We start from the raw sequence: 72089 nt of genomic DNA, 5'->3' as shown, positions 1-72089 counted from the left end.
CAAATCAATAATGAATGTCCATTCTCTGGTTATGCAGGAGGTAATTATACAACCTGAATCTTAGGGAATTATATCTATGGTACACTAGTAATATATAGCGGGAGATACTGGAAGGGTCCCCCCGGTTGTAAGCCAGCAGGGGTAGAGGATCTGTCGGTAGTAGAGAGTCTGGTCAATGATGACTAAGGAGACTCCAAGTACAGGAGACGGTGCAATAGTCTCTTGATCCACAGACGAATACAGCTGTTCTCCGTAGACTGTAGCTCCACAGTGAAGAAAGCTAGCCGGCCTCAGGCTCTCTGAGGCGCAGACTCGACTGGTCTCCTCACAGGGTAAATCCAACACGTGTAGGCGTCGGCGATTCTCCGCTCCATAAATCACAGGACCAAAAACAAATATAATCCAGCCGCAAAGGGCTATGTAGTCGTCGGGTAGATTAATCCAGTGTACATGTCCACACGGTTCTCGTCTAGGTCTCCTCGGGTGAAAGCGCCATGAAAGCAGCCCAGCCTGGATAAGCACTCTAGCTGATACGAGGAAGCGTTGGTGATGCTGGTCACTGTAGAACTTTAGCCGCACGATACACTATACACAAATAGACTATTACTGACTTAATAGAAATATGTCGCACTCGACGGTATAGCGCCAAACTCTGACAATTCAGTTATTAATTCGCACGCGGTCTCAATGCTCTATTTTGGGGCCAAACAGGCCATACTTCACCGCACGGAGTATCGTGGGTGAGGCTTCAACTTATTGGGTAACTCTTGACTTCTGACTAAGTGCTTCTGTATTCACCTGCGCCATATTTATATGCACGGCGAACAAACTAGTGCCAACCTCATTTCTGTCGCGTATCCCTGGGCAAGGCCGGGCATGCACAGACATGACTTGACGGTGACTTTGAACCTGACTCCGGAGGCATGGCTCTGGCGCCTGTGGACCGCTGTCCAATAGGAGAACGAAATATTATGGTCTGTAGTAGGTTAAAGGGATATTCCGTGTATATGTACAAAGAATACACAAGGGATATCAAACGATATACAAATATTATGCAATATATATCAATCAATAAATACATATATTCGGTTTAATCTGACCCTTTGTAACAAGTATAAAATAGAAAGTCAAGAAGTCAAGTACGTAAACAAGTGTAAACAACAAAATTGTTCAGTGTATCTATACAGTATGTACAGCTGGTACAAAAATGGTGAGGTATAGCTTAGCTTGTGGTGCCACCTTGTAGTGGTGAGGTGCAATAAGGAATGAGAATAATGTGCAATTTCCTTACCAATAATATAAATATAAATATAAAGTGTACGTGTGTCTAAAGTGGTAAAGTGGGTGCTACAGTGTGTTGTTTATTTAAGTGAGTGTATGTGCGCTGTGGGTGTGTTGATGGTTTGCTTATTGTTCATTGTTCATTGAGCATCCTGATGGCCTGGGGATAGAAGCTCCTTCTGAGTCTCTCTGTGCTTGCCATGAGACTCCGGCATCGCTTGCCTGACCGCAGCAGTTCAAAGAGGCAGTTGTTTGGGTGGCTGGAGTCCTTGATTATTCTCTTAGCCTTGCCCATGCACCGCTTGTTGTAAATGTCTTGGAGAGTGGGAAGCCCCCCTCCAATTGTGCGTTCAGCTGAACGGACCACTCTCTGTAGTCTGCTGCGGTCTTGTGCTGTGCTATTCCCAAACCAGGAGGTGATTGCCAGTCAGGATGCTCTCTATTGTGCATGAGTAGAAGTTCTTGATGATCTTCTGAGTCACTTGGAACTTCCTTAGGCGCCTAAGGAAGTAGAGGCGTTGTCGTGCCTGTGTGTGGTCCATGTCAAGTCCTCGGATATGTGGACTCCGAGGTACTTAAAACTGCCCACTCTCAACCGGTGCCCTGTCGATGCTGAGGGGGCTGTAGTCCCTGACCCCGACCTCCTGCCTATACCTGTACCTCCCCTTCCTGCGCGCGTGTGTGTGTGTGTGTGTGTGTGCGTGCGTGTGTGTGTGTGTGTGCGTGTGTGTGTGTGTGTGTCAGTGTGTGTGTGTGTGTGTCAGTGTGTGTGTGTGTGTGTGCGTGTGTGTGTGTATGTGTGTGTGTGTGTGTGTGTGTGTGTGTGTGTGTGTGTGTGTGTGTGTGTGTGTGTGTGTGTGTGTGTGTGTGTGTGTGTGTGTGTGTGTGTGTGTGTGTGTGTGTAGAATCAGACGTGGATGACCTTTTATTCACCTTTTCCTCAAGTGATCTTCTGCTTCCTCTCCAGGACGCGTGAATACTTTACCCAAGGCAGTTGTCCTTCCGCGTTCGGTTTGCGCGCCCTGATTGGCCCCTCAGCACCCAATCGCGTTAGCCTACACAGAGCTAGCAGAGTATCGGGAGAAATGTAATATTACTGTAATATTACGTCGCTGCAGATGCTCGCAGTTAGTTGACCATGGAGATGGTGTTGTGGCTGATGGTTGTTTAACACAGCAGGAGACGATATTTCCAATTTTAACAAGTAGGTAATTTATTTAGGAAAAGAAGTTTTAACAGCAAAAGCTATGGCTCAGTAGACGGTCACCACAGTTGAAGGAAAACACTCTGACTCCCCAACCCCCCGTTCCCCCAGATAATACCTTCCCAGCCCTGCCCCGACATGACAGATATGATGACGTAACATATTATATCAGATATGACATGACGTACATTAAGATGACACATAGATTTAACATAGAAGAGAGAATAAAAACAGAAGATAAGTCTAAAGGTTTATCGTCCTGAGACAAAGCTGGAGTCTGGAGTCAAGATTAGTGAAAGAGAAAATGAGTGTGTGCGTGTGAGTGTGAAAGAGTATATGTGTGTGTGTGAATGTGAAAATGAGTGTGTGTGTGTGTGTGAATGTGAAAGAGTATATGTGTGTGTGTGAAAGAGAGTTCAGATTAGTGAGGTTTGTGTGTGTATGAAAGAGATAGAGATGAGATGTGTGCGTGTATATGTGTATGTATGAAAGAGAGAAAAGAACAAGATATGAAAGCGATATGATGTACGAGATTACAAGCACACAACGTGCCGTACTGAAATGTCCATCTGTCCAAGTTGTTTTAAGAACGTCAGCCAGACCGTCTTTCAGCACTGCTTAGTTGACCCATATTAAACTAGTTCACCTCATATACACATTTTCCCCAACAATGGTAAAGTACTACGGATGTAAAACATTTGGAATTGTTTACAATAAAGCTGTGATTGTACAACTTCAAGGCTCCTTTTGATCGCCGTGCTGCTGCTAGGAAGGAGCAATAAGAGGAAAACAATGTCAACATAATTGTACTTACAGCTGTTGTGGTGTCCACAGTCTGATCTGTTTCAAACGAATTGACAATCAATGTCTTTACAGCTACACAGAGCTAGCAGAGTATCAGGATGAATGTAATATTACTGTGAATAGAATCACGTCGCTGCAGATGCTCGCAGTTAGTTGACCGCGGAGATGGTAAAGTACTACGGATGTAAAACATTTGGAATTGTTTACAATAAAGCTGTGATTGTACAACTTCAAGGCTCCTTTTGATCGCCGTGCTGCTGCTAGGAAGGAGCAATAAGAGGAAAACAATGTCAACATAATTGATATGAATAGCGCGTTACGTTAATATTGGGCTGTGGAACTGAAAGCTGATGCACGGCGATAGTAGGGCTAACGCGATTGGGCGCTGAGAGGCCAATCAGGGCGCGCAAACCGAACACACACACACACACACACACACACACACACACACACACACACACACACACACACACACACACACACACACACACACACACACACACACACACACACACACACACACACACACACACACACACATTTAGAATCTTTATTTATGTCCACATAAAGACAATGTTTAAAGGACACAAATATTATCAGTGCACTTGTACATTGTGGGTTATTCTGATACAATTGTGCCCAAATTGACAATGGCAACCAAAGTTACACACACACATGAATGATGAACCTGACAATCAACACACAGCTCATGGATACAGATAGCAGCGTCTTCTCCAAATTGCCCGGCTGCCAATAATTGCTGACACTGAGCAATATCTTGCTAATTGTTTGGCTCTTCTCTTCGGAAGACCGGCCATCTGAAGGCCTCTAACACCCTTGTTAGACAACTTATGGACATGACCCAGGCTTCCAAATATGAAGACTAAAAGTTTACAGTTGTAGCCGAGTTGTGATATGGTATGGTCTAACAGTTGATATTTTAACATCTTGGTTGTAAAGGCTTCCTCTAGTCTAGACTGTACGTGCAGCCAACTTCTAGGATGAGAACCTCTCTGTTATTCTCATTAACAACAACACCATCGGGGGTGTTTGCTGAAATATCAGAGAACAGTGAATTGTCCCTACACAGATTGAGCATATATGGCTTTACACTGGTGTGCTTATACAGCTTATATGTTGCAGGTGACCCGAGTGTGGAGCTGACACTGTCTGCAATCAGATCCACGATCCTATCATGCCTACAAATGTAAAGCCCTTTGTATGCATGACAGCCATTGAGTATGTAAGACATGGTTTCTGTTGTCTGTTCGTGATCATGGTGTATGCAGTTGCAGTGTGGGCTATGACTGCCAGGGAACCAGATGGAAAGGTTGAGCATCAATGGTAAAACCTGTAGCCTATCTTTTAGAGTGAAAATGATGGTGCTCTCATCAATAGCTACATTTTTTAAAACTGCGTGCGAGACAGAGTGGTCAGCGGCAGGGAGACAGGCAAGCTTCCCTTGCAGTTTAAGCTCAGTCCAGTGTTGACGTTGGCGTTGTTGTTGTGCCGACATGAGATGGCCACGGGTTCATGCACTGCACACACACACACACACACACACACACACACACACACACACACACACACACACACACACACACACACACACACACACACACACACACACACACACACACACACACACACACACACACACACACACACACACACACATTTAGAATCTTTATTTATGTCCACATAAAGACAATGTTTAAAGACAATGTTTAAAGATTTCAAAGTGACACAATGAAAATTACACGTAAAGGCTGCCGGAACATGCAAATCACACTTATTTATAACAATAAACGTGTTTTAAAAATGCATATTATTATTATTTAATGTGAAATTCATGTGGCATTTCTAAGGATGAAGGATGGGAGGGAAAGGCAACAGCAGAACAGTTTATTTATCTAAGTGTTTATTTTGTTTTCTGCAACAGGGCCACGACAGTGTGGATTTATGTGTGCATTTCGTTCACCCCATCCTTACGTCTTTGACCTTTGTGAAATTCCACCAGCGTGGCCCCGAGCCGGAGGAGGGGCCGCCTTTATTGTTTAGGTGGGGGTTAAGGCTTGTAAACAGGAGGATGTGACCACGTGACAGGGGGGAGGGTTGTGCGGCGGGAGGGGGAGGTGAAACCAGGAGCTAGTGTGACGGATCATATTGGCCTGCGTTGTGTTGATGTTAAATGTTAATGTCCCGAGGGGGAGTCGAACAGGGGAGCTCCCGCACCGCGGGCGACGACACAGGCCGCTGCACTAAGAAGTGGATCCACTCCTAACTACCGTACCTATGCGTCTGTTAACCCTGTTATGAGGAAGTGAGTTTAACTTACCAGCCCGTAATGCTACAGTCACTTGTCAACACCCCTGTTTCTGTGACTGTGGATAGACTCACAGGCTTCCCCGTTACACTAGGAAAATGTTACAAGTCTAGTCGGAAGACTTGTCAGCGAGTCAGCAAGTGAAGTGGAAAAGCAGGATCTTGATTTAGGCTTTCGTTTTAAATCTCATCAGTGAGTCCATTTGTTTATCACCAGGGGGTCTAGGTCCTTGTATTTTCAAATGATTAAACAAAATGCACATAATCAGACAGAAGGTCTGAACAGTACAACACTGGCCATCACAATCAGACAAACTGCCCAACGGAGAGGAGTACTTATAGTGCGGTGGCTTAGCACCAGATTTGAGATGGATGTGGACGCGCCGGACAAAAGCACCAAATATTTCCCACATGTTCCTCATCATCATAGCTTTCATTTTGGGGTAGGGGCCACGTCATCATGATGGATTTCAAGATGGCCGCCATGTAAAATCAAGGTTCTGCCCATTAATAAATATCTTGGTCCATAGCGTGCTCAATATTTGAGCGAACACAAAGGTATTGGTATCCCTGTAAACTAGAGAACATAAGCTTTACATTGGTATCATTAAGCCCAACCGTTGGGAAGTTGGTTTTAATAGGAATTGATTCAAAATTATGTTAAATTCTCGCCTAGAAAAAACTGCCATGCTCATCTTCCAAAAGGTCCCTTGGCCATTCACATGAATATATCAGAGTGAACATGGGTTTTATAGGTACCCACAAGCCTCTTCTTTCCAGACATACCCACTTTGTCCAACTTGCATGCTATTTGGGGCAATAATCAAGCAGGTTTGTGCATGTGGTACAAATGTGTCGAACATTCTAACAACTGCCAAAAATTTGAATGTTGGGTTAGGGTTTGTTGTTAGAACGTTGAACATAGAAGATAAATTTTGGTGTCAAACTACACTTTCTGGGTCAATAAATGTGTTAATGCTATGAAGAATGTCACCAGATGAATATTTGTACCATTCTAACAACATATTTACATAATTTTTTACTTGTTTAACACTTTCAGTACCGGCCATTAACATGGTAAAGCATGGTTAAATGCCACCACCCACTTCAATGATAGCGTTGTGAACACATAATCTCTGTCTTAAATTATGGCTATGTGTCTAATCTGCCTGTCGCTTATCAATGACTTGTTTGCAGTCAACATTGTCGAAACGGATTGTTTTTTAATCGGTTCATTTCCGTTTTATAGCATTTTGAAAAGCCCTCATTTTCAAGGAAAATATATAGATTCCGTGATAAAAAGGCATTTACTGGAATATTCTGGAATACACAAACACGTTGTAATTTTTCGGCCTATTTATTTATTTTTCAAATAAACGCTAGATTATCAATAGTATATGTGTACTTATGCACGCTATAGAGGCGGGCTGAAATATCAATTCTCTCATTTCCTGATCGCGCACACACAGACACACACACACCTCGCTAACGCTTTCTCTGTGAAAATAGCTCTGATTATCCTAAGACTGGTAAAATAAATTCCTTACCTGAGATCAGATGTTATCCAAAAAGATTATTTCAATTCCTTATCACCTTTCCAAATATCGATCACGCTTATTGATTACAGTGTTGGTACTGTAAATACATAATCCACGCGTTTTCCGGGCTGGCGAGCACAATGGATTCTTCAGTTGGCTTGAGAAAAAAGTAAAATGAGGAAACTGGCCACCCCACCCTTCGTCACTGTAAAGTAATGGGGTGCAGTTACACAGGGAGAGACGATAGGGGGCGGTATCTTCCCAATTGAGCTCAGAGAGAGTCTGCAACACTAGCGTGAGGCTCGATTGATGAAATATGAATTCAAATCGCCAATAAAAAAGAAACGACAAACAAACGCTATATAGCGTCGGGGGCACTCAAAGGTCGGCATGAACTAACGACAAAACGCTTCCGTGGCACTCAATGTGTTAACAGTCAGACATGCATGTGTAACGGATATGTACCGCGATAGTGTGACTACGGTACATAGAAGTAAAACTCACTCCCCTGAGGCATCCAGACTGAGCGCTTAGAGAGGATATCTTTTCTTGGCACAGCGGTCTGTGTTGCTGGCCCCGGTGCGGACGCGTCTATACTTTCTACAACGGAGCTTGGTTTCCGGGTTTCTCCGATTGGCCACGACGCCCACGTGACCTCCGCTAGCACGGCCCCTTCCTGCCGCGCGCCGGACTCACCAGCTTCCTCAGCGGCAAGCTCCTGCCGCGCCGAGCTCTGTCATTGAAGTGGGTGGTGGCAGCATAACAGCGTTCAGCCTGATGTAATGCGCCGAGCTCTGTCATTGAAGTGGGTGGTGGCAGCATAACAGCGTTCAGCCTGATGTAATGCGCCGAGCTCTGTCATTGAAGTGGGTGGTGGCAGCATAACAGCGTTCAGCCTGATGTAATGCGCCAAGCTCTGTCATTGAAGTGGGTGGTGGCAGCATAACAGCGTTCAGCCTGATGTAATGCGCCGAGCTCTGTCATTGAAGTGGGTGGTGGCAGCATAACAGCGTTCAGCCTGATGTAATGCGCCGAGCTCTGTCATTGAAGTGGGTAGTGGCAGCATAACAGCGTTCAGCCTGATGTAAAGTAGCGATTTTATTGGTTTGTCATGACAAACCAATTACATAATCCAACATATGTGTAAAGAAACAACATATTCCAGTTAACGGTATATTTTTTTAATAGTTTATGCATTCGCAAATATGAGAGCCTGTCATTGAAGTGGGTGGTGTTACCAACAGCCAGCGTTCACCCTGATGTAAAGTAGCGATTTCCATTTCATTGAGGAAGCTGGGAGCGCGGCGCGGCAGGAGCTTGGCAAGCGCAGCGCGGCGCGCGGCAGGAAGGGGGCCGGAAACCGAGCTCCGTTGTAGAAAGTATAGACGCGGTGCGGACGCCCGGGGTTCGACTCCCACTCAAGGCATGGTCGAAGTGTTTGGCAGGTGCAGCGTTGTACCGGCTACAGTGGTGCTGTGACCCGGATGCTTGAGTGGTGTGAGTTTAGGGGGGGTGAATGTAACGGATATGTACCGCGATAGTGTGACTACGGTACATAGAAGTAAAACTCACTCCCCTGAGGCATCCAGACTGAGCGCTTAGAGAGGATATCCTTTCTTGGCACAGCGGTCTGTGTTGCTGGCCCCGGTGCGGACGCCCGGGGTTAGACTCCCACTCAAGGCATGGTCGAAGTGTTTGGCAGGTACAGCGTTGTACCGGCTACACATTTCATTAGGATCACTCGTTACATTTATTATTATTATCATAACTCATAAGCCCGTATAGGCGTATTTAACTGTTATGGAGATATTTTCGCGGGTCTTGTGCAGTGGTCTTGTGCCCGCGAAAATATCAGAATGTTTCATAAAAATTCCTGCGGTATACTGGCCAGCTCTCAGTGCGCGTCTCGTGACAGCTGTCGTGGCTTAGCGCAGCCAGAGGACAGCGCGATAAGGGACAGGTTTAAAAAGGCAAAACATAATATAACAGGTAAGTCAAGTGTCCTTACTTTAGTTATCAAAGGTGGAATCTCTGGACATAAGCAATGACATTATAGTTTAAAGCTAAACTATACGTTTTTCTCTCTTGTTAGAAGAGGGATAACTTCTTCAGTTAGATTTGATACTCCTACAGGTCAGGTCTGGGCGCCTGCACGCGTGAATATTTTCCCTAACAGGGTTGCACTTCCGCGTTCGGTTTGTGCGATCTGATTGGCCACTGACGTTTCTGGTCATGTGACATCTGTGCCAATCGTGTGACGCCTGTTTCTGCGCCTATTTCCGCCTCGAACAGCCTGCAAACTACCTAACGCCTAGTTTATCACTGGTTAAGCTTAGGCGACTCTTTCGAAGTTGGTTAAGGTTAGAGTTTGGAATCAGGGCATGGTGTTCTATCGCCCTGCTCTAAGACAAACTCTAACCTTAACCGACTTCGAAAGAGTGCCTAAGCTTAACCAGTGATAGAAACAGGCGTCACACGATTGGCGCAGATGTCACATGACCAGCAGTGGCGGCCGCTGCCGCTGGTGCCTTGTAGGTCGCAGTTCTCGTTAATAGGTCGAGTTGAAAATGTAATGCTCTGAGATGCTCTGGAGCAATCTCTCTCTGTCTCTCGGATCAATCAAATCAAATAATTAACACATGTATGTTGTCATTTTAAACAACTCACCATTCATTCATTATGCATCAGCAGCAACACAAACACGCACAGCTCTCTCTCTCTCTCTCTCTCGCTCTCTCTCTCTCTCTCGCTCTCTCTCTCTCTCTCAGATGATGTCAGATCCATTCAATAATAAACACATTTGTAAAGCTCGTTATTTTAAACAAGTTACCATTCATTGTCTGAGTGGTTATGTCCCACATGCGGCGAAATTAGAGAGAGAGAGAGAGAGCGAGAGAGAGAGAGAGAGAGCGAGAGAGCATTTTAGTAAAGTTACATTTTCAACAAGATTGCTGCTATTTAAACACTTCATGGAAACGGGGTAACGTTAACCTTATGTCGACTGTAGTATTGTATGACCTCGACATAACGTTTAAACGTTAACGTTACTCCGTTTCCATGCAGTAATTATAAAAGTGGCCAGCTAAGCTAACGGAGCTAACAGCTAGCAGTAGCTGTAACGTTATGCGGCATCAGTAGACAACGTATCATGTATTAAACTAGAGTTAAGATCGCTAATCTACCTTGTTGTTGGCTTGTTGATAAAGTATATCCACTCCATGGCATTGTCCATCCAGCCTGTGTTGATGTCCATCCATTGTCCATACATGTCCCTCCACACTGCATCCATATATAGCTTGTTGTTAGCCAACAAGCTGTGTGAGTGAAGAGCTGTGTCTTTGTCCATTTCCGCCTCGAACAGCCTGCAAACTACCTGGCGTTCTATCGCCATGCTCTAAGACAAACTCTAACCTTAACCAACTTTGAAAGAGTGCCTAAGCTCAGTCTAGTTGCTGTTGTTGTTGACGAGTCGACTGAACTGCTGTTGCTGTGTTGCATTCTCTCCAACCCGAGAAATGCGGCTATGGAAAAAAACTGGCATCGCGTCGGCCAATCAGAGAGCGTCTCCACGAAAATGCGGCTATGGAAATTCTTCACGGAAGTTCACGCTGCCGCCTAGACCGCTTCAAATCGCGCTCGGATTCCAACATAATAGTCATATTTCAACGCACAACGCCGTATGCACTGATTGGCTGTGACGGAGACAGCGATCAAACTGTGACGCGCACTCAGAGCGCTATCGCTTCTAGCCTGGGCCGAGAAATACGAAAAAATTAAAAAAATTAAAAAAACGTGATGTCACTTCCTGCTTTGGAAAACGAGTGTTTTTTAATTGCGATAATAACGTTATATTGTGCATTGGAAACACAAACATACTTAAAATGAGTAAATATTATTAATTTTAAACATGTTTATATTATTTATAGGGCTATAAAACTAAAAACTAAAAACGTATTTTTCTTGTTCTGTCATATAACCAGGGTAGGGACTGAGGGGGGGCGGCGCCCGAGCGCCCCTAGTGGCGAGCCGCCACTGATGACCAGAAACGTCAGTGGCCAATCAGATCGCGCAAACCGAACGCGGAAGTGCAACCCCGTTAGGGAAAATATTCACGCTGCCTGCACAGCAAAAGACAGGAAGTGGTGAAGGCAGCGTGACCTCCCACACGTTACACTTCACCAATGAGAGTCCGCGCTGCCAGGTGAAAAGAGAGCCGCTGGCTGTCTCTGCATGTGTCGGAGGAAGCATGTGGTAGTCCTCAGGGCTCCCTAGACCGACCAGTAGGGGGCACATGCGCACAACGACCAGGTAGGGGAGGGGGGAATTGGTACAACGACAAAAATTGGGATGGGGGGAAAAGTACAGAAAAATCAGGCAGAGAAAAAGAGGATATAAAAAAAAAAAAAATGGAATATCAGGCATAAAATGGTTATGCGATTAAAATGCGATTAATTAGATTAATTAATTACAAATCCTGTAATTAATTAGATACATTTTTTTAATCGCCTGACAGCACTAATAATAATACATGTAATTTATTGAAGTTCCTATGTCTCTGTGCCACCTCCCTCCGCCATAACTTTACGAGATAATTTGTTCTTATAGTAACAAGTGATCCTAATTAGGGATGCTCGATATTGGCTTTTTTACCGATACCGATGTACCAATATTGTCCAACTCTTCATTTCCGATACCGATATCCCCCCCCAAAAAACGGAATAATTTCAGGTAATTAACATTACATATCTCTTGTCGTGGAATTAACACATCATTATGCATACTTTTGACAATAAAAAAAATATGAATGTGTTCTTACTTGCTTGCCTGGGTAAATAAAGGTTAAATAATAAAACATTTTAAACTGATACCGATAATTTCCGATATCACATTTGAATGCCAATATCGCCCGATAATATCGGTAGGCCGATAATATCGGACATCCCCAATCCTAATAAAATGTCTATTCGGTTCATGCATGTCTGACTGTTAAACAAGTAAAGAATTATGTAAATATGTTGTTAGAATTGTACAAATATTCATCTGGTGACATTCTTCATAGCATTAACACATTTATTGACCCAGAAAATGTGTAGTTTGACACCAAAATGTATCTTCTATGTTCAACATTCTAACAACAAACCCTAACCCAACATTCACATTTTTGGCAGTTGTTAGAATGTTTGTACCACATGCACAAACCTGCTTGATTATTGCCCCAAATAGCATGCAAGTTGGACAAAGTAGGAATGTCTGGAAAGAAGAGGCTTGTGGGTACCTATAAAACCAATGTTCACTCTGATATATTCATGTGAACGGCCAAGGGACCTTTTGGAAGATGAGCATGGCAGTTTTTTCTAGGCGTAAATTGAACATAATTTTGAATCATTGCCTATTAAAACCACCTTCCCAACAGTTGGGCTTAATGAAAATGATACCAATGGAAAGCTTGGCTTCTCTAGTTTACAGGGATACCCATACCTTTGTGTTCGCTCAAATATTGAGCACGCTATGGACCAAGATATTAATTAATGGGCAGAACCTTGATTTTACCAAACATTTTGTGCTTTTGTCCGGCGAGTCCAATTTTTTTTGCTAAGCCACCGCACTATTAGTCAGTGTTAATTTTGTTGACTAAATTGATGACGAAAGATGTTCGTCAACGAAGGTTTTTTTCATGACGACAACGAGACGTGACGTCAGGTTATTGAATACCATGTGACGCTAACGAGACTAAATAGTTTATTAAATATCGTTGACCACAACTGAGCACACAAACATTTTATTTACAAAAACCAGGACGAAATTTCTCTTCATGTATGTTGATATTGTTGACTAAAACAAGACGAGACAAACTAATTATAACTTTTCTTAATGCCATCATCCCGACAGAGCAGTGTGACGGGGAGCTCTGTTATTAGCATTAGCTGAAGAGCTATTTGAAAAGCTAGTTTTAGCGTAACGTTACCTTGGCTAAAGTTGGGACTATTCATAATCCAGCTGCAGACCTGCAAGCAAAGTACAGCAAGTTGGCAAAGGAGTATTGCAAGGTAAATCACTTGTTCACCACATTGTTTGTATTTCCATCTAGCTCGCGTTAGCTAGTGGCTAAGCTAGCTCACGCTAACGTGGCTAACTGATCGAACTCTCGCACACAATTAATGACATAATGCAGACAGCCATACCGGTGACAATGTTTAGCTTTTAGTGCCAAATGATAAGAGTCTGAGGCGGAGTCTCAAAAGAGAATGTTGAATATTTATTTTGCATTAAAAATCACAACAGATCCTCTGCTAGGAGCTAACTGAACCAATAGGGGGTATCTGCAGAGCCCAGGCGTGGACGGGTTTGAGGCGGGGCTTCGTGGCGTAGACAAGTATTAGTGGCCTGGACAAGTATTTGCACTACTGCGCGGATGAGGGGGGGGGGGGGGGGGGGGTCTCTCTCGCTCGCTCCCTCTCTCGTTTACGACACATACACAACTTAACTTTCGTCTCGTTTACATCAGGGTCCCCCATTTTCAACTTCACTTTCGTCTCGTTTACATAGATCCCCCATTTTCAACTTAACTTTCGTCTCGTTTACATAGGTACATAGACAGTAATGTTACATCTAGACATTTATGACATACCCGGGTGCCAGTGCCAGCGAGGACTTCGTCAACATGGAGAACGGCGGCTGGGTGGCGTAGCGGACATTACCCTCGTCACCAACGCAGGAGATGCTGGGTTCGACTCGATGTCCCGTTGACCAGTGTTGCAGTCCTCTCGGCCTGCGCTCAGGGTGAAGGTAGGAGTCCTGACCGGACTTTAAACACTTCTTATTTTCTTCCCTTCTAAATGTTTTGTAATAACGATGTTTCCAAAACATGTGTTGCTGCAATACATTGAGGATACGACGTGTGTTGTGTGTGAATTGTCTTGTCACTGGTATAGCTTCTCTCTCCATAGTAAATCGGCGTTGTTTTTTACATGTGTAAAAATTAACTGGTTAGTTGTGATGAGAACATGTGTGTTCATGTAACGTTGTAACGTGGGTGAACTCACAACTAAGAGGGTTAGTTAGCCTGTGAAGCTATGCTTAGTGACATGTGATTGAGGAATGAATCTTTTTCTCAGCCTGTGATGACAATGAACAGCATGTTCACATATTAACAGGAGTACCTGTTCAAACCTGGTCGTATCAAGGGTAAAGTAGGAGGGGTGACCCCCCCGGTTTCCCTGGGGCTTCCCCCCCCTCCTCTCAGACATGTTGTTTACAATACATTGTGTCACTGTGTTTGTGGGGATACGATGTAACCCTCAGCTTAAGTTGCTGGGGTTGTGCTTCCGCTTGAGAAACTATTCTTTTCCTAAAAGAAAGGTTGTTTGGTCACTTATCATGTGGCCAATACATAATCGAGGACTTGTGTCTTCTCTCGTTATGAAAAACGGCGTTCCTCTGTAGTAAGAGTGTACTTTGCCATTTTTTGTTGTGATGAAGGGTTGTGTGTGTCGTTGTGATCTACAACTGGGTTAGGTTTGACCCACAGAAGCACATGTGTAAGTCTGGACCGGGGCTCTTAAAGGGGCCCTCTCTGTTCTGTGTTTTTTCCTTAGTAAAACTCAGATAGCAGGTTAGCACATGAGCTATGTGAAGCTGTTAGATGCTTCATGTAGCATGCTATGACTAGGTCATGTTCTACTTTGTCATTACATCGTATCAGGGGTGAGGGGTCGTAAAGGGGTGAACTGGTAATCCTTTCCTCCCCTTTTCTGATTGGTCAGGGGTTAAAACCCCCTGTCCTTCAGGGTTCCTGTCACGTTGCTGTTCGGCACGTTACAGGGTAGGGGGGGGGGGAGTTTCCTGGTCCCACGCCCTGAACAATTGGGCGTGTGCACCGCGGAAATTCCCCCGCCATAGAGTACGTCACTGAGCGCGTCTCTATTGGTAAGACTTCCGTGAGTTGTTCAGGTTCCATGTTATGGATCTGTTTCAGGGAGTTGTCAGAGCTCCTCCTCACGAAGCTCCTCCTCAGGGAGAAGTGCCTTCTGTGAGTTCGGACTCTCCTTCCCAGTGAGGGAGCCTCCTCAGAGTTTCAGAGCCTCCTCCTCAGATTGTCAAGGTGGGTAGAACTTCAAAAAGGAGTTCTGCTCTTTTGTGTGTGTATGCGATTCAATTCGATTATTGAGTGTGTATTGGTTCAGTGCCTCCTCCTCGGAGAGCCCTAACCCAAGTGTTACATAGCTCAATGTTGCAATATTTCTTTTCAATCTATACAGCTCGCGTGGGAAGTCTCTCTGGGGATTCCCGTCTCCTCCCTGTGGCGAGGGTGGCGGGATGTAAAAATGAAAAAAAAAATTACCCTCAGCCGCGTCACGTGGGATTCATGTCAGTCTGTGTTTCTTTCTTTTTTAAATAAAAAGAGGAAAGAACATGAAGCACGACGGCTCCTTGTCATTCTCCCAGGCGACTTGGAGGAACAATGTCTGGTGTCTTGTTAGCCTATCCATTGATGTGTTTGGGTCTCGACGCGTACATAGTGCTGGCTCGGGGTGTTTCTGATAAGAATCACGCATGAGGCTGGTACGCCTTGGTTGCTCATTATTAAAACGGCGTTTTTATAGGGCAACTGGGATGGAGGTTTTCTCTTCCGAGCGCCTGTTACTAGGTCTCGACGAATTCTCGTTCATATCTGGGGGATGTTAACGGAATAGATCAAAACATAGGTAGAGGGGTCTCACGCCCTTGGGGTGGGCCACTGAGCGCGGTACGAATGGGACCGTCTGGGTGGCGCCCTCTTTTCATGTTTTAGATCGACACGCGTACCTACCCCCTCTCTTGGAGTGGGGATGTCGGCGTGGTTAGGGCACGGGACTGGTTCTGGTCACGCTGGTCCAGGTCAGTTAACCCGTTGTCCGCCTGGGACGCAGATCTGCTGTTCTGGTACCCTGAGGGACTTGTGCTTTTTTCGGGGGAAAAAATGCCGGGTCGGCCCGGGTGTCACAGGGTTAAGAAGAGGGGGCTGTTGGGGTGGTCTTTTGGACCTCCTCTGGTGGCCCTGTGTGCTTCCCGAGCCGCCGGGCCCGGTCCGAAGTAATGTTTCGTCGACCCGTAGGCCTGGAATAACCCTTTTTGAAAACTGAAACACTTGTACTGCGGTATAGCCAGTGTATACCCGCAGGTGTGTTTTGGAGTTTTTTCTTGAGGGGTTATAGGAACAACCACTGCATGTGGTACCAAGAGGGTGGTTGATTCCCTGGTGTGTTGGAGCAGAGTTAACTCCCGGGTTACCCGGTTGAGTGTGCCCCTGCACGTTCATGACGTCTGCCAATCGTGTCAGCCTTCTCTGCCTCGACCCCTCTGGGTGGGTTTTTTTTGGTGGAGGCTTTGTCATGGTGCGCAACAATGCCAGCATACGCCCCTTCCCCCGGGGTGCTGTTTTCAGTTGACCCCTTTGGCGCCTGTCTCGTCCGCAGTGCTCCAGGCTCGGGTCAAACGCCTGCTGCCTGGTGTAAGGGATCAACCCCTCTGGGGTCATCTCCCCGGTGCGCTGCCTGCTTCCGCTGTAGTATAGCCTTTTGAGTGCTTCAAGTTACGGCCATGTTGACTGCCTGTGTTGCAGGGTCAGTGTGCCAGGCGGCGTACTAGTGGGGGGAAGGGCCCGCTCTTGGAGGGGCCCTGTCCGAATACGCTGGCGATGTGGGGGGCGGTGTCACTAAGTGACCGCCTGGTGAGGTCTTGATGCTTTGGCATCATTGACCTCTCCGGGCCCCCTTTTTCCAAGGGAGCCAGTCCCTTCAGTGGGTCTGGGTCTTCCTTCGCGCTCCGCTGCTACGGCCTTGCCACGGGGTTGAGTTTGCTCTTGACCCCGTGATTTTGGGGGCAGTAACGAGGTTTGTTCCTTCCGTTCGTTCCCTGGTGGCATGCGGGTTGTGCGTGTGCGTAGTCGTGGGGTCAAGCCACGGTCTGCTCACCCTGTGCGTTGAGTTGCTTGAGTTCTTCTTCGCAGGGTCGGATCCGTCTCCCTCCCGTCCTCCAATAGGGAGGGTATCCTCCATTAGGGAGGGTCGGGGGGGCTCGTCCTCTCCGGTCTGATGGTTGTGGGGGGCCTCAGCGGGGTACATTTGTCGAGCTTCAGGCTCCCGCTCAGCTCCTGTAGTGCAGATGACGCTGAGCGGCAGCCAGTATGATATAGAACGTAAGGTTATGTATATAACCAAGTTCTATGAATACTGGTGACGCTCAGCGTCGGGACGCCACTGCGGCCCTTGACCTCGCCTTGTGGTGAAAGTTTGGGAAGGAGGCGAGTAGGTGACCACACCAGTGGCGTCGTTAGCCCTGGGCTTCCGGGGCTTTAGCCCCGGATGTTTTTCTCCTAGCCCCGGACCCTAAAAAAAAAAAAAAAAAAAAAAATTACATTTTTTTTTTTTTTTTTTTTACTTTTTTTTTTTTTTTTAAGATGTCAGCATCCCCATTGTCTGTGCTGAATGTTTGTTAGTGTTTGGTATTTTTTTTTGGTTTTAAGTACTTTTAATCCATTTTTAGTAAGTAGTTTTCATTTGATCCTATAATTTTTTCATTCACCGATTTGTGGACTTTTTTTTTTGTATCCTGAAAGGCGCATTATAAATCAAATGCATTATTATTATTATTATTATTATTATTATTATTATTATTATTATTATTATTATTATTATTATTATTATTATTATTATTATTATTATTATTATTATTATCATCCAGGAGGGAAAATACACTTTGGATAGTAGGGACTGCATCTCTGCCTGTCCTGACCAGGAAACACTTTGCAACTGTGATCTCCTCTGGCAATAGTTGGATATTGTAATGTGTGGCGAGAGGTTGCAGCAATTCCACTGAGAGAAACTGGTCTGAGGCTGGATAACATGCCTGTGTATGCCTCTCATAAGTTGTTATCCAACTCATGAGAACCTGCTCTCAAGCTCTGGATAGAACAGTCTCTGTCTCAGCTGATCTCCTGAGCTGAGGTCTGAGCTTGTGCCACAAGATGCCATTACATATGGCCTTTGTCCTGTCATACATGTCCACTGCCATCTCTGAGGTGCGATAACCTTTGAGTGTGTCCTGCACTGTGCTTTTAAATAGTACAGATAGGCATTGAAGATGTGCACTTTAACGCAGCAGCACCTGGAGCCTCCATACCCATGTCCAGTGTCCACTGACAAAGACATGCTCATGATACTGTGATAAACTATAATAAGCTTTAATCGAACCCTGGTTCATTTCCTCGGATAGTCCGGTTGGTTTGGGGTGGTGTGAAAGCTCATTCACTCTTGCAAGTGAACCCTGCATTTGAGATGTGAATGCAAAGCGGACCAAAGGCAGGAAAATACCCAAAAATCTAATATCTTTTTTATGAGACTTTTTTTTTCGATTGCTTAAGCATGATTTTTAAAACGGGGCCCGGTGTTTCAAAACACACAATTAGCACAACCACACACACAATTATCAGAACACCTCAGATCCTTTGCTAAATTAAACACTTGTCAAAACCATACACTAATTTAAAAAAAACTACATTTTGTTACTATATGAAACACACGTTTTATATGACTTAATTCTGTTTGAACCAGTTACTCACATTGCTGTGCTTAACCTAAAACACATTTAGCTATTCTACTTCTCAGTGATTAGAGTACTGTAAGTGAAGTACGCAGAGAATGTGCAAATATATAATAAATTCACCAAACACTACACAAGACCAATGCTGTAGACTGATGAAAATATAATTTATTTATCTACATATACCCAAATCAATGATGCAGACTGCTGAAAAAAAAACATTTTCTCTCCATATACCCAAAATCAATGATGCAGACTGATGAAAATATAAATTTTCTCTCCATATAACCAAATCAGTCAACATTTCAACATGGAGAATCACAACAAAACATGTCCCAGTTTTCATGCTACTATGTGCATAACACTGTAAGCTCAGCAAATATCAGACAAACATAAAATACTGTATCCAGTAGGCCTACAGGTTAAAATTACAGTAAAACAAAAACAATTTTGAAAAAATTTAAATAGAGTACAGAAAATACTAGACATTATCTCTTTGCCTAGCTGGATCTGGCAAGATACTTTTTTGCTCTGTGTATTGTTTTGCAAAAAGTGTGAGGCTGACATTGTGCTTATAGAGGTGCAAATCTGGGCCTATGTTTTGCTCCTTGAGTGTAATGTTTTGATAATTGTGTAATACTTTTGATTTGAGTGTTTATGCAATTGAAGAAAACTGTAAAGACTAGAGATGAACTGTTTATTTATTTTGTACATAGGCTGTGCATATGTTTGTTTGTTTGTTTATTTGCTTATGTGTATGATTCTTAACTGTTTTTATTTTGTTATTGGTGTATATGTGTGTATGTATGTACAGTATATGTATATATATATGTGTATATATGTATATTTGTACTCCTGTTGGGGCCTCTTGGACCAGATCAATGTTTTATCTGGCTAAATAAAGGTTAAATAAATAAATAAGAAACTGATGATTTGGTCCTGTTAACTTTGAATTTTCTATGGGGACTGCCCAGATCCCTCTCATGGACATGGACCTCACTTTGAGAACCTCTAATGATTCTAGTTCTTCAGTATTCATCTCTAATTACTCTAAAATTGCGTATTACTGTGTTTAAAAAAAGAAAAAAAAAAAGGGGGGGGGGGGGGGGGAAACCCCCCTCCACCCCCCTGGGCTGAAGCCCCCAATGTTTTCTAACCCTAAAAACGCCCCTGGACCACACACCTGCTTATGAAGGTAGCGGATACATTTACATTTAGGGGTGTGGCCAGACGGATGCTGGTATGTAAAGGTACATTGTGGATTTTTATTCAGTGCTGTGCACGAAGTGAGGTTAGTGCAGATGACGCTGAGCGTCACCAGTATTCATAGAACTTGGTTATATACATAACCTTACATTAACTTTTCACTACCACACTGCAGAAGGTTAACCCATTCACTACCATACTACAGACGGTTAACCTTTCACTACCACACTGCAGAAGGTTAACCCTTTCACTACCACACTACAGACGGTTAACCTTTCACTACCACACTACAGGTTAACCTTTCACTACCACACTACAGACGGTTAACCCAAACGGATTCCAAACAAACAGAAAACAACAACATTCAGTCATTTGGTGAGAGCGTTAACCCTTTGTAGTGTGGTTGTGAAAGGGTTAAACCTGGCCGAACCTATCGTCGAAGTCGGGCCTTATCAAGATCATGTCTTCTAAATGAGCAACGTTGCAATTATACCAGAGAAGGAAAGAAGTGAACGGAGGAAGCAAATGAAGAAAGCACTGAAGGAGCTGCACAAATGCAGGAGACAAAGGGACATTCTGTCCCTGGTTGAACATGAAGCGTAACCCGACACCGGTCATTTACCAAGTAGGTCAGTGGGGGGAAGTAGGTCAGTCGGTGACCCACGGGTCATGCAACCTGTCACTCTGGCATTGACTTGGAGGGAGAAGGAATGAGGGCAAACATGTGTACTGTATCTCACGTGCGGGACACTCCTGTGGAAGCAGCGCACCGACAAGCCGCTGAGGCGTCCCTGCAATGCTTGTGGGCCAGTCGCAGATATGGAAGCCCAGTGGTGTCAAAATGTGTTCAAAAATACTTTTTCTTTTTACATTATTTGGTGTAATCTCTAAAAACTGCAAGAAATTACCTGCGGGGGGCATTTTTGTTTGTGTCAATGTGTGTGCATTCTCTTATTTTAAGATAAGTTGAACCTTTATTAATCCCCTTGGGGAAATTCATTCTCTCAGTTTCTTCCCCAGAGCCATCACCACCTTGAACTCCAATATGCACCAATAACTCACGCTCCCCCTCCTCCCATGCTGTGCAACATCCTACCCCCCAAGTGCAATATACACAGTGCAACACCCACCCACTACCGTCTGACACTGTGATTGTTATTTTGTATATTGTTGTTATTTTGTATATTGTATTGTAACATTGTTTATTGTATAGTATCTTATGTTTCTTGTATAGTATTTTATGTTTCTGTATAGTATTTTATGTTTCTCTTTTATTACTTGTGTGATTTTATATTCCACTACTGCACCTTAAGTCCCAAATCTTGTTGTATGCGAATATAATGATAATAAAGTACAATCTAATCGAATCTATTCTCTGCATTTGACCCATCCTAACAGGAGCAGTAGGCGGCAGCCACACACAGTGCAGTGCCCCCTGGGGGACCAACTCCATGTACAGTACGCGTGTATATTTTCCCTAACGGAGTTGCACTTCCGCGTTCGGTTTGCGCGATCTGATTGGCCACTGGCGTTTTTCTCAGCGCCAATCGCATTACTCCTAACAAACTGGTTAAGCTTTGCGACTGTTTCGAAGTCGCTCTCTTTCGAAGTTGGTTAAGGTTAGGGTTAGGGTTAGTTGGTTAAGGTTAGGGTTAAGGTTAGGGTTAGTGTTAGTTGGTTAAGGTTAGGGTTAAGGTTAGGGTTAGGGTTAGGGTTAGTTGGTTAAGGTTAGGGTTAGGGTTAGGGTTAGGGTAACAGCCTGCTGGCGCGATTGTTAGGAGTTAGGCGCTGAAAAAAACGTCAGTGGCCAATCAGATTGCGCAAACCGAACGTGGAAGTGCAACTTCGTTAGGGAAAATATACACGTGCACAGTACATGTCAAAATACTTCCCAAAGGTCAGTGAATACCACGATCACAACACCAGAGGGAGCTCCACAAATCATGTTAAACCCAGATTCGGCTCAAACAAGGGACTAAACACGTTTAGCAATTATGCCCCATCAATGTGGAACGCCCTACCCAAAGCTGTAAAGGAATGTGAATCACTACCCACTTTCAAAACCACTCTCAAAGAGCACCTACGGGAGACTGCAATTCGAAATTGGCCCCTGTAAATGTACAGTAACCCAATAATACATGAGACCCGCTTCTTGGGACCAAGTAAGGTTTTGTCAATATTCCAACGTACAGTTCTGCTTGTACAGTTGTACAGTTTCCCCCACCCTGTCTACCCAACCCAACCCCCCCCCCCCACCCACCCAACCACCTCCAATGTACAGTCCCCCCCCCCACCCCACCCACCCAACCACCTCCAATGTACAGTTACCCCCCCCCCCCCCCCCACCCCACCTACCCAACCCCCCCACCCACCCAACCACCCAACCTCCTCCAATGTACAGTTTCTAGGTCAAATGTATATACCGTAATTTTCGGACTATAAAGCGCACCTGAATATAAGCCGCAGCAGCTAAATTGAATGATGTGTACATATATAAGCCGCACTGGACTATAAGCTGCAGGTGTTTTAATGTTTAATTACCATATGTAAGGGTTCGTGCACAGAGGGGATTGTCGGGAAAGAGATGGCTGTTTGAGGAAGCTCCCATTTATTAACTTGCAGCAGCTGTGTGCCTGTGAGAGAAGAGCGAGTGAGAGTTAAAGGTGGTAGACCTAAGGTGGTAAAATCCATATATTTAGGAGGTCCCCTAGTGGCCATTAGCTGTAAAAATCCATAGATTAGCCGCAACGTCTGAGAGTGTGGCTGGTCTGCCGTTCTGCAGCTGGATACTATTGGTTTGTTTTGGCAAAATTCTTCTGCTCTGTGTGACAATAAATAAATTAATGATGATATGCAATTTAAAACCAAAACTAAGGCCTCAGTATGAGTTTAAGACGTGAAAATGGTCATGTGTGTTGAAAAAAATAAAAATTATAATAATCGGATCGGGAAATATCGGTATCGGTAGATACTCAAAATCACATGATCGGGATCGGATCGGGAGCAAAAAAACGTGATCGGGACATCCCTATTTGACACCAATACAACGTCAAAACTGTCTGCTTGCTAATGCTAGCTAACCAGAGCTGATTTGCAGACAGGAAAGCGACCAAAAATATTGTCCGTGCGGAACCCTCCCAACACATAGTTCCGCCCCACCTAGAACATTTTCACCAGCCGCCACTACTGTCGCCCCCAGTGAGGAAATTCGGTGTGGCCAAACAGTAGTAGGTCGTAATTTGTAACAGCTTCGCCTTGACCTGTGACTGACATATGGCGGAAGCAGCAGCACTGCTCTGGGAGTGAGCATGACGCTTTGGACCAACATGAGGTTTCTCACAAGCAGATGATGCCATAGACACATGTTTTTGTTTGAAATATTTGTGATCAGAATCACACAAAACGTACGGTTATGTATATAACCATAGTTATATGAGTATAGTGACGCTCAGCGTCATAGTGGCAATACTCTTCACTTCAGTACTTGCACTGAATAAATTCTCACAATGTACCTTTACATACCATCATCTGTCTGGCCACACCCCCATGCGCTACCTACATAAGCAGGGGTGTGGCCATACCATCATCTCCTTCCCAATCTTTCACCACAAGGCAAGATCAAGGGGTCCTCAGTGAGTCCTGACGCTGAGTGTCACTATACTCATATAACTATGGTTATATACATAACCGTACGTTATATTTCGTATAGCTCTGCTCAGCGTCATAGTGGCAACTCAGGAGCTGAGCAGAGCTGAGCTCGACAAATGTACCCGCTGAGGCCCCCCACAACCATCAGAACCGGGGAGGACCCGAACCCCCCTAGCGGAGGACGGGAGGGAGTCGGATCCGACTGCGCGAAGAGGAGCTTCAAGCAACTCAACGCACAGGGTGAGCAGACCGTGGGGCTTACCCACGACTACACAACGCACAACCCGCATGCCACTAGGGAATGAACGGAAGGAACAAACCCCCGTTACCACCCCTAATATCACGGGGTCAAGAGAAAATCAACCCTGTGGCAAGGCCGTAGCAGCGGAGCGCGAAGGAGGACCCAGACCCAGAAGGGACTGGCCCCCCCGGAAAAAGGGGGCCTGGAGAGGCCAATGACGCCACAGCATCGAGACCTCACCAGGCGGTCACTAGTGACACTGCCCCCCACATCGCCAGCGTATTCGGACAGGGCCCATCCAAGAGCAGGCCCTTCGCCCCTATAGCACGCCGCCTAGCTCACTGAACTTGGTATACTCAGGCAGTCACCCATCCAAGTACAACCCAGGCCTGAACCTATACAGCCTCCGAAATCGAACGAGATCGGGCGTGTTCAGGTTGGCATGGCTGTAAGCTCGAAGCACTCAAGAGGCTACACCCACAGCGGGAGCAGGCAGCGCAGCGGGGAGACGACCCCCAGAAGAGATCGATCCCTCAATCCAGGCAACAGGCACTTGACCTGAGCCTGGAGCACTGCGGACTAGACAGGCGCCAAAGGGGTCTGCTGAAACAGCACCCCGGCGGAAGGGGCGTATGCTGGCATTGTTGTGCACCATGTCACAGCCTCCACAAAAAAAAACAGACTCTCTAGAGGGGTCGAGGCAGAGAAGGCTGACACGATTGACAGACGTCATGAAACGTGCGGGGGCACACTCAAGCAGCCTACACCGAGAGTTGACTCCGCTCCAACACACCAGGGAACCAACCACCCCCTTGGTTCAAACATGAGGTGGTCGTTCCTATAACCCCTCAAGAAAAAAACTCCAAAACACAACTGCGGATATACACTGGCTATACCGCAGTACAAGTGTTTCAGTTTTCAAAAAGGGGTTATCCCAGGCCTAAGGGTCGACGAAACAATGTTTGGCGGACCGGGACGTACACAGGGATGCCAGAGGAGTTCCAAAAGAATCACCTCAACAGCCCCCTCCCAGCCATGCTTAAGCAGGAGAAGAGAGGGGCGAAAAGAATGGAGAAGGACCAGGCCCCCTTAGCACAGCGCAAGGTACAACACAACATGGACCAAGCAACAGTGAGGGGTAATACGTAGTAACATAACCACGATCATCTCCATAACGTCAAACCCTGCAACACCCGGGCCGACCCGGCATTTTCCGCCCCGAAAAAAGCACAAGTCCCTCAGGGTACCAGAACAGCAGATCTGCGTCCCCGGTGGACAACGGGTTAACTGACCTGGACCCGGAGCAACCAGAATCAGCCCCGTGCCCTAATCACGCCGACATCCCCAACACTAGGAGGGGGGTAGGTACGCGTGTCGATCCAAAACATCGTCCCTTTCGTACCGCGCTCGGTGGCCCACCCCAAGGCCGTGAGACCCCTCTACCTATGCTTTAATCTATTCCGTTAACATCCCCCAGATATAAACGAGAATTCGTCGAAACAACACTGGCGCTCGGAAGAGACAAACTCCATCCCAGTTGCCCCATAAAAACGCCGTTTTAATGATGAGCAACCAAGGCGCGCAAGCCCATGCGTGATTCCTATCAGAAGCACCCAGGGCCAGCACTATGTACACGTCGAGACCCAAAACACATCAATGGATAGTCTAACAAGACACCAGATACCGTTCCTCCAAGCCGCCTGGGAGAACGACAAGAAGCCGCTTTTTTTACAGAAAAAAATATGGACATGGGTCACATACGACGCGGCTGAGGGAAAACAACACCCCGTCAACCATGCTCCATAAAAGAGGGGACGGAGAGCGACGTACCCTATGACGGGGGGAAAAACCATGACTCAACAGACCATTACCGGCGAGGAGTCAGGGAACTCCCTAAACAATACCCAGTCAACCTGCTCCATAAAGGAGAGGACGGGGACCCCCAGAGAGACTTCCCACGTGAGCAATAGATTGAAAAGACATATTGCAACATTGAGCTATGTAACAATTGGATTAGGACTCTCCGAGGAGGAGGCTCTGAAACTCTGAGGAGGCTCTGAACTCCCTGAGGAGAAGACTCTGAAACACCCTGAGGAGGAGGCTCTGACCCAATACACACACTACCAGTAGGGAGCAGAGCAGAAGAACAAACGTCTCTACTGCGTTGCATCACCCACCAAGCTCAATACACATACAACAGAGCAGGCTCTGAAACTCTGAGGAGGCTCCCTCACTGGGAGGGAGGGTCTGAACTCACAGGAGGCTCTGAAACTCCCTGAGGAGGAGGCTCTGAACTCCCTGAGGAGGAGGCTCTGAAAACTCCCTGTAACAGAGGTCCATAACATGGAGCCTGAATAACCCGCGGAAGTCTTACCATAGAAACGCGCCCAGTGACGTATTCTATGGCGGGGGAATTTCCGTGGTCCACCGCCCAATATGGTGTGGGACCAGGAAACTCCCCCCCCCCCCCCCCTACCCTGTAACACGCTGATCCAGCAACGTGACAGGAAGCCCGAAGGACAGGGGGTTTTAACCCCTGACCAATCAGAAAAAGGGGAGGAAGGTTTACCAGTTCACCCCTTTATGACCCCTCACCCATGATACGATGTAATGACAAAGTAGAGCCATGACACCAGTCATAGCATGCTACATGAAGCGTTTAACAGCTTCACATAGACTCATGTGCGAAACCTGTCATCTGAATTTTACAAAGAAAAACACAGACCCAGAGAGGGCCCCTTTAATAGCCCCGGTACCAGAGCTTACACATGTGACTTCTGTAGGCCAACACCTAACCCAGTTGTGGATCTTAACGACACACACAACCCTCCATCACAACAAAAAAGGCAAAAGTACACTCTCACTACCGTAAGAGGAACGCCATTTTTCATATCGAGAGAAGACACAAGTCCTCGATTACATACTGGCCACAGGCCTTGCTAAGTCCACATGATAGTGACCAAAACAATCTTTTCCCTAGGAAAAAATCGTTTTCTCAAGCAGGAGCACAACCCCTGATTACACCGTATCCCCACAAACATAGTGAAAACAATATATTGTAAACAAAACATGTTTGAGAGGAGGGGGGAAGCCCCAGGGAACCCGGGGGGATCACCCCTCCCCTCCTTACCCTTGATACGACTAGGTTGAACAGGTACTGCCCTGTTAATATGTGAACACGCTACCTGTTTATTGTCATCACAGGCTGAGAGAAGGACTCACCCCTCGATCATATGTCACTAAGCATAGCTTTGCTAGTTGTGAGCTCAACCATGTTAACTAACGTTACATGAACACACAAGTTCTCATCACAACCAAACCAGTTAATTTTTACTCACGTAAAAAACAACGCAGATTTTCTAGGTAGAGAGAAACTATACCAGCGACAAGACAATTCACACACAACACATGTCGTATCCCCAATGTAGTGAAGCAACATACGTTTTGGAAAAAAACATCGTTATTACAAAACATTTAGAAGGGAAGGAAGGAAGGAAGAGGTGTTAAGTGTCCAGAAGGACTCTTACCTACACCATGAGCGCAGGCTGAGAGGACTGCAACCACTGGTCTCTCCATGTTGACGAAAGTCCTCACTGGCAGGGCAACACGGTATAGGGCCGACTAACATCCTCTGTCAAAGATGACGTCGTAGTCAGAGTGTTATGGCCTGTTATCCTCACGGCAATGTTCAACGGTGTAGCAACAGCCAACTAAGGCCGACTGGTAGCAACAAGCTAACGCTCCTGGCCTAGTGAACATAACGAGCCAGCGCTGCGGCTAACAGCTAACTGGCTAACAGTTAGCTCACCCATCTAGCACGCAAGCTAAGCAGCTATCACCGAAACTGCACACGAGAACACAATCATACAACACTTCAGACAGCCGCCGTCTGACTCACCTCCTCATCCTAAGAGAGAAGAGAAAAAGAAATCAACACAGTTTCCAGAACGGTGCAGATATACAGCGGTGTCGGTAAAATTCCTTCATAGGCTGCAGCCGACTTGAGCGTGGTGCTTCCGATAATGAAGCACCAAACACACTTTTCTTCATGAGGGTAACTTTCAACTTGTAAGATGGGGCCTTCACATGACAGAGAAGAATCCGCTCGTCCAAAAGATCCCGGGTTTTAACCACAGATCTTGGTCCCGGCCCACTAGATTGACTACCGTGGGCTTCAAACCAGGACCCTCCCTCTGCCGTCTAAGAGGGAGAAAAAAGGATACCAGTCTGGGGCCGGCTTTCGTAAATTGTGCAGCTAACCCCCTCATAGCAACACAACTGGCGCTACGTGTAGCAAAAACATCACTCACCCAGAGGTAGCCAGCTTCTCACAACAGCCGACGCCTCCTGCACAGTCCAGCTGCAGAACCGAAGGTAATACCTGTCCAGCTGCAGTTTGGAGGACTGCAGGGGGGATTAGACCAGCGATGCAAGCCCCTAATACGAAAAAGCCCTAATACGACACCCCAGTAACGAAGACATTATCGCTGTATTTTATCGAAAATAGTGAGAGAGAAAACAAAGATATAATGTCAACGTATCTCCTTGATCTCCTGTTCTACTTTCTTCAAACGATTTCAATCTCAAAAGTGATTGGTATACAGGCACTCAACGTGGTGAAAATTGAAGAAGGAGATGATGGTATGGCCACACCCCTGCTTATGTAGGTAACGGATGGGGGTGTGACCAGACAGATGATGGTATGTAAAGGTACATTGTGAGAATTTATTCAGTGCAAGTACTGAAGTGAAGAGTATTGCCACTATGACGCTGAGCAGAGCTATACGAAATATAACACATGTGCTGTATTAACGGGAACTGATCAAAGAAAAGCAGGCCTATTTCTGCATTTGATTATAACTAGGAATAATTCCTACTAGGAATAATACATTTATTTTTTTAGAATTCCTACTATTAGCTATTAATAGTTTGCTAATAGCTAATAGTTATTAGCTGTTTTAAGAATGCATTTGTAAGTATATGTTGTTGTAAACTGTCTTTGCGAGTTGTAGTTCATGCAAAACAAATTGTAAGAAGAAATTGCCAAAAAAACATCCATGTTTTTCCAACTTTATAGCTTGAACGCAAGTAGGTTGGAGATTACGCGTTTCGCCATTTCCAACTTCCCATCTCCGACCAGAAACGAACTCAGCACGTATGGACATTCAGAGCGTATAGAAAGTATGGGCCTTGATCAAGGCTGAAGTTTAAAACAAATCAAACTTTGCCTCAAAATGTTTTCGATGTCTTCTTCGTATTCTAACTTCACACGTGAAAGATAATCTTGATTGATTGATTGAAAATGTACCTGCAAAATGACCTGATTGCAGAATGGGTACAATACAGTACGGCTCAATACAAACAACTGCTAAGAGGATGCAGACCAGAAAAATACTTTTGTCTTGTTTGCATCAGGGTCCTCCATTTTCAATTCATCAAGACATTATGACATACAAGACATACAAATATACAGTACTAAATAATATACAGTACTGTGTAAGAAAATAGAAAGTTCTCTTATTGGAGAACTTTCAATTTAAGCTTTGATGATGATTCGATGATGTTTACCTCCCAGCCTACTGCGTTGCTTTATTTGTTTATTCACGCTGTGCTTGTGTTCATGTATCCTCACCTCTCCTCCCTTCCCACGCCTAGAAGTGGGACAGCTGTGCTGAGCTGCATGCATGCAGCATGATGACCCACTTTCTCTCCACAGAACACACAGCTGGCGGCCAGCGGTGGCCTAAAGGTTAAAGAAGCAGGCTCGTGACCATAGGTCGCCGGGTTCAAACCCCCGGGCCGACAGTGGAGGAAGTGAATGAATAACTCTTTCCCGGACCTGCGTATCAACAGATTGGGCAAGGCACTTTAACCCCCATCTGCTCCAGTGGAGCTGCTCAGTGGAATGACTGTTGTTGTACCGGGTGGCTCCCAGGTGTGAGTGTGAAGCAGGGCGTGGTTGAAAAAAAATAACGTACATGCTCAGAGAACCTACCCTGCGTAAATAAAGGTTGAGAGAAAAAAAAATCAGGAACAAAACACACAAACCTACTTGTCAAAACACGGCTTCGTCTTTTACGTAACATTTAGGCTACGTTCACACTGCAGGCCTTAAGTGCTCAATTCAGATTTATTGCTCAGATCAAATTCTTCACGTTATTGTTTAAGTGTGGCCACTATCAGATGCCAGTGTGAATCGAACTGAACCACATGCGCAATTGAACAACAAAGAATTTGGACGTAAACATGGAGTACACTGAAGTCACAGTTTATGGTTGAATTTATAAGTTATATTTATAAGCAGTGGAGGCCGGCTAATTCGTGCAGCAGATGATAATGGTGGCGAGGAGGAGGTGAAAGAGAGACATGTCTTCTTTCAATATGCTTTCAAACACAGACCGGTTATGATATATGTCTCGTTTTGTTTGTATTCACGTCAGTGCAGAATTGTTATGAATGTCAATCTACAGTGACATAAAAGTCACATTAATTCTGACATGACATGTTCAGACTGAGGTCGCATTACAGAAATAATTGAAAGAATCAGATTCCATGTGATTTGTGATGTTCACACTGTCGTGAAAGAATCAGATCTGAGTCACATGAGCAAAATAAATCTGATTTGGGCCATTTTCGCCTGCAGTGTGAATGCAGCCTTAGACATCATCTAAATGGAAATTTGCTGCACAGACAAATGTTGAATTTCTTGATCCGTTCATACAAACAGAATCAGAATCAGAATCTGTTTTATTGGATAAATATATTCATAATTGATCATGTGTTTGTTTAATTCAGAACACAGTCGCGAACCGGCAACGTTATTCACCATGCAAGGCTTGAGTCAGATCTCTCTCCCGCCGCTTGTCCAATGACCTCCAGCCTCTTTCGCTGCATCGCTCTGCTTTCACAGCTGCCAAAGTTTCCAGTCACATTAGGCCTCGGTGTGCCCCTGCAGTTTAAGCTGCACGTCCCCAAACAGACCACCGCTGGGGAGACTGGGGGAGGAGGAGGGGATTGCAAACACAGCCTGGCTGTTGTCAGCGGCACGGTGGTGGTTGTGGCTCAAGGGGCTCTGCAAATAACCAAATTACCAAAGAGACTTCTCACCGGGCCTCACGTGATGCCGTTAGACACACAAGTCAAGCCAAGGACTGTGCTTCATTTCGTGTTTCATAAGAAACCGTGGGACTCCAATGTTCCAGACCCTCTACATCTCATTAAAGCCTGGGTCCTCCCTGGTCTACGTGACTGATTTAATTGGAGTTTGCACGCTGTTCTATTTTATAGTAATTGCATGCAGTCTGTTCCAGCAGACAGTGAGCTGAGGTTATGCACAAGTACCATGTGCACCGATAACTGTGTGGAGTGGATTGAGAACTCTCCCCGCAAAGCTCTGGTGATAGACTCAGTCTCCGGATGCTACAGTACTGTGTAGAAGCTTTTTTTTATTCTATTATTATTATTACTATATATTATTACTATGTATCAGGGCGGCAGTAGCTGAGGAGGTAGAGCAGCTGTCTGGTAATCAGAAGGTTTCCGGTTAGATTCCGGCTCCTCCCGGGCAGCTTGTCGAAGTGTCCTTGAGCAAGACACTTAACCCCTAATTGCTCCTGATGGGCAGGTTGGCATCTTGCATAGTTGCCTCTGCTGTTGGTGTGCGAATGTGTGAGTGAATGGGAGAATGTTAGGCATAAGTTGTAATGTGCTTTGGATAAAATCTGTAAATATAAATGCAGTCAATTTACCATTGGTTTATTTATGTATGTATTTGTACAATAACTCTTTGATTAGCCCATAGTTATGCTCTAGGAGCAAAGCAAAGGTACTTGACGTGGCTGTGTTTATGTAATCCACTGCACCCATAGAGATACAACATATTATGGTCTGCAGCATACTACACAGTACACAGAGCTTAGACTGGGGTAACCATGGGAACAATGTGTTTATGAAAGAATGTAGTTTTCCCCCCTTTTTTCTTATCAACATGATGTTTCTATAGATAGCACCTACATTCTCTCTCTCTCACAAACACACACACACATGCAGGCACACACACACACACATACACATGCACACGCACACACAAATAAACACATGCAGATGCATACGTACACACACACACACACACACACACACACACACACACACACACACACACACACACCCACACACACACACACACACACACACGTGCCATACTAGTGTACTATGGAGCTGCTCTCCTGATGGTGTCATGTGACATTGCTGGTTAGGGCTTGTTCATTTGATGATATGATATGATAAATTTATTTATATTGCGCCCCTCAACCAATAGTTACATCGGCCCGGGGCGCGGCCCGGGAAAGAAAGAGAAACAAAAAAGACAGGAACAATACGAAAACAGAAAATAATACATGCAGGCCAACCAAGCAGATAGAGAACGGACAGACATAATACACCAGTCATACTACAATACAAAACTATTTAAAACTATTTTAAAGGACCATACTGGTCTAAATATGATTAGCTATTCAGTGCATATATTTTACATTACACCTGACATTTCCCCAAGCATAGCTGCATGTGCGCTTCTTTGTTTATGTTTGTGAAATCAGTACTATCCTTTCCGTAGAAGCTTTCTGGAGTTTACCAATTAGTTAATTACCAATTAGTTAGTGAAGCATATCACTGGTTTTCATATAGTTATAACAACATGTATGTAAAGTAAATATCTATATAGATATTAGTTTAATGGACCCTGTGTGTGTGTTAGACTTTAGAGACAGACATTTTCTCTGTAGCAGGGCCTGTGGGAGAGATAAGAAGCCAGAGAGCCAAGGTCACTCACAGAATTAGGAAAATAACATCAACATTTGGGAAGAGATAGCCAACGAGCTAGTAATTCCACCTGGCCGTTGCCAGGTGGACAATGTTAGAGAATCATCGCGCGAGAGAGAGAGACTTTAAGACTTTAAGCTGTGAGTCTTCCGGGTGGGGAGCCAGACGAGTTTTGACAGCGAAACGAACCACACCGAGAGCTGAGCTCCAGCCCTTCGAGCCAAGGGCTGGAAGGGGAGGGGGAAAAGACCATGCGGTAGATAGCTACAGGCTAACAGACAGGCTTCGGCTAACAGACAGGCCGCAGCACCGCAGAAGCGATCGACAGAGAATCTATTAATCTAGTTACTGACACCATCAAAGACTTTCATTCTGTACGAGATGCTATGTTTATGGAAAATAAACGTCCTTTAATGATAAAGAGACAACGTTTCCAGTAAATAATTGGGTCCGGATGCATTAATGGGGGTGAAACAGTATGACAGCCAGTGTGTGGGAGGACTGAATGGCTTTAAACTGCGCCATAGCACCGAAATAGCCCTCCCGAGAGTTCTAAATGATCTAATTTTAGCTGCTGATTCCGGCAATCCCGCCATTCTCGTGCTCTTAGACACCATAGACCACACTGTCCTACTGTCGCGGCTTGAACAATATGTTGGCATCACAGGCGTCTCCCTAAGGTGGTTCAAGTCCTACCTGTCTAGGAGAATTCTTCTCATCTGCGGCCAATAATGGGCCCATCCTTTTTCTATTATACATGTTGCCCTTAGGCTCAATCCTTGCAAAGCACAACATGTCCTTCCACTGCTTTGCCGACGATGTGCAGATCTACCTACCCTTAAAGGCAAAACGTAAGGTCACACTACAGCCACTGTTAGATTGCCTGGCCGACATAAAAACATGGATGAGTGCAGATTTTCTCAACCTAAACGAGCGCAAAACGGAAATAATTTTATTTGGAAACACTTCGGTTGACCCTACTGTCAATGCCCTAGGCCCTCTGGGCTCCAATATCCGCTCCTCTGTCAGAAACCTTGGAGTAATCTTCGACAGTACTTTTAAATTTGACAAACAGGTTAGTTATTTGACAAACAGGTTGTTAAAACTAGTTTTTTCCACCTCAGACTCCTGGCTAAGACCAAAGCATATCTCTCCCAGAAGGATCTGGAGAGGGTAATCCATGCCTTCATTTCAACCCGGCTAGATTACTGCAATGCGCTGTATGTTGGCATTGACCAGTCGTTGCTCCTTCGCTTACAATTGGTCCAAAATGCGGCTGCCTGTCTTCTCACTGGTACCAAAAAGCATGACCACATTACACCAGTCCTGGCTTCACTCCACTGGCTCCCCGTCCGTTTCCGCATTTAATGCACATATAAAAAATGTCACCAAAATTGCATTCTTCCATCTTCGTAATATCGCAAAAATACGCCCCATTTTAACTCTGGCTGATGCTGAAACCCTGATTCATGCTTTTGACTCATCACGTCTGGACTACTGTAATGCACTTTTTTCAGGCTTACCTAATTCAAGCATCAAAAATCTTCAACTCGTGCAAAATGCGGCTGCACGGATACTAACTAGAACTAGAAAATTTGATCACATCACACCAGTTTTGTCCGCCCTACATTGGCTTCCTATCCAAGCCCGCTCTGACTTTAAAGTGCTACTCCTCACCTACAAAATTTTAAATGGGCTTGCACCGCTCTATCTATCTGATCTCATCTCCCGATACTCGCCCGCTCGTGCTCTGCGCTCACAAAATGCGGGGCTTCTATCGACCCCTAGGGTTAAAAAGAAATCCGCCGGCCACAGAGCCTTTGTCTACCGCGCTCCCTACCTGTGGAACAAATTACCTGCCGTCATCAGGGGCGCCTGCTCTGTCGAAGCTTTTAAATCCCTGCTTAAGACTCATCTTTTCTCTCTCTCCTTCAACCTACCTTGATCTCACCTGGTCGGGGACTGACCTTTAGATTAATCTGTGTAGTTTAGTTATGGTACAGGGTACTACATGGTACCACTGGGTAGTTTACTATAGGGTAGTTTAGTTAGGGTACAGGGTACTACATGGTACCACAGAGTACTACTTGGTACTGCATGGCATTACAGGGTACTACATGGCTTACATAGCTCTACATGGCACTACATGGAACTACAAGGCACCACAGGGTACTACATGGCACTACAGGGTACTACAGGATACTACGGGGTACTACATGGCACTATGGGGTACTATAGGGTACTACATGGCACTACGGGGTACTACATGTCTGCTCCTTTGCAGCACCACAAACATGGGAACTCTCTAACTCTTCCCCCCCCCCCCTCTCCCCCCCCCCCCCCTCCCTCCCCCTTCTCTCTGAGTACCCGTCTCCTGGCGCTGACCAAGGTGATGGATGCCTCGGGGTCTTGGCCAAGCTTGTAGTGACTGCTCTACATGCACCTCCGAGGCATTGGATCAGTTATTCACCGCCGTCTGTCCGTGGTCCTGTCAACTGATTAGCAGACTGTTAACAGATTAACAGTCAACGCGGTTTCATTGCTGGGTTAAGTACTTCTATTCTATTCACATAATACGCTTACTTCATATATCTACTCCATTCACATATATGCCTACCACTTGTATCTATTGCTATGTCCGCCTACTACAATCTCATGAGCTGTCTAACGCCTGTCCCGTCTCCCTGTCTTCCTATGACTTGCTGTCCTGGAGTGTTGACCGGAGTGTTGGACGTCCCGTGACGAAGGCCGGGAGATTGCGACCCCCTCTGCGTGCCCCCCTGTCTCCGGAGGTCTCGTAGTGGTGACCGGAGTGCCGGATGTCCCGCGATGATGTCGGGGAGTTCGCGACCCTCTCTGCGTCACCCCCCTTCCCCCTGTCTCCGGCTGTCCCTGAGCAACGACCGGAGTGTTGAATGTCCCGTGACTAAGACGGGGAGGACGTGACCCTCTTGCGCCGCCCCTGTGCCTCAAATAGATCCGCTATCAACTCTATCTTTAATCTTTCAAAATGTTCAGTTGCTATCGCTATTAGCTCTATCTTTAATTTTTCAAAATGTACAGTTGCTATTGCATGCACTCATCTGTGTTTCACCACACACATGAGTGCATGCTTACCAACTGTCCGTCTGCAACACTACTATCACCGACATCTAAGAAGGGAGATCCCCCCTTGAACGGCCCTTCTAAGGTTTCTCTCCTCCACATTGCCTGTGTAGCTTTTTTTCCCTATTGTTAGGTTTTAGTGAGTTTTTCCTTACCTTCGCGTGGGGTATGTCTGGGAGTGCTTGCATTCTTTCATTTATTTGCATTCATCTAAAAAATGTTTGGACCCTATGGTGTTCTTGTTCTGTTCTTGACTTATTGTTATGTTGTCTTCTTGACTTGTTTAAAGAAGACCTGTACGGCCCATGGGGACATTAACGTGTGTTGTCGGGCCCTATAAATAAATTTGATTTGATTTGATTTGATTTGATTTTAAATGACTGCTGACTGTTTTTAAAGCACTAAATGGGCTGGCTCCATTATACCTTGCTGAGCTCCTGTGTCACCACACCCCATCCAGAGCCCTAAGGTCTGCTGACCAGCTGCTGCTGGAGGTGCCCAGGACGCGTCTATACTTTCCACAAGCAACTTGTCCTTCCACATTCCCGTTTTGCACTCTGATTGGCCACTGACCTACGCTATTACGCCCCCCCTCGTAAGTAGAGAGTCGGCATTGCACTCAACCGATTCATTCAACAGGAAGCGATTTGCGAGTACAATACGCCAGAGTGGATAAAGAAATTCTCCAGAAATGAATATCCGTAGGGAAAGGCTTAACGAATCAGCGCAAGAGCGCACACACAAAAGCACACACGCATGATATCTGTCCCCGGTTTGAATCTCTTGGATACTTCTTTTTTTTCTGTAACGTTAATTAATTTATCCACTCTGGTTGATAAGATAAGATATTCCTTTATTGATCCCCTTGGGGTAATTCAGGCATCATAGCAGCATGAAAACAGGTAGTGAAAACAACACAAGCAGTGTAAACAAATAAGTCAATAGAATTGACTATCTAACCAACTGCAATATACAGTATTCACAGTATCACAGTATTCACATAAGGTGCAGTATGCATAAGGTGGTGTTATTGTCCTTTTTGGGACACCAGAGTGGATAGATTATTTAACGTTACGAAAAGAAAGAAAAAAAGTAAGCAAGAGATTCAAACTGGGGACCATATGGTCCACAGGCAGGGCACTAACGAGTTGAGCTATACAAGCTGTCATGAATTGTTACTGACTAATCCATTATTTACACTTTTCAAGTGCCAATTGCGGTCGTCGTCCATTATTTGGCATTAATAAATCAGATATCATGCGTGTGTGCTTTTGTGTGTGCGCTCCCACTCTGTGCTTTTGTGTGTGCGCTCCCACTCTGGTTGGATGGTGTATTGTGTTGAATGAATCGGTTGAGTGCAATGCCGACTCTCTACTTACGTAGATAACTGGCGTAGATAAGGGGGGCGTAATAGCGTATGAGCGTGGCCAATCAGAGCGCAAAAAGGGAACGCGGAAGGACAAGTTGCTTGTGGAAAGTATAGACGCGCCCAGGACCAGGCTCAAAACCAGGGGAGCCAGAGCCTTCGCTGCTGCTGCCCCTCGGCTCTGGAACAGCCTCACGGCCCCACATTAGATCTGCCCAGAGCCTAGAGGCCTTTAAATCGCTGCTTAAAACGCACCTTTTTTCCATGGCCTTTGACCAGAGTTAGCCTGCCACCTGTACATTACCTTTGCTGTTACTCTGGACTTTTTATCTATTTTTCTCTTTTATATCGCACCTTGCTCTTGTTTTCTTAGTGTACTATACCTTTTTCTGTAATTTTTGTGTATTTTATTTATTTGTGTTTTTATCGTGTCAAGCACTTTTAGTTTTTAGTCATTGTAAATGTGCTACATAAATAAAGCTGACTTGACTTGAATCCCACCAAATGATTGCCTCATCATCAACTAATGACACAACACACACATGGCCAAGAGAAGCGATGAAGGCTGATATCGATCAACGAGGAAGCTGTCAACACCGTAATCTAACATTACTTACCATTTACGTATGTTTATAACCATACCAGTGTGGTCCTTTAAACTATTAAGATACAACCCAGCCACCTGGGTACATGGTTATTACCAGATCTTACCTAAACATACTAGGTCATTTCTGGTTATGTCTATGTTATTACACTGTAATTACCCTGTTTGTGTACTGTAATATGTTTGTGAATGGAGCAAATAAAAAACACACCGTAAAATTTTCCAACACTAATACATGGAGTGTAATTATACATTAGTACTGACGGGTTCAGACATAAATCCCTTACAAATGACTGTTGTGGCATTCAACACAAAACAAAACGCCACAACACACACGCACACGCACACGCACGCGCACGCACACGCACACGCACACACACACAAACACACACACACACACACACACACACACACACACACACACACACACACACACACACACACACACAGTAAAGTGAGTGCGTATTTGAGTTTGAAACTCCCACTCCTGTCCAAGTGCTTCATGTTAGAACCAGCGCACAATAGAGCCCTATTTATGCTGTCATTGTTGTTGTGAAAATGAATAGCATTGTTCTGCTATTGCAGTTCAAACATCCCAATAGTTTGGTCCAAATCCCCAATTCTGTGACCATTCTCTAACTAAGGCTAGGCTCAAAATGCTGGCTTCTCTTCTTGGATTCAAGATTAATTTGGCTCTAAAAGATTATATATATATATAATAATAAAAAAAAAAATCTTAAAAAGAAATTATAATAATCATGACAACCGTGATATTTCCTTGCACAATAATCTAGCGCTAATAATCTAATCTAGTCACACACCACGCCACTCACCACGCTACTCACCACCACCACCAAGTAAATTCTCTACCTGTGGGACACACTGAACAGGGTGATGAAGAATAATATGAATAAGAGGAGCTTAGGCTTGAGACATACAGACAAGTGACTCAGTGACTTGAGCAGAGTTTATAGGAAAAGGGATGTTTTTCTGTGACGGAGAAGCTGGGGAAGCGGGTGACTACTCCCATTTTCAGAATTCGGGATTGATTGGAATCAGATTATTCAGAATTTAGTGAGGCAGAATGCTCTGACATCACATCCATATTCTGTATCTGCTGTTCCAACTCTTTGTTGAGGCTTTATTGAATGAAATTTTTTTTATGTTTTTATTGCTGCGCCATTTCATCAAATGGGGGAGACGGTTTGATTCCCGCTCCTCCCGGCATGAAGTGTCCTTGAGCAAGACACTTAACCCCTAATTTATCTCAATTGGCACCTTGCATGGTTGCCTCTGCCTCAGCTTCCAATTCACAAAAGTTACGTTTTCACTCCCATCTTGGATTTCTGTGTCAAAATTATGTCATAACGTGAAACTGATGTCAGAATCTGAATTCTGGTGGTCAGCTTACATGAAAGGCAAATTTGATGCATTTGATTTGAGTATTTTGCATGAAATCTCATAAATTCTTCTGAGATGTTGGTGCTTTGGGTGGCTTTTGATGACTTAGTTCTCTGGATATTAGTATTAATACTAATTAATATTAGTATTTCTCAACCTTTTTGGTTCGTGGCCCCTACAAACAGATATGTCTGTTCACAAGCCCACTACGTAGGAAAGCATAAACAGAATGGTGGAATTTGACACAAAATAATGATTTTGTATTTACCGTTTTCATGGTACTAACTTGATTACTGATTGGAGGAGGACACATCATCATCAGCTTCGGCTAACACGAGGATGGTTCAGGCTAACGACCAGGCCTGACCACCATTGGACTAAATAACAGCAGAGACGATAGCAATGAAAATACAATCTGATAACATCTGGGCTGAGGCTTCTGTTTATATCAATAAACAACGCTCTTTCAAGAAAGGTATGCTGTCAAGGTGTCGAATTCTTACGAAGGTGGTGAGACATTACGGTGGCGGATTGCACTAACGGGGAGAGATAAGGATTGTACAGCCAGTATATGAGACGTCAGGATCATTAAAAGTACACAACGCAAAGGGATTGGATGGAGAGAGGATAACACAAGAAGACGTGATACTGGCCGATTGATCAGAATCTAACACCATATAAGGGTGTGAGAGGACGAGGGGTGAGGAAGGCTTCCGCCGTGATGGTGAGGAAGGAGGAGGGGTGAGGAAGGCTCTTGCCGTGATTACAACAGGACCCCCCCCCCCCCTCTACGGGTGCCTCCTGGCGACCCTCCAGGCTTGCCAGGGTTGGCCTGATGGAAATCCCGGATGAGGTCAGGATCCAGAATCATCCCGCGGGAGACCCAGCTGCGCTCCTCTGGGCCGTAGCCCTCCCAGTCAACTAGGTATTGGAAGCCGCGGCAATGCACGATGTAGGCCGGGTCGTCGATGACCAGCGGAGGGGGAGGCTCCAGAGCTGGGGGAGACAGGGGACTGGAGACCACCGGCTTCAGCTGGGAAACATGAAATGAGGGGTGAATGCGCATGTTGGAGGGAAGCTGAAGTCTGACGACTGAGGGGTTAATGACGGATAGAATTTTATAGGGACCAACAAAACGGGGGGTGAGTTTACGGGAAACTGACTTGAGTGGCAGGTCCCGGGATGAGAGCCAAACCATCTGACCTGGTTGATAGTCGGGGGCCGGTGGCGGTCGGCGAAGCGGCGGTTTTGGTCAGCGGAGCGGAGAAGCACGGCCCTGGTGTCCTCCCATACTCTTCTGCAGTGGTGAAGGTGCTCCTGCACAGAGGGAACAGAGATCTCCTCTTCCTGTGCAGGGAACAGTGGGGGTTGGTAGCCCAGAGATGATTCGAAGGGGGACTAACCTGTGGCCGCGGAGGACAAGGAGTTGTGGGCGTACTCGATCCACGGTAGGAAAGCACTCCAGCCGGAGGGGTCCCGGGTCATCACGCAGCGGAGGGCGGACCCCAGGTCCTGGTTGGCCCGCTCCGACTGGCCGTTGGCCTGTGGGTGGTATCCGGAGGAGAGGCTGACCGTGGCCCCCAGGGCCCGTCAGAAGGCCTTCCAGACTTGGGCGATAAATTGGGGGCCCCTGTCGGAGACGATGTCCACCGGGATCCCATGGAGGCGGAAGACATGGAGCACCATCAGGTACGCGGTCTCTGAAGCAGAGGGAAGTTCGGGGAGAGCAACAAAGTGCACAGTTTTCAAAAATCGGTCAACAATGGTGAGAATGACTGTGTTACCGTGTGAGGGGGGCAGACCGGTGACGAAGTCCAGGGCGACGTGTGACCAGGGCCGGCCAGGAACAGGGAGCGGACGGAGGAGCCCGGCAGGTGGTCGGTGGGAAGCCTTCCCACAAGCACAGACGGTGCAGGCAAGGACGAAGGCGCGGGTGTCTTCCCTCATGGAGACCCACCAGAAGTGCCGCTTCAGTAGGGACAGAGTACGGTCGATCCCAGCATGACAGGCGAACCGGGAGGGGTGGATCCACTGGAGCACCTGGGAGCGGACAAGGTCGGGAACAAAAAGCCGGTTAGGTGGGCCGTTACCTGGATCAGGCTGGGCGCGCTGAGCCTCCCGGACGATGGACTGGATCTCCCAGGTGGCGGGGGCCACCAAGCAAGAGGAGGAGAGGATGGTGTCAGGGTGTGAGGGACCCCCTTCGGGGACAAACTGCCGGGAGAGGGCGTCCGGCTTAATGTTCTTGGAGCCAGGCCTGTAGGTCAGGGTGAAATTGAACCGGCCGAAGAACAGCGCCCAGCGGGCCTGGCGGGAGTTCAGGCGCTTGGCCGTCTGGACGTAGGCGAGGTTCTTATGGTCTGTCCAGACCAGGAAGGGGATCTCTGAGCCCTCCAGCCAGTGCCTCCATTCCTCCAGGGCCAGCTTGACTGCCAGGAGCTCCAGGTTTCCAATATCATAGTTGACCTCCGCCGGGGTCAGGCGGCGAGAGAAGAAGGCGCAGGGGTGTAGTCTCTGGTCGAGAGCGGAGCGTTGGGAGAGGACCGCCCCCACACCGCTACTCGAGGCGTCCACCTCCACCATGAACTGGCGGGATGTGTCCGGCTGGACGAGGATGGGCGCGGAGGTGAAGCGCCTACGCAGCTCGGCGAAGGCGGGGACCACTATATCAGACCAGATGAACGGCACGGAGGGCGAAGTGAGATGGGTAAGGGGATGCAGCGACCCGGCTGTAGTCACTGATGAAACGCAGATAGAAGTTAGCAAACCCCAGGAAGCGTTGGAGCTGCTTGACGTTGGTGGGCCGGGGCCAGTCGGACACTGCCTTGATCTTCTTGGGATCCGCCCGGATCCGGCCGCCCTCTATTATGTAGCCGAGGAACCCGATGGAGGAGACGTGGAACTCACACTTCTCCGCCTTGACGAACAACTTGTTCTCCAGAAGGCGTTGGAGGACCCGGTGGACATGCTGGATGTGCTCTTCCATAGAGCGGGAAAAAATCAGAATGTCATCCAAATAAACAAAAACAGAGCGGTTAAGGACATCACGGAGAACATCATTGACAAGGGCCTGGAAGACAGCAGGGGCGTTGGTCAGCCGAAAAGGGCATTACCTTGTACTCGAAGTGACCGAGCGGGGTCTTAAAGGCTGTCTTCCATTCGTCCCCCTCCCGGACACGAACGAGGTGATAGGCGTTCCTGAGGTCCAGCTTCGTGAAAATGGTGGCACCTTGCAGGGGCTCAAAAGCAGAGTCAATTAATAGCAGGAGGTACTTGTTCTTGACCGTGATGTTGTTGAGACCCCGGTAGTCAATACAGGGGCGAAGGGAGCTATCTTTTTTGGAAACGAAAAAGAAACCTGTGCCGAGAGGAGAGGAGGAGGGGGTAATAATGCCTGAGGCCAGGGACTCGTGGACGTATTTCTCCATGGACTCCCTCTCTGGGCGTGAGAGATTGAACAGACGACTAGCGGGGAGCGGGGCCTCCGGGAGCAGGTCAGTACAGGCAATGGGGTGGCAAGGAGAGAGCATGCTGTTTACTAAAAACAGCCTCTAAATCATGATAAATTGGAGGAATAGCAGAAAGGTCAATGGGTTCGTTGGGAACGTGAGAACCAGCGGCCTCCAGTGGCGGCCAAGCTGACTGTAGACAAGAGGCGTGGCAGTGAGCGCTCCAGCTCGTGACCAAGCCTGTTGGCCAGTTTATCACAGGGTTGTGCAGCTTTAACCAAGGCATGCCGAGAACAATGGGATTATGGGGGGAATTAGTGATGTGGAAGCGGATAACCTCGCTATGATTCCCTGAGAGCAGGAGGCGGAGGGGTCTGGTGTGACGAGTAATCCGCGAGAGAAGCCTCCCGTTTAGGCCGTGAGCATCGCGGGGAATAGGCAAAATGTCAGTAGCAATACGGAAGTGAGACACTACCCCAGCGTCGATGAGATTTTCGTCTGCGCCTGAATCGACCAGCGCGGACAGCGGGAGCGATTGGCCGTTGTAACACAGCGTGGCACTGAATTGCATGTTTGGACCGGAGCTGGTAGCATAATTTTGGCTTGAACATGCCCCCAGCATTACTGTCGAGGCGGGACGTTTGGGCGAATCGGACATGCAGCGAGGGAGTGGCCAAGTTGACTGCAATACAGGCATGTCCCCGTCTGGAGTCTATGACGGCGTTCGCTGGGAGAGAGGTGAGAGCGGTCGAGCTCCATCGGTTCAGAGAGGATGTGCTCGGCGTGGACGGTGCGCCTGGAGGGCGGAGAGCGCTGTGAGCTGGGCAATGGAGGACGAGCACCGCTAGCTTTTTCACGGCAGCGTTCGCGAAGGCGCGTGTCCAGTTCTCTGGACGTCTTAGGACGTCGCTGAGGCCTTGGCGAAAAGCCCCTCGTACCGGCTTATCATTCCACTCGGAACCTGCTGCTAGGATACGGAATTCAATTACATATTCGCTCACGCTGCGATTACCTTGGCGGATTGTGAACAAGCCGGCAGTACTATCCGAGCCCCCAGGAGGATGGTTGAAGACTTTGCGCATGTCGTCGATATATGCAGAGTATGAATCGGGGGACCGACTGAAGTGGAGGGCGGTTGCCCATTCTAGCGCGGGACCCGTGAGCAGACCCGACAGGTAAGAGACTCTAGATTTATCACTTTGGAAGGTTTGTGGCTGTTGCCCAAATACTAATGAACATTGGAAAATAAAGGCACGACACTTAGAGACGTCTCCGTCATAACGTTCTGGTGCGGGGACATGGGGCTCCCTGTGCGGGGATACAACAGGTGGGGATACAACAGGTGGGGCGTCTAGCTGGGCAGTGACGTATGCATCAAAACGCTCACATTGTTGTAGGCGGTTAGGTGGTCGAGCGGAGATTGCGTTCGTCACCAGCCCCGGAGCTGTGAGCTTGGTTCGCCTGTTCGAATCCAGCTCACAGCTCCGGGGTTGTCACCAGCTTGGCTGGCCGTCTGCACTGATACAATTGGCTGTATCAGAGGGTGGGAGAAGCTGGCGGGGTGGGTCCGGGTCGTTGTAAACAGCGACTCCTACAGTTCGGTCGGGGCGCCTGCTAAGCGCGGATTGGACGTGAGGGGGATAGTGTGGTCCTCCCACACGCTACGCCCTCTCAATGAGAATCCGCGCTGCCAGGTGAAAAGAAGCGGTGATTGGCTGGACGTGTGTCGGAGGAAGCACGTGGTAGCCTCCACTCTCCCAAATGATCTGACTGTGGGGGGTAAAGCGCAGCGACCAGGAAGGGACTGGGAATTGGCATACGACTAACATTGGGATGGGAGAAAATCGGAGGAAAATGGAGGGGGAAAAAGACCAAAAAAAAAAAAAAAAAAAAAACGCTCACATTGTCTGTCTCGCTCCACGGAGCTGAGCGTGAGAGCGCCGAGTTGAGCAATGGTTTCGTCCAGTAACTGTGAGTGTTGGTTTACCAGAACGGCGTGTCCATTGAGGACGGTCTGGATGTTCCCCCATTCTCCGGTCTCCTGTGGTGCTGGAATCGACATCTGGTCGGAGTGTTCTGTTAGGATAGGGGTTTGGCGGAGCCCAATTGCAGAACACAGGAGGAGAGAGAATGGAGCAGTTTAGGTGGGTTTTAATTATGGTTCCCCAAGCAGACAGTTTCACAACAGGAATGTGCAACAGACAGGTACAAGAATGTTCTTGGGATGAGGAATGGTGCGTTCCATGTGCCGCACAGGGCGTCCAGGTGAGCGGAGTACCGGGCGTGGTCCTGGGGCACAGAGAGAACAGGATTAGCGACAAGGCAATTCAACAAGGTTTTGAGTAGCAAGGCTAGAGCTAGTCGTCGTACCTAGAAAGTAAGGTTAACACTCCGACGAGGGTAGAACAGGATGCGTGGCCTGAAGTACCATCTCGCTGATGAGGGGATCCCTCTCAGCTGTGTCAATTAGTGTGCTGGCAGTGTGGGAACCCAGGGATCGGATGCTGCCCATATAAGGGTGTGAGAGGACGAGGGGTGAGGAAGGCTTCTGCCGTGATGGTGATGGTGAGGAAGGAGGAGGGGTGAGGAAGGCTCTCGCCGTGATTACAACACATTCAAACATCAACAAGCCAAAACAACAAATCAATTAAAACAAGTACAAGCAACATCTAAAATATCAGAGTTCAAACTTTAAAATCTTCAAACGGAATGAATTGTTCTAACTTCAAGGTTTTCTGTAGTTCATTTTGGATGGGGCATAATATCTGAAACCGGTTTTACCAAGCTCAGTGTTTACATGTGGTGTATCTAAAGCTAGGTAATCCTGTGACCTAGTGCCATATGTGCTGTATTTAAAAACAATCACAAGAGCAGAGATAATAGGGAAGTTTCATAGGCAGAGCTTTATAGCTAAATAAAAAGCAATTACATATCCCTTCTTTTAGTTAAAGAAGGCCATCCCACTTTTTCACATAAAACACAATGGTGAGTGAGAAATGTATCTCCAGTGATAAAACGCAGTGCACTATAATACACAGGGATTTTAAGGTGGAGGGAGAGGCATGCATGTACATAATGCCATAATCAAATACAGACATAATAGTTGATTGTACAATGGTCTCCCTACTGGCAGTGGAAAAGCACAATTTTAGAAAAGCAAAAAAAAAAGCAATTTTTACTTTCAACCTTTTAGACAGGTGTTCCACATGGGTGTAAAAAGATCTAACCAAATTCCTATGTATAAGATTCTACAACATCAATTTGAGAACCCTGAAGTGTATGAATACTAATATTAGGAGTATTGCTCACACAGGACCTTGAAGATAAAATACACTTTGTTGTATCTGAATTGAAGATACGCTTGTGATTAATAAGAGATATCTGAAAGGTATCAACAGCAGACTGTTCATTTGAAGATGTGCTTGAGCAAGACACTTAACCTACAGTACCGATAAGCGAGTTGGCACCTTGCATGGTCGCCTCTGCCCTCAGTGTGTGAATGGCTGAATGTGAGGCATAAGTTGTAAAGCGCTTTCAATAAAAGCGTTATATAAATGCAGTCCATTCACTATTTATGATAGTTAATAGATCATCAACAATGTTATTTATTACCACTGCAACTCTTCTATGTCCTGGTCTCAACCCTGAGTGCTGTGGTTGTAAAATTGTATAAGTGTAACGGATAAACACGTGTATAAGTCACGATAAACACGTGTGTTGAGAAGTGACTGTGGCAGTAAGAGGGCTGTGAGTTAAACTCACTTCCCCACAACAGGGTTAATAGACACATAGATACGGTACCAGTGAATTCACCTCTTAGTGCAGCGGTCTATGTTGTCGCCCACGCCGTGGGAGACCCGTGTTCGACTCTCCAGCATCAACATTTAACACTATCAGTGCCGGCCTTGTTTACCTTTTTACCCCGTTGAATGCCATCATCCACTTCAATGTTAGCGTTAAAAACACATAATCTATGTTTTAAATTATGGCTATGTGTCTAATCTGCCTGTCGCTTATCAATGACTTGTTTGCAGTCAACATTGTCGAAACGGATTGTTTTTTAATCGGTTCATATCCTTTTTAAAGAAAATGTTCGAAAAATGTAAAGATTCCCCCATAAACGGCATTTATTGGAATATTCTCGAATACACTAGACACGTTGTCATTTGTCGGCCTATTTATGAATCGTTTTCAAATAAACGCTAGATTATCGATAGTATATGTGTACTTATGCACGCTATAGAGGCGGGCTGAAAAATCTATTATCCATTTCCTCAAGATCACACACACACACACACACACATACGGCACATGCTGATATCTCAGTGAATACAGGTCTGATTATCCTAAAACTGGTAACATAGACTCCTTACCTCCTTAGATCAGATGTTCTCCAAAAAGATTATTCCAATTCCTGATCGCCATTCCAAATATCGATCGCGTTTATTGATTGATTATTGGCTGCTGTAAATATATATTCCAGGCTGCTTTCCGACTCGCGATCAGATCCCTCATCATCAGACGGCTCGCCAGCACAATGGAGCCAGTGGAGCTCCACCTCTACAGATCCCCACAGGGATCTCCCAGTATAATCGACTGACCTGCAGTTACACAGGGATAGACGATAGGGGGCTGTTTTTTCCCATCTGAGCTCCTACAGGGGCTGCTGTACCAACGGGAGACTCGGTTGATGAAATATGAATTCAGATCGCTAATAAAAAAATCAAACGACAATACACGTCGTCGGCACTAAACGGGGGGCATGATAAGACATTCAAAGTGTTAATACACAACGCAGAGGAGTCATATACGATCTGTCACATAAGCATCCAGGAAGGCCCATAACTGAGAATTAACTAATGATATCTAGGATTTCGGCTAAGTAGCATAATTTTGATATTGGATAGATAATTATTTAAGTCACTGGAATCACCACCTTTATGTAATGGAACAATTATACTTAATTTTGGACATAAATGTTAGACTGAAAATGTGAGCAAGCGGTGCAGGAATTAAATGAGAACTAATTGCAGGAGGCAAGGATCAAGATCATCCTCCCTCTTTGACTTCTTTGTGTTTGAGCCTATGAGTGCATTATAAACGCAACATACAGGTCTAAATGAAAATCTGTTATTAGAATAATACAAATTGGATGAGTTCTCTATGACAGGACTAGGAATATAGTTTACTGAAACCATATCAACAAGGCAGTCTTATCCAATGAATGGCCAGAGGATGTGAAGCGACGGTTCAATGTTTTATTTTAAATTAAACCGTTTTCATCACAAATCTGAGCAGGTAGAGAGGTGCATCTAATAATCATATACAGTACTATAACATGATAATATATTTGTACTGTATATCATATATATAACATTTTGTGATCACCCAAAATCATCTTGTGACACCCTTAGAGGTTCCGACTCCCAGGTTGAGAACCCCTGCTCTACAATGCTAGAATTGATGCCATTGACGATACAGGATATGTCAGAGGATGACTAACAGACTATCGTATCAGTGTCATGTTTCTTTAGGAGGACAATCACACATTGACTTACAGTATGTGGTTAAATTGCTGCTGCTAAGGCCTCTCTCAAGGGATTAAGGGTTATAGTTAATGTTTTGTTTCTGGAAACTACAAAGACCAAAGGCTAAAGGCTACACTGTAAAAAATTTATGTTTTTTCACAGGAAATTCACTGTATTATTTTACAGATTACTTTTGTTTTTCATGGCCATTGGGGCCCGTCTAATCCCACTCTATGAGGCCAGCTTTTCATTACAAGGTTTCACTGTGCGTGAGGTTGTTTGTAGAGCTAAATCTATATTTTATATTATTGCTATGTGTCCATTGTCATTGTCAATTGACAGTATAAACCTTCCCTTCAATATGCCATAAAGAAATAATTTTTTCATCAATACGTTCCCATTTTATAGCGTTGTGAATATGAACTATATACCGCAATGTAGGGTAATTCCTGCAAAGCTAGTTATGGGCGCTAAGTTAATAACGTTAAATCGATTGCCGTTTCGGCCCTACACAAGCTAGAGTTAAAAATTTAAATGCATATGATCGGTATGGTCCACCATGAATGCATGAAAGGGGGGGGGCGGGGGAAGTCATTTCTGATTATTGATTACCAATAAGGGCATTCGTTATTACAACAACATACGCTGATCAGGGGGATGGCTATGAGAACAAGGCCCGATCAAGCTGAAATTGACGTCAAATCGCTCTTACCTGTGGCCGGTTGGATTCCAAAAATAATTTCCCAGTTATTGATCGCCATCTGTAGATCGATATGTCCATTGGCTGATGCTATTCCTTTACTGCATACTGAATTCGGCGTCGCAATAAGTATTCCAGGCGATCGGTTGAAGCCATAGCTTCAGGCTAACAGAAAAGCTAACCCGGAATGAAAAAAAAGTGACACCTCGTCTGCAACAAGGATTACTGCATTCTCGAGACAGCGCCACTACCAGGATCTGGCCGGTACTGCACAGCTCTGTGACATTGAGTAGGATATTAAAATGGAATAAAAGCAAAAACTAGTTTAACACGTACAGTATATATGTGGTTGGCCTCCAACGGTCGGATCCCAATAACGTATATATACATGGTTGACCAGGAATGTGTTAAGTGTAAATGCCATAAAAATACAGTAAATTACCTTTTATCAAAATATTAACCATTAAATAAAGGTTGTAATCTGTAAATGTATTTGATTTTACTGTAATTTGACAGTAAGTATTTGGAAACCATTGATGCCAGACATTTACCGTTTTCTTGCAGCTTGTTTTCTTACAGTGTATATATAAGCTAAAACATACAAATAAAAATAATTAAATGTCTAATATTGGCTATATTATCAATTAAATGGTTAATATAATATGTCATTGATGATGATGTGATGTTTGTTGCAGTAGAGTATCTGATTTTTTTTTTTTTTTTGATTATTATTACTTTTTCCCCCTCCATTTTCCTCCGATTTTCTCCCATCCCAATGTTAGTCGTATGCCAATTCCCAATCCCCAATCCGCTTCCTGGTCGCTGCGCACTTACCCCCCACAGTCAGATCATCTGGGAGAGTGGAGGCTATCACGTGCTTCCTCCGACACACGTCCAGCCAATCAACCGCTTCTTTTCACCTGGCAGCGCGGATCCTCCCTGAGAGGGCGTAGCGACGTAGCGTGTGGAAGGATCACACTATCCCACTCAGGTCCTATCCACGCTTAGCAGGCGCCCCGACCGAACTGTAGGAGTCGCTGTTTACAACGACCCGGACCCACCCCGCCAGCTTCTCCCACCCTCTAATACAGCCAATTGTATTAGTGTGAACGGCCAGCCAAGCTGGTGACAACCCCGGAGCTGTGAGCTGGATTCGAACAGCTCTGGGGTTGGTGACGAACGCAATCTCCGCTACGCCACCTAACCGCCCGATCTGATTGTCTTTTTATTGTTGATGATGAACATCGCCTGGGCAGGTGAATTTGAATTTTTCATTTGAGCAACTGTTTGTTTTGACCCAATTATCTGCTCATGTGATTTCCTATTCCCCTATTCTTTACATGTCCTTTTCAAATGTCTCTTCAGATACCCAATGGACATCCCAAACATACTTACCACTGCTTAAAAAGGTTGATTGTAAGCGAGGACTCCAATCTTTAACTAAATGCCTTTGTTAAAAATAACTAACTTAGTTAAAACATAATCGTCATTGGTATACTTGAAAGCCCTGGCTAGGATAAGCCAAAGGACCAAATTCCTTGCACGTAAGTCGGATATGATGGATAGAAAAACACTGATACAGAGTCATTTTGACTACGCTGCCTCCTTCTGGTACAGTAGTGCACCCCAGAAAATTTAAAATACATTTCATTTCAGACAAATTGACAGTGTTAAAGCTTCCTACCCGCACTCACCTGGATGTAACCATATTTAATCAACTTAACTGGCTCCCAGTGGAAAAACGGGTTATTCAAATAAAGTTGGGCCTTACACGTAAAATTATGTATAATAGGGTCCCCTCATATCTCTCAAATTATTTTATGTGCTTTAGGGACACCCACTCCTATGCAACGAGGGGCAGTTTAACTGATATCAAACTGTGCATTTTCAGTAGCTCTATGGGGAAAAATACTTTTCGGTACTCTGCAGCCTATGAGTGGAACAAACTGCCAGTGTCCATAAAAATGATTGTCTCAGAAAGATTTTTTTTTAAAGATATGAAGAAATGGCTTAGTCACGTAGGATGATGATATATGGGGGTGTGCTGTAGACTTTGTGTTTTATTTGTGTTATTGCATTTATTTTGTATTGTATTTATATGTCTTATTTGTGCATGGTGGATACTAGTAATCTTGTCCATTGTCCATTGTGAGGACCACAATGGAAATAAACCGTAAGGTTTTATTGTGTTTTAATCCTCTACGATTTTAGATTATATGTGATGGCTGTACATGTGTGTACCGGTATTGCATGTAATTTTGATTGTCAAACAAATTCAATCAATTCAATCAATCAATACTATACTACAAAAACCACTTAACCGAGCAGACTCGTCTTAATAACCCTTATTCAACCAGGTAGGTGGATAAGAAACCATTGTTTATGGTAAAAGGTACTGTGTTTAACACTTTCGCATACAGGAATGTGAAAAGTCATCCTTTTTCATGTCATCCTTTTCAGGTTCTCAAGTGTACAGGCTGTCTCGGGGGAAAGAAACACTCCCTCCTCCTCCATTCACTTGACCTCTTCTTTGGGAACTCGGTTAAAGGTTGTCAGGGAGTTGAAACAACATACCAGTGAGCAAGATACAGTATACATTACACACACATACATACCTATGACGCACGCGCACACAGTTTTTGGTATGACTCCTGTGCTTTGGTTAAGAAAACAACAGACGCTGAGTGTACAAAACATTAGCAACACCCGCTCAAAAACACGCCTGACTGTAGAATTGTGTCACGTGGGGGACACACACCATGGCCCGCAAAACCATTTTAATACATATTCAAGTAACACATTTTGTTTTAATAAACCAGGATGTTAATGCTGGGTTTAAAGTGGTATACATATTCATAGTTTTCATGAAATACGGCGACTAGAAATCAACATTTCGTTCCACTTCAAATCATAGTGAAGGGAAGAGAAGTCGAAATACAGGTTTTAAGCCTGTTTTAGAAAGGGGGTGTGTCACAAAACTAGTAATATATGTTCCTAATGTTTTGTACACAAGAGTGTAGTGTGTGTCAAAAGTGCAAATACATATAATTGACCATATTCAATTCACATGGTGGCTGTTTTGCTCTCATGTCATGCTCAGGATGGGATTCTTTTCCACACTGTTCCCACCTGGAGTTAATGTTAAGTTAATGTTAAGGCGAGACAGACTGGACCCTGACCTAATAAGACATCTCTGGTCCAACATTATGAGAGCTGCATGTTTCCCCTTCAGACCGGTCACGTTTCAGCTAATAGCTTTGACATGACGTGTGTCCCCAACTAAGTGTGAGGAATTCTCAAATTTTTTCACCACCAAAGTTGAGGATATCAGAAGGAACATCTCACCCCCCACACGTAAACTCATTTTTGATCCACAATTTAAATTCGACAGACAAGTGAACTCAGTGGTAAAGGCATGTTTTTTCCAATTACGCACCATTGCTAAACTCAAAGCCCTTCTCTCCCCTGCAGACCTTCAGAGAGTTATCCACGCTTTCATTTAATCTAGATTAGACTACTGCAACTCCATCTATATAGGCATTAACCAGTCTTCCCTGTCCCGCTTACAGCTGGTACAAAACGCCGCTGCCAGACTGTTGACCGGAACCCGTAAGAGAGACCACATCACCCCTGTCCTTGCCTCCCTTCATTGGCTTCCAGTACGCTACAGGATAGATTTTAAGGTTCTCCTATTTGTTTTTAAAGCCCTTAATGGTCAGCCCCCCTCCTACATCTCAGACCTCCTATCCCCCTATTCCAACACCAGGTCCAGGTCCCTCAGGTCAGCCGATCAGAGGCTCCTGACAGTCCGGAGGTCTAACCTCAAGCTCAGGGGGGGCCGTGCCTTTGCTGTCGCAGCCCCTGCACTGTGGAACAGCATCCCCACCTCCATTAGGCTTGCCCCCTCGATAGATGCCTTCAAATCTAGGCTCAAAACCCACTTCTACCTACTAGCCTTTCCCGCTTCCCATTCACTGACTCATGCCGTTTTCCTGTGTGCCCTCCCATAAGTTGTGATTGTTGTCTGTATCTACCCTCTGTATAGCACTTTGGTTGACACGTGTCATGTTAAATGTGCTATATAAATAAATCTGATCGATTGATGACACTTACAGGTGCAGCTTGATAAATTAGAATATCGTGGAAGTTATTTTATTTCAGTAATTGAATTCAAAAAGCTAAACTCTCGTAGATTAGATTCATTACACACAAAGTGAAATATTTCAAGCCTTTGTTTTAATTTGGTTGATTATGTCTTACAGCTCATGAAAGCCCAAAAGTATGGATCACCAATAACATTTTTAAAATAGATGTATTTTTCTTTTGTATATAGAAATGTCGGCCTTCTGAAAAGTATGTTCATGTATGTTGATGTTCACTCAGTACTTGGTTGGGGCTCCTTTTGCACAAATGACTGCATCAATACAGCTAAATATAGACTTTCCCACGATATTCTAATTTATTGAGCTGCACCTGTAATTACAGGTTTCATACTAGAAGTGCACCAATACCAATCTTCTGCTACAAGTGCTTTTAGAGAGCGTGGTTGATACAGAGTACACACATGAATAGGCTGCTTTACCTATTTGAGGGATGTGGCATTTCTATAGACATAAAATGTTCCCCTTTCATAATTTAACTCATGGATCTACTTCATTAGAGCAATGTGCTAGTACATCCGTGATGTTTATGGATATGGACTATAGGCGTTTTAGCCTCGTATTGTAAGATTTTTCTTCATCCAAAAAGGAATAAGACATTACAGAATAAGTATAGCATTTTACTTTAATAAAAATTTGATATTTTATTAGTTATTTCTTTTACAAGTGAAAATGTTCAATCACATGCGTTGTAAAAAAGAAACTACACACAGGCGTACATATCTTTTGACATAATAAAACCCACTATCATAGACAAGGCAACAGGAGCAAATAACACACTTTCAAAATAGCAACATTGACTAAATGTTTGTTCCAGACAAGTATTCATGTCAAGAGGTATAAGAGAACATACATGGAATGTGAGATTACGTCAAGCCAGCACCGCATTCCTGTCAAATCAGCACCCATTCTTGTGAAGTATTTCATGCCCTGCAAGGTTTTGAAAATGCTAAACATACAGTACTGGTCGTGACATTTGCCTTTTTGAAGTTTGCCCCTTGAAAAAAAGATAGTTCAAATGGACATCAAGTTGTATACTTGCCAGTAGTGTAGTTGATCTGCAGCAAGCTATTGTACCAGAGTTCTTTCTACCATGCTATACGGTTCAGAATGCTGGGAGGGGGGTGTCAAGAGAGGCACATCTCCAAGCTGTCAATACGCACAAGGAGCCTCGGGAAAACTCCTGACACAAACTGACCTGGACACCCATCAGGAAGGCGTAATAGGAGAAGACCCAAAATAAACCTGGCGTCCCAACAGTGGAAGGCCAATTGAACCCTGAGGCAGACCTGTGGAGATCCTTTGTTGCTGCCCCTCATGCCAGCAGGCATAAGTGTAGTTGAAGCAAGCAAAGCTTACTAACTAACCCAAGTCCCGTGGTCGGAGTTCTGGCCGGGCTCCAAGTGAACCGAATGCCTGCAGAATTAAAAGTGCAGAGGACAGATGATTGTGTTGAAAATAAGTAACACTTTTGTCTGCATGTTGTGGATTAAAACCTTCTGGTTTCAAGACCCCGTTCGCCTTCTGGTTTAGCTTGGAAACTGTCCAGACTATGGACTCTGTAAGTAAGCAAGATAGCTTTGCATCCCTTACACTACAGACAACTTAAATCGCTCAAAAATCCAAACTTTAAGGGCTAGTCCCAAATTTTTAAGAAGCCCCATTGATGTCAGAAACTGGAAATCCCTTCAGCCTACCCGAAAAGCACTTCCAATGTTTCGAGACAAAAATGGAAGAAATTATGTTAGCATGAAGCTAAACATGCTAGAGAAACAAGACATTCCAAATTCTTTCGCCAAGTAATATTTCTGATTAATGCCCCACCCATTGATTTCCACTAGCATGCATGATGCTAAGAAAATGCTAACATTTTGTGCTTCCAATTACTCCCAAAACCATAGACGCCATTGTGAAGTGCTTCTTGGACGGTGAAAAAGGTCTCCCAGTTTGCAGAAATTCATCAAGGTTTCCTAAAAATAAAAAAGGGACTTTTATTTACAAAAAGGAAAGGCTTGATTCAGTCTTTAGAAATCTATTTGCTATGATCTGTGGGCTCGTCGCCCTCTTCTTTAAGCAAACACGTGCGTATTAAGGCCTCAGTAACGCTGTACGGGTCGCAGTTGGCGGATGGGCGGCGGTCCTCGAAGTAGCCCTTCTTCTCCTGGCCCACCGAGCGGGGGATGCGGATGCTGGCACCGCGATTAGCCACGCCAGCTGAGAACTCGTGGATGTTAGAGGTTTCATGATGACCGGTGAGACGTCTGGCGTTGTCGAGCCCCCCCTTAGGGTCGTAGGTTCGGATGTGGTAGCTGTGCCTCTTCGCCAGCCTCTCAATCGACTCTTCAATGGCTCTGTGCCAAAAGAAAAATAAAGAGTTATGCTTCCGCCTTTCAGCTGCGAGGCGTTTTGGAATGTCTCCCCAGAATTTTTTTAATGTGCTAACCAATGTAAAAAAAAAGAACACACTACTAAATGAGGACAAATCCTTACTTCAATCCACCCTCCTCTCGCATCTCCTTGGTGCTGAAGTTTGTGTGGCAGCCGGCTCCGTTCCAGTTCCCTGCGATAGGCTTGGGGTCAAAGGAGGCCACCACTCCGAAGTCCTCGCAGACCCTGTGTAGGATGAAGCGCGCCACCCACAGGTGGTCACCCATGTTGATGCCTTCAGACGGCCCGACCTGGAACTCCCACTGGAAGTATTCATGCAAAAGCATTAGTTACAAGATTCCAAAGGGTAACAGGACAGCAACAGTTGTGATTGGAGGATCAAGAGAAGAGGGCGGAGTTTTGACAAAGCAGAATACCTGAGCTGGCATGACTTCAGCATTGGTGCCACAGATCTGGACGCCAGCGTACAGACAGGCTTTATAGTGGGCTTCCACTACATCCCTTCCATAGGCTTTATCTGCTCCCACTCCACAATAATAAGGTCCTATTCAGTGAGAACAAAACAAAGTATTAACCCAACCAAGCTCCAGGAAGTGACAGTTTTCTGGATTAAATGTCAATTGCCCGTGCCTGAGCGCTCGGATTCTGAGACTCACCTTGAGGACCAGGGAAACCATTTGAGGGCCAGCCGAAGGGGTGTCCATCAGTACCCAGGATGGTGTACTCCTGTTCCATTCCAAACCAAGGGTGCTGATTCTCCACCATACTCATTATTTTATCACAGGTCTGGCGGAGGTTGGTTTCTGATGGATAACGGTAATGCAGAGCAGTTTAAGATGGTGGCTAAGATGAGCTGTGGTACTTCAATGATCAGAAGGTGTAGAAATCTGTTGACTAGAGCGAAGCTTGTACTACAATCTTTAATCGTATCCCTCCTGGACTACGATCCTAATATATGGTCCAACGCCTCTAGGCTTGACCTGAACAAACTGCAGCTCGCTCAGAACAGGGCGGCATGCCTCACTCTGCGCTGCTCTGTGAGGAGTAGTGTTGGAGGGATGCATGCCACGCTAACCTGGATGACAGTGGAACAGAGGATGGTATGTAGCCTGGTAACTTTTTTGTTTAATATCTGGAATACTGGTAAACCAGAGGGTTTGCGCTCACAACTGTACCCAACTAATATGAGACATGGATATACCACAAGGCAAGCATTAGATTCATGCTTTACCTCTACCAAAAACAAATGCTCTGAAAAAGACGGTAACGTATAGAGCAGTTGCTTATTGGAATAGTATACCGAGAAATATAACTATGGTAAGGAACAAATTTATGTTTCAAAAAAGGTCTTAAATTGCGCTCAGGAATAACGAGATACATTTAGCATTGACTTATTATGGAAATATAAGGTGATCTGTGAATTGAGACAAGTAATGCTATATTATTAGTTCAAATCATATAAACGATTTTATGTTTTGTTCTTATGGACTGATTATGGAATATGTATTCTGTGGTTGGAGAATTGTGATATTTGACTTATGAATATTGAGTGCGCTTTGATTCACTAGTTTTGTTTGTTGTGATGTTTTCTTGAGTACTTCAATGTTTGTGGTTTTATATATTTTTTTAAATGTGTGTTTGTATTTTAAATGTTTGGACCCCAGGAAGAGTAGTCTCACCTTCGTGTAGAGCAGGGCTCTACAGTGAGACCATATTGCTCGCATATGTCCCTAAAAATGTGTGTGCGAACCTGAAAAATCAATTACTCGCACGGCGTGCAAATGCAGATTACAGCCTCATTCGTTTTTTTCCCCCTCCGCTGCAAGAATCGTTAAAAAACTACAAGTCCCACAGTTCACAGCCGCATAAACGTTCCAATCACAGTAGAGTTTCCTGTGGTCACGCAACTGGAAACTGAAAGTAACGATCAGCGTCACTGTCTGAGTCAGACAATACAGCCATGTCGAAGCCCATTCATTTTTATTTTGCGCGAAAGATACCGGAGAATGAGAAGTCAGGCGAGGCAGCTCATGTTACAGAGGTGATGGTTAATGTTAACCAAGATACTGACGCTAGCCAGCATGCTAGCGAAGTTGGCCAAGCTAGCGAGGCTACACCCACTACTACCCCCACTGTAGCACCCAATGTAGCCACTGTAGCTAGCGAAGCTACACCCACTGGAGCCGGAGGGAAGACATACAAATTTAACGTGAATTGGCTAAACATTTTCCCATGGCTAGAGTTCGAAAACAATGTCATGTTTTGTAAATATTGCAAAGTAGGATCGATGCATTGTTACACCCCTACAACTGGCCCACTGTGTATGTGTGTACAGCTAACTTGGCTAGCGTTATCAACCGCAGAGGTGGGCAATAGGGTCCAGCTGCAGCGCCGGACGGCTAGAGTGCAAGCGGTGTGACATCGTAATTGGCAGAATCGACGTCAATCAATGGTCTACCTGACACGCAAACTCATAAACAATGTTTCTGTACTGGAGGTGTACAGTATTTCAATAGGCAACCCTGAAAGGATAATTTTTCTAGAAGAGCAACACTAGCTCCCCCCTCTACTGATGGCCCTGGTTGTAAAGCCAGTGTCTCCTTTTTGTTCAATGTCACTGCCTTTCTTATTAGGCCTAGTTGTTGGCTACAACTTTGCCACAGTAGGCATTAATCACTTAATTAATAGTTCAAATGTCTGTGTCCCATTCCCGTTTGCACACGCAGATGATACACACACACACACAGTGGGCCAGTGACTTTGGTGGTATGTGCTATTGCACAGATGTGTCCCGTTCCCGTTTGCACATGCACGCACAGTACAAATATACATTTATTTAAAAAAAATAAAAATAAACTCCTGTTACTTGAAATATTTTCACTGTGCTCCTAAATATTTTTGGGTACTCCTAAATTTCTTTGTGTGCTCCTAAATTTTTTCATTTAGGAGCACCTGTGCCCCTATTGAAAAAGGTTAGCGTAGAGCCCTGTGTAGAGACTAATGGGGATCCACAATCAAATAAAAAGAAACGCACTACGATGATGATATCAGCCGTACTGATGACTGTTATGCAATTTATTTTAGCGCTACATTCCAACAGCCATCACTGGTATAGTGTTGGCCAGTCCCTCCGCTCTGCAGTAAACAGAAAATACTTTATCCAATCAGGAGAGAGGAACTCTACACTGGAAAAAATAAATAAAAAACTAGTTTTAAGCAAATGTGTCCTTGAAACAAGTAAAATAATCCACCAGTGCAGTAAGCAAATTTGGCTTGGCAAGATTTCTTGAAATAAGTAAAAAAAAAAAAAGGTTCTCTGGGAAGGGCTACCAGAATCCAATTTACTGCAGAGCAGAGGAACTGGGAGGCCCATGTTATGGACCAAACACTATATATATCAATGATGGCTGTCAGAATGTAACTTTAAAAAACAAATTCTCCTTGTGGTATACATTTATCTATCCACCTACCAACCCATCTTTCCATTCACTCACCAACCAAACAATCCAAAAATCATTGCATTCCACACAAATCTCTTACCTGCAGGCTTGCGGTTGTACTTGAGGACTTCACACAGAACCAGCTTGTTGGGATCTTGCCGGAACGGGTCCCTGAACATGGCTGCAGGCATCAGGTACATGTCGCTGTTGGAGCCCTCAGATTGGTCGGTGCTGGAGCCATCAAAGTTCCACTCTGGAAGATCTGTTAAAGAGAACAGTGTACTAGAAATCAATGCTTTGGAGGATATGTGAAATAACCTTGTGCAGCATGACCACATTTCATCATAATTTTGTGCTAGTTTATCTCCATTAGCTGATGCCATTGTAGTCAAGAGTCTTTGTTTACATCATGTTGTGTTCTTTGGATTAGATTGTACCCTGACCTTACTTACCCTCAATAGTTTTGGGTTCAGAATCCAAAGTTCTGGTCTTGCAGCGCAATCCTTCTCCCGATCCATCAATCCAGATGTACATGGCTTGGACTTTATCTCCTTGAGGGAGATCCATGTACTGCTTCTTGACAGTTTTGCTCAGTTTTGCACTTGATGAGGTGGCCATTTTGACCCACAAGCCTATAAAATATAGAATAAAATAAGTCATTAACACTTTCAGCTGCCAACTATACTGAGGTTTTCCTTTCCTAAGCAACCTTTTTGCTATCAAAATGTATTCTTAACTCTGTTAACAATATAAAAACAGATGACGTATAAAAGCAATAGAGGTCATGCGTTATAGTATAGTGATGTTAGAGTAGACCAACTTACTCCCCTTGTGTTGTATCGCTTACACTGAATATGTAGATGAAGAAATAGTAATCCCTATTGCAATTTCTTCTCCCATCTAAATAATTTTAGCTGTAATTAAAACACAAGGATTGGGCGTCTTCGAATGACATCACTGGATGAGATATTCAAGCTAAATAACTATCAAACTCAAATGAATGCGTGCATTCATTACCCCCCCCCCCCCCTTCCCTGTTGAAAATGGATTAGCAGCTGCAAATTGGCAACAAGCACCCACTGATATTTAGCATAACAGGAATTCCAAGTCGGCAGCTTATTATTCTTTCAAGGCATGCCTACCTGTTGTACCAATACATGAAAACTTGGTGAGGGACCTGGCTCATTAACAAAAGGTCTCATCATGCGATTCGTGCAGCGTTATTGATATTCGCATATCGCATACACATAATGTGGCCCCGCCCGTGTGAATCTCGTGGACAAGTAGATATTTTACTAAATATACGTTTTCTGCCTGCAGCTTAAAATATCATATCTAGCTGACCGCAAGTCGCAGCAATATTGGGTGAGTAGCCAACATCACAGACGTGGTGTTGTTTACCATTATATACCCCCCCTCTCGGGCTTAAAACCAAGCACATATTCCCAAACAAAGCCTCTATGCTGAAACGAGACACCAGAAAGATTTGTTTCAGATAATAGGTTAACACTGACAGGTGCAATCACCTGTAGGCTACTAACAACAAAAGCCATTACAAATAAACTCGACATTTAGGCTAAGTATAGGACTACTCAAAGTGGCGTCTGCTGTTTGGTTAGACAATTTCATTAATAATGCCAATTTAGGGTTGGCTAAATCCTCTAATGTTCTAGTAGTCCTGGAGTCATCTAAACTAAAGCAAGGCTCAAATAAATGACAGGCGATCAGGGACAGACGAGGCACAATAGAGGCCAAGCTTGCACAGACTGTTTGTGTAGTTCTACCCCTTACAACATGGACGCTTGTAAACACAGTAGGTAGAACGATAATAGTGTGGCAGTTGCCTATGGTTGCCACTCCCCCGCCTCAAAACGACATAAAAATGCTGTTAGTACTTAATAGAAATACAAAACAATGCATTAAAAAAAAAAAAAAATTAGGTGTTCCATATACTCACAGGAATTGTGTAAAAGTGCCCAAATAGTGAAAGAAATAGTAAAATAGTTCCCCTTTAAGAAAATTCCTCAACCAAAAGCACAAGAAAAAAGCACAACCCCCAAAAGTAAAATAAACCATTGACAGTTACACTACAGTAAAACGTTCTAACATTACATACCACACAAAACTATTGGTAATCGCATAAAAAAATTAAAACATGTCAGGAATATTATAGGCTAAAGAATAATCATTACCGTATGTTAACTGAAGAAGAAAATGAAAAGACTGACACAGCCTGTGAAGATGAGTCCCCTGCTCTTGTTGTTCATTCCTGACTCCAACCCGTGGCAGCGTCCAGCAGCATATATAGACAAACTCTCCCTGCACGCGATTGGCTGAAAGGAAACGTGATCCTGTCGTGATGAGGAGATGTTGGGCTCGTGGGCCGAATGACAGCCTACTACTACAACAAAGCAATAGGGTATATCTGCAGAGCCGCAAGCCAAACGTCTGGGCGGGGCTTCGGGGCTTGTACTCTGTTTGAGGCGGGATTCGGGGCTTGTACTCTGTTTGAGGCGGGGCTTCAGGGCTTGTACTCTGTTTGAGGCGGGACTTCGGGGCTTGTACTCTGACTGTGCATTCGGGCTTGTACTCTGTTTGACTGTGCAGTAGTCAGTTTGTGCTGTTTATTTTTACAAGCAGTGAGGACTCGAGTCGACAGCATTTGCATTTCTGTGTTTCGTGTTGCAGGTTATGGTTAAGGTTAAGGTTAAGGTTAAGGTTAAGGTTAGGGTTAGGGTTAAGGTTAAAAATAAACAGCACAAACTCACTACTTCCGGGTTTTACAGGAAATAAGACAAGGTACAAGCCCCGACGCCACGCCCATGCAGGGGTGCAGTCGTAATATGGGCGAAGGCCAAACGCCCGCCCACAGAACAGATGATACACCTTGTCTCATCCTTCCAGTCGAGAGATCAAGCAACCCCCCACCTACAGGGCTTGTATTTGGTTGTCGGTATCCTATTATTATGCAAAGTCTAGGTAATAAGTGCCGGCGACGAGTCATTTTTGTGTCGTCGCGCCGGCACTTACCACCTAGACTTTGCATAATAATAGGATGCGCGCACTTCGGCCTCAGTGACGAAGCCCAAACGTCGTTTGACCGCGTATGCCCAGCACTGCACCCCTGCGCCCACGCAAACAGAGTACAAGCCCCGAAGACCCGCCTCAAACAGAGTACAAGCCCCGAAGCCCCGCCCAGACGTTGGGCTTGCGGCTCTGCAGATATACCCTACTCCAACAAAGGGGAAGGAACCCACCACAACCCACAATGATGCCCGTGTGTATTCCCTGAGAGCTTCTCACGAACACACATCGCACAGGTTTGAAACACAAACAAAACTGTATATAGGCTAAACATCGTTTTGCCTATTTTCACATGAATGGTTGATACAAAGGTAGGTCGCCATCCAGTGGTATAATAAACGAGATCCCCTATGAGCAGAACAATCTGTTCTTTTTTTGCCTTTGATGTTTTCTTTATTGAAATCACTTCTATATGAATTGAAAATGGGGGACCCTGATGGAAACAAGACAAACGTCTTTCTCAGGTCTGCATCCCCTTAACAATTGTATGTATTGAGCCGTACTGTATTGTACCCATTCTGCAATCTGTTAAATAAAGTTTTCATTCATTCATTCATTCATTGAGACAATGTTAAGACTGAGAGGCAGAGTAAGGCAGATATGGGTGGGATTTGATCCGATGTCAGAAAAGATGGGTGGTTCCAGAAGGAGCACTCGGAGTCTAGAAAGAGCCTAAAAAACAACAACTCCAGAAAGAACAGCTTGTTCTGAAGAACAAGGAAATGGGTGTATTTCCTCGTCAGGCTACCTCCAAACTCGTCTGCTACTAGTGGCTACAGTTTTAACATGTTAACTGGTCACTGACTAGGCAGGACTGCAGAAAAGTAAGGTTGCAATTAATGTTAATAATTAAATGAATGAAAACTTTATTTAACAGATTGCAGAATGAGTACAATACAGTACGGCTCAATACACACAAGACCAGAGAAAGTCGTGTGTCTTGTTTACATGAATTAATGAAAACTTTATTTAACAGATTGCAGAATGGGTACAATACAGTACGGCTCAATACACACAATTGTTAAGGGGATGCAGACCTGAGAAAGACGTTTGTCTTGTTTACATCAGGGTCCCCCATTTTCAATTCATATAGACATTTATGACATACACAACATACATGACATTTATGGCATAGGGACATATAGGTATTTAGTACTGATACATTTGTGACATAAACGGTATTCAAATATACAGTACTGTTACCCCTAGATCCTGACAGAGTATATACATATGATGGAGGGGGTGGGTGGGTGGGAGAGAAATATACATACGGTGGGGTGGAGACTGTACATTTGGAGGGGGTGGGTGGGTGGGAGAGAAATACACATACGGTGGGGAGGGAATATATACATGCAGTGGGGAGGAGCAAGGCCAGATTAAGAATTCAGAGGCCCCCGGGCCAGATTCTTGTGGAGGCCCCCCCCCCCACACCCACACACATACACGCACAGTGACATTTTTACATGTCACTTAAAAAAAACTGGATCCGTAACATTGTCCAACCAATCCTCCTGGTTTTCATGTTCAAGCACCGCCGGCGGCGGGCTGTCATCATCGCGGTCTGCCTCAGAGTCAGAATCATTCGTGTTGGTGTTGGGGCTGGGCTGTGGAGATGCGGCGGGTGTATACGAACAGGTGGCAGCCACTGGTGGTGGTGGGCCGGCTGAACTAGAGGCTGCCGCTGCCTCTTCTCTGTCGCTAGCATCAATAATAATAACGTTAGCATTCTCGTCCTCTCTGCCCGCGGCGCCTGGCTCAGCCTCTTTAACGTTGCTGCTACTACTAGTGCTAGCCAGGGGGCTATCCTCCTCCTTACCTGACGGGGTGAAAAAAGTAGAGATAGTCGGTATGCTTTGCCGAAGTAACGCGCTCTTTCTGTCCCTTTCCTGTTTAGATTTTAACTTAGCAGCTCCGCTTTCCCACCGTTTAACTTTTTTATCCATGCTTTTTGAGTCTCATATGATCATACAGTACTACTCGAGTCTTAGCCTACTTGATCAACTTGCAAGTGCAATTCTCGCGGTCAGTGGTCACCTGACCTGACAGTGACCCCTAGACCTGGACGTCAGTGTCACGTAGACTCAACGTCTCTCACCCCTCATTATCAAACAATCAATCATATTTGTATTTGCAATACAAAATGTTTTATAAAAATAGATAGAGAAGAGATGAGATGATACTAGTAGTCACTATAGATGCTGTGAAAGTAAACGCTGGATGAGGATCTGATTATATATATATTTTTTTCGTATTTCTTGATTTTTTTTTTACTAGTGTGTAGTGGAGGCCCCTAGTCACTAGGGGGAGCTCGATGATATCCGCTATCAGCACCGGCGGGTCTCTGCTGTCTGTCATGAATAATGATCCCAATCTGCCTCATTCGTGTCGGGGCTGCGTCTATTCTTTTACCAACGGATTTCAAGTTCCGCGTTCACGTTCTGCGATCTGATTGGCCACTGACATTTCTGGTGCGATCTGATTGGCCACTGACGTTTCTTAGGCGACTCTTTCGAAGTTGGTTAAGGTTAGAGTATGGAATCAGGGCTGGTGTTCTATCGCCCTGCTCTAAGACAAACTCTAACCTTAACCAACTTCGAAAGAGTGCCTAAGCTTAACCGGTGAAAGAAAGAGGCGTCACACGATTGGCGCTACCAGAAACGTCAGTGGCCAATCAGAGCGCAGAACGTGAACGCGGAACTGGAAATCCGTTGGTAAAAGTATTCAGGCGTTGGGGCTGGGATGTGGAGTTTTTTTTTATTGCTGTTTTTACCTCAAACGGAAAACCTCAAACTCTTATGAAGAGGAGAAAAAATACTCAAGATTAGCCACTTGCAGACGGCAGGGTGTGACGTACTGTATATTTTAGTTGATGAAATATTTTTGTTGACTAAATATTTTAGTTGATGAAATATGTTTTCATATTTCACAGGCTGACGACATGTCATTTGCATAAATTAGGAACAATAGCGGTCCTAGTATGCTTCCTTGTGGAACACCACAGCTCACTGTGAGGGGGGGGGGATAGAGTACCGTTTACCTCTACCATCTGTTCTCTCCCCTCCAGGTAGGATTGCATCCAGCTCACTGATAAACTATCAGGGTCCCATTCATGTCAATACCTGGAGCTCACATCAAAGGGGCACGGTTCTTTGGAAGTTAGGCAACGCTGTTTGTGGCCATTATATGGGCCATGTAATACATTGGTAGTGTGTAGTTCCACATAGTTATAGGACTTTCTTTTGGCAATGGGAGTGGGTTTCTTCATTGAGCTTATCATTAGGGCTCAGGTATCTTATTATGTTTTATTATAAATAAAGATGTCAAACGATTCTCCCTCTCTCTCTCCATCTCTCTCTCTCCCTCTCCCTCTCTCTCGCTTGCTCGTTTCTCTGCCTCGCTCTGTTTGAGGAAGTGAAGATATTTCCACTCGCTCTGCTGTCGCTGTCAACCATAGAGGGGGCGTTAGTTATGCAAATCAGTGCCATATTCACATCATCAATACAGTCAAATCAGAACAGCTTAGTTGAGTGAGGGAAGATATCGTGAACTCGAGACTAGACTGATGAGTCAATATGCTAATTAACGACACAGACCACATTGATATAATCCCCAATTGCTAAACACTGGAAAAGGCCATTTATAATGCATGGGACCTTTAAATGGCATAAATGGGCATATGTCTTTTTAATATTTGGTGACATCTATTGGCGATAAATGGTCATTGCTGTTGCGTTTTTGCACTGCACTGCACTTATAGCCTGCTTTCTTTCTATCTTGGTAACTACCTGTGAGGTTCTCCTCTCCCTGGACCTTTAATTCCTGTTCCCTGTACTTTAATTCCCTGTCTCCTCACTTCACTAGCCCCCACCCTCGCGTTCGTTTGCTCTTCAGCAGCCACACCCTTGGACTACCTGTCATTATGTGTTTGATTGGTCTGGTGCCGAACACACACTTCTAGTTTCAAGTATCAATTACCTTCACGCACCTGACGTGTATTCTAATTAGTTCCCCTTTGGGCTTTAAGTACCTCGCTCTTCCCCTCTGGCCTGGTCGGGTCGTTCCGTATCATATCTCTATCACCAAGACTCCTTCGGGAGGTTCTCTGTCTAAGGGCTCCTACGGGAGTTTCAGTTTCTGTCTGTTATGCTGTTTTCATCTCCGGCATGAGATGCGCTCAAGCCTTCGCCTCCTGTCGCCGTTTGCCTGGAAGGAGACACTGGACTGCGCTCTCTAAACTTCCACGGGAGGTATTCCAGTGTTCCACTTCAGACCTCCGCGCAGCAGACGTCCAGACGCGCATCCAGACCTCCGCGCAGCAGACGCCCAGACGCGCATCCAGACCTCCGCGCAGCAGACGCGCTCTTCACTCCAGACGCGCATCCAGACGCGCATCCAGACCTCTGCGCAGCAGACGCGCTCTTCACTCCAGACGCGCATCCAGACGCGCATCCAGACCTCCGCGCAGCAGACGCGCTCTTCACTCCAGACGCGCATCCAGACGCGCATCCAGACCTCCGCGCAGCAGACGCGCTCTTCACTCCAGACGCGCATCCAGACGCGCATCCAGACCTCCGCGCAGCAGACGCGCTCTTCACTCCAGACGCGCATCCAGACGCGCATCCAGACCTTCGCGCAGCAGACGCGCTCTTCACTCCAGACGCGCATCCTGACGCGCATCCAGACCTCCGAGCCAGACGCGCTCTCCGTACCGGCGCGTACTCCAAACAGCCGCGCACCACTCAGTATTCCGCTTGGACAACCCGTTCCCCGTAGCGACGCGCTCGCCCTGTTTGATCCTGCTCTCTTTATGCACAGCGCCTGGGTGAGTTTTGCAAGACTGTCTTTTGACCCTATCATTTTTCGTGTGTGTTAAACACTGAAGAGATCCTGCTTTTGTTCAGACTGTCACTCACCCTGTGCCTGCTTTTTGGATTGTTCATTTGGGATAATATTTGCTTGAACTTTGCTCACTGTGTGATTTCACACCGAAGATATTTTCACCTGGATTATTATTGGGACATCGCTTACTGTGTGTATTCACACCGAAGATATTATCACTTGGATTATAATTGGGACTTCGCTCACTGTGTGTATTTGCACCGAAGATTCTATCATGTGGATTTTTGTTGGGACATTACTCGCAGTGTGTATTTACACCGAAGATTCAGTCACTTGGATTACTCTGTTTTGGGACAAGTCACTTCTCCTGTCACCTGCTCTGTTCCCAACTGTACTCTGAGCTAACCCGCTCTCTCTCTCCCTCTCTGTCCCGTTTCCACCTCGGAGAGCTGCCGAGAGGATTCTGCAGAGCGGCTCTGACGTCACTGTCAGATTCCTCAGACGAACCTTCCCGGGAGAAGCTGCAGAGCAGCAACATTCTTCTAATGCTTGCATCCCAGTCTTTGTCTGTTTTCCACTTTCTAGCCCTCCTAGTCCTCTCTGTCCCCAGCCCGCCTCCGCGGGCTTCTGTCCCTGTTTCCCCTCTCTAGTCCTCCCTGTCCAGTCCGTCCAGTCCGTCTAGACCTCCTAGTCCTCCCTGTCCAGTCCTTCCAGTCCTCCTAGTCATCCTAGTCCTCCCTGTCTAGTCCTTCCAGTCCTCCCTCTCCCCAGCCCGCCTCTGCGAGCCTCTGTCCCTGTTTCCCCTCTCTAATCCTCCTAGCCCTCCCTGTCCAGTCCTCCTAGTCCTCCTAGTCATCCCGTCCAGTCCTCCTAGTCCTCCCTGTTCCTGCCCTTGTCCCTTGCCCTGTCCTGTTCCCTTAGCCTTCCCCTTAGCCAGCTCGCCTCCTAGAGGCACTGTGCCTTTTTCCCATTTCTTGTTTTACAGTAATTTGTGTTCTCCCTTAAAGGGACAGTGCCGTTTTCTGTGTGTTTCAATAAATGCCCAGTTCTTGGCTTACTCTCATACCTGTCTTGTGTTGTGCGATTGGGGTCGGTTACAAACCATAACACTACCTGGCTGACTTAAAAAGCATCCGGTTGTTAATTTGTGTTTGATTACTCTCATATTCAGAGTCTTGTATTAACCATAGGATTAAATTATATTGGGGCTGCAGCCAAACAGCAGAAAATTACCAGTTCAAATCCCTAGACTAGGTGGGAAAACCGCCATTTGGGTTCCCAGCATTCCAAGGCTTTGGGAGGTGAATGGGTAATGCTCTCCCCTCCTTCGACAACTACACTTGAAATACCATTGAGCAAGGCACTTATTATCACTTAGTCTTTGTGTGGTCCATAATTGTAGACCATGGCTGCAGGGGTAGGCTGTTAAAGGCACCAACCTATAAATGAGATATATGAGTTTAAAGGACCAGATGCAGTCTTTTTGACATGTGGGTTCCAAGTCATTCTTGCCTTGATACAAGAATCACTGTGCCATTCTTCTTTCATAATATTTTACCGCTACTGAATAATGCTGATTCTGCCGATTCACCACTGCCATTGGCCTCAAGTACTATATGTGAAAATGTCTAGAGCAACTGTAGCACTTGTGTCACCTACTTGTAACAGCTGTTCGCCATGGGCACAGTTCTAGGTACGAAACGAGGAGAGGAGTAATATACACAATATAAGAATAGTGAACCAGAGACAGAGTTATAACAATAACCGGTTTATTTCTAATGCGCGCTAGCTAGACATACATAATACATACAGACGTATAGTGCAAGGTAGTAGTGGAAGTATCCCTTTTAGGTTCTTTCTGTAACCTCTCCTTTCGGGAGGGTTACTTCAATATCAAGTCCTAGATTGAAACACATTAGGTTTGGTTCAGACGTCTCTGAGGTTATCTCTAGCTAAAAGCTAGATTCAAGATTGGATATTGGATGTATCCTTTTATCACCAGTAAACTCAATTTCAGTTTATCATTTCAATGGGTAAGTGTTTAAACATATTAATCTAAACCTTTAAATGTGCAGGGAACGCAAATACCTTACTAGGTGAAATGCTCCTTTAAACTCTTCCTTTGAAGGTGTAACACAACAAAAGTACCAAATGGAATATTCTAGGTTATGGGAATGCAAATTAGAGATGTTCCGATACCATTTTTTCCTTTCCGATCCGATTCCGATACCTAAGCTTTGGGTATCGGCCGATACCGATACTTATCCGATACCAGTGCATACATAAAAATAAATAAATAAATAAAAAGATATTATATAAATTATACGTTTTTTTATTTTTTTTAACAAATACTGTTTTATATATACTGTTTTTTAGTAATAACTAGAAAGTAATGGTATTTATTCAACAACAGGTGATTGTATAGATTTGTATTAGTATCATTAATCAATTAGTATGGGGCTTCAGCACTGCAGATATACCCTACTCCAATGATCCACACGGACATTATACGTTGCTGCACTCGCTACCCACTGGCTCTGCAGATATACCCTACTCAGTCTGTCTACAAGGCTCCGTTTCAGTAGCAGTCGGATCTGTTGTGATTTTTGCACAATAAATATTCAACATTCTCTTTTGAGACTCCGCCTCAGACTCTTATCATTTGGCACTAAAAGCTAAACATTGTCACCAATATGGCTGTCCGCAACATGTCATTAATTGTGTACGCGAGCGAGGTGGTCTCAATGACAACGTCAACGCGAGCTAGGTTAGCATAGCATGAGCTGCCGGTATATGAAAAGACTGTAACGTTACTGGTGACATTGTGATTTAACGAATACTCCTTTGCCAACTTGCTGTACTTTGCTTGCAGGTCTGCAGCCATTATTGCTGGATTATGAATAGCCCCAACTTTAGCCAAGGTAATGTTAAAGCTAGCTTTCGGTTAGCTGTTCAATGCTAATAACACCAGCCACCAAGCGAACCCATGAGCTCCCCGTCAACACCGCTCTGTCGGGACGATGACAGTTAAGAAAGTATCTGCTGTTAAAATGACAAATGGCATTGACACTTTAATCGATTAAGCACACGTTTGTTTTATAATGCTTACTCAACAGACCGCAGTGTTGTTGATAAATTACGTCATATGGTATCGGAGCGCAGCATTAGAGGGTACTCGCCGATACCGATACCAGCATTTTAGGCAGTATCGGCGGCTTTTCCGATACTGGTATCGGTATCGGAACAACTCTAATGCAAATACCTTATTAGGTGAAATTACACCTTCTTTCTTTACAGGAGAACCATCAGTGATTCAACTATAATCAATGTCATCAATGGGATTCAAGTATCTTATTGGGTACATTGACCCTTTAACTTGTCCTCTTTACAAGAGAACATCAGTAGATCAAATAACTTACTGGGGGTATTTACCCTTTAAGTCTCCCTTCTTGTAGGAGAATATCAATGGTTCAAGTAGCTTATCAGTGGTTCAAGTAGCTTACTGGGTGTAATTACCCTTTAAGTCTCCCTTCATATAGGAAAATATCAATACCCATATATCAAATTAAATCAAATCAAATACAAAAATACAATATCAAAGTAACAAAAGGGTGAACAGGGTTGAAGCCCTTGGAATGTCCTTGTGTTCTCGTTCTATCAGTTTGTGTATCAGAAAAGGATATAGGTCAGTTCAATCCGTGGAAGTTCTTATGATTCAAGTTCAATCAGGTCAATCCTACCGGACTGTTGAGGTAACAGGCAGTGGCGTTGCGCAATATGTCGGGGCCCCCCCGCAGGTCAGACCATGATGCCCCGCCCACTCCCCTAAATCAATAATAAAGTGAGAAAATCTAGCATTTTTTTCGCCGCGTGGGAGCGAGACACATATTCGGTTGCAAAAAGGTGTCCCACGGTCTCCTCTATGGCCGTGAATATTTTCATGCGGATCGGAATCACGGCACGCCCGTGGGACACTTTTCCATTTCGGCGAGTTTATTCCACAGTTTATTTCCTTTTCTAAGCATTTTCGGGGCTACATATGAATGAGTAAAAGTTGCGGGACGCCCAGATGTACCCACGGTAGAAAGCTCGCGTGGAGCCCATAATAGGCTCACTTAATACAGCGTTTTTAAAATCACGCAAAACTTTCAGGGTCGCGAGCCGACCTTTTCCCCTCGTTTTCTATGATGAAAGTGATTTAGGAAAAGCTTCGGCACCCCGAGAGGTGCCCGTGGATTTAATCTCGCGAGGATCGGGGCAATATTCGGCCCGTGGGAGCACTCGCAAACCATGTACTAAAAAATAAGATAAGTGTATAATAATAATAACAACAACACTCTCGTTCACTAGAGGAGACCACTGCCCAACTCCGCGCTCTCACACTCAGCTCTGCGGAGCGACACAAACAATGTAACAGTTTTGATGCATACATGTAACCTGTAGTAGCATACTGGTTATGGCGAATAAAACGTTCTATTCTTCTAACCTGTCTGCGGCTGTAGCGTGGCTGGGGGCCTGGCTGGTCTGTGGACGCGGCGCGGCGGTCGGCCTGGGTGGGGAGCTTACTGCAGATGCATTCTTCAGTAACGTTAGAGTCAGTATACCTTTGCTGCCTGCTGGAACAATGATGTTCTTTTTCGTAGTTTTGCCGTCTCCTGTTCGGCTTTCGCTCTCATCTTGTTTTTCTAAGCACCGCCGCTTGCTTGGATATTTGCGGCATTTTTACCGGTGCCTTCCCGCTGTGTTTTGAATGCTGCCAATGAACATTAGTTATCAGCCTAGCTCTATCGCAGGTGAGCAAATCATAGCAGGGAGGGGGGGGCCCCGCCCTCTGCGCAAGATGCATCCAGCTGCAGCCCCGCAGACCATACTGGGCTCCACTGTCTGCGCCCTGTTCGCGCGCGTTAGGAAATCTAAGAGGATAGTCTACAGTGGGAGCGGGGCCCCCTAAGCTCCGGGGCCCCCCCGCACCGCGGGGGCCTCCGCTACGCCACTGGTAACAGGAGTTGGCAACAGGGGTATTCGAATCAGGCTGGCATTAGCCTTGAGCTATATCAGAGGTTCAGTGGGTTGGCTCGCCATCTTGTATCGTCCGGCACACCGCCTCCTCCCCTCGTGGGCACACGTGGTGATGGATGGACTCCTGGAACTGTTCCCAGGGTGGAACGGAGTGCTAGAAAAACCTAAAAACCTGGCCTGCTTGCAAGTAGGCATTCAGAAAATAAAAGCTATTTACCATCTTTATCAAATCATCATCTTTTCATTGCTTTCAGAATGAATAATCAACCAGGCTACTTTTAGCTATGCTAAGCTAAAGCAGGCTATCTTATCACTGCACGTGGGATCATATGTCACATGCTAATTTAGGCTAAAGTGCG

General features: G+C 45.3%; 1 protein-coding gene across 1 annotated transcript; it reads right to left on the bottom strand.

Moving 5' to 3' along the window:
- Positions 1 to 53567: 53567 nt before the first annotated feature.
- glulb (glutamate-ammonia ligase (glutamine synthase) b) lies at positions 53568 to 61062 on the bottom strand. Its single transcript, XM_084307248.1, has 7 exons — positions 60981 to 61062; positions 59241 to 59420; positions 58889 to 59050; positions 56005 to 56151; positions 55765 to 55892; positions 55451 to 55650; positions 53568 to 55311 (listed from the first exon to the last, which is right to left on the bottom strand). The coding sequence occupies exons 2-7, from the start codon at positions 59404 to 59406 to the stop codon at positions 54993 to 54995; spliced, it is 1122 nt and encodes a 373-aa protein (XP_084163374.1). The 5' UTR covers positions 59407 to 59420; positions 60981 to 61062; the 3' UTR covers positions 53568 to 54992.
- Positions 61063 to 72089: the final 11027 nt, after the last annotated feature.

Source organism: Notolepis coatsorum (assembly GCF_963971535.1).
Source record: "Notolepis coatsorum genome assembly, chromosome: 2".
In the NCBI taxonomy this organism is placed as follows: Eukaryota; Metazoa; Chordata; class Actinopteri; order Aulopiformes; family Paralepididae; genus Notolepis; species Notolepis coatsorum.
This window is presented reverse-complemented; position numbering and strand designations above follow the sequence as displayed.

What these genes read in the sequence shown, in the direction of transcription:
- glulb (XM_084307248.1), bottom strand. Translation starts at nt 59,406, where the DNA reads ATGGCCACCTCATCAAGTGCAAAACTGAGCAAAACTGTCAAGAAGCAG. An exon ending in GTACAACCGCAAGCCTGCAG is followed by an intron (nt 56,152 to 58,888) that starts GTAAGAGATTTG and finishes GTTATCCATCAG; the next exon opens with AAACCAACCTCCGCCAGACC. An exon ending in CGAGAGGAGGGTGGATTGAA is followed by an intron (nt 55,312 to 55,450) that starts GTAAGGATTTGT and finishes CTTTTGGCACAG; the next exon opens with AGCCATTGAAGAGTCGATTG.